General features: G+C 30.0%; 7 protein-coding genes and 1 long non-coding RNA gene across 34 annotated transcripts in view; 3 read left to right on the top strand and 5 right to left on the bottom strand.

Annotated features, from left to right (window-relative positions):
• LOC126682116 (alternative NAD(P)H-ubiquinone oxidoreductase C1, chloroplastic/mitochondrial) overlaps positions 1–3,184 on the bottom strand; it is a 6,758-nt gene extending 3,574 nt beyond the window's left edge. The window contains exons 1-5 of one of the 2 annotated variants that reach the window (XM_050377682.2): positions 2,998–3,184; positions 2,712–2,911; positions 2,098–2,193; positions 677–743; positions 384–567 (exon numbers count right to left, since the gene is read on the bottom strand). In XM_050377682.2, coding sequence (XP_050233639.1) covers positions 384–567; positions 677–743; positions 2,098–2,193; positions 2,712–2,911; positions 2,998–3,040 — 590 coding nt within the window. In that variant the 5' untranslated portion in view covers positions 3,041–3,184. The remainder of the gene's footprint in view (positions 1–383; positions 568–676; positions 744–2,097; positions 2,194–2,711; positions 2,912–2,997) is intronic. The other variant, XM_050377683.2, reaches the window with a different exon arrangement.
• Positions 3,185–8,427: 5,243 nt separating this feature from the next.
• On the top strand, positions 8,428–10,676 carry LOC126682675 (protein RGF1 INDUCIBLE TRANSCRIPTION FACTOR 1-like). The gene is made up of 4 exons (XM_050378423.1): positions 8,428–8,639; positions 8,760–8,957; positions 9,290–9,505; positions 9,970–10,676. Exons 1-4 carry the CDS (start codon positions 8,637–8,639, stop codon positions 10,240–10,242), a joined length of 690 nt encoding a protein of 229 aa, XP_050234380.1. The 5' UTR covers positions 8,428–8,636; the 3' UTR covers positions 10,243–10,676.
• Positions 10,677–17,587: 6,911 nt separating this feature from the next.
• LOC126683285 (uncharacterized) lies at positions 17,588–23,803 on the bottom strand. Of its 12 annotated transcripts, none has more exons than XR_007641677.2 (13): positions 23,612–23,803; positions 23,384–23,463; positions 23,199–23,311; positions 22,941–23,030; positions 22,760–22,840; positions 22,433–22,519; positions 22,307–22,334; positions 20,869–22,204; positions 20,501–20,662; positions 20,326–20,403; positions 19,876–20,173; positions 18,376–19,781; positions 18,215–18,296 (listed from the first exon to the last, which is right to left on the bottom strand). XR_007641677.2 is itself a non-coding variant. In XM_050379135.1 (8 exons), exons 1-7 carry the CDS (start codon positions 20,348–20,350, stop codon positions 18,054–18,056), a joined length of 429 nt encoding a protein of 142 aa, XP_050235092.1. In that variant the 5' UTR covers positions 20,351–20,416; the 3' UTR covers positions 17,588–17,896; positions 18,037–18,053. The 12 variants fall into 12 exon arrangements, 2 of the variants coding, with proteins under 2 accessions (XP_050235092.1, XP_055961974.1); XR_008790775.1 differs by having other exon boundaries at positions 19,876–19,919; XR_007641674.2 differs by having other exon boundaries at positions 19,876–20,403; positions 20,869–21,094; positions 21,185–22,204.
• Positions 23,804–23,897: 94 nt separating this feature from the next.
• On the bottom strand, positions 23,898–31,820 carry LOC126683286 (uncharacterized). Of its 13 annotated transcripts, none has more exons than XR_008790778.1 (25): positions 31,757–31,820; positions 30,616–30,710; positions 30,211–30,335; positions 29,984–30,046; positions 29,832–29,906; positions 29,691–29,762; positions 29,520–29,576; positions 29,154–29,336; positions 29,005–29,080; positions 28,691–28,866; positions 28,434–28,535; positions 28,240–28,359; positions 28,036–28,122; positions 27,469–27,932; positions 27,171–27,357; positions 26,576–26,776; positions 26,424–26,486; positions 26,276–26,350; positions 25,974–26,045; positions 25,699–25,853; positions 25,519–25,616; positions 25,323–25,442; positions 24,632–25,214; positions 24,379–24,525; positions 23,898–24,009 (listed from the first exon to the last, which is right to left on the bottom strand). It is a non-coding gene; the product is annotated as an uncharacterized LOC126683286 (long non-coding RNA). The 13 variants fall into 13 exon arrangements; XR_008790780.1 differs by lacking the exon at positions 31,757–31,820 and having other exon boundaries at positions 24,632–25,029; positions 25,132–25,214; positions 30,616–31,750; XR_008790781.1 differs by lacking the exon at positions 31,757–31,820 and having other exon boundaries at positions 24,632–25,029; positions 25,140–25,214; positions 30,616–31,750.
• Positions 31,821–37,062: 5,242 nt separating this feature from the next.
• Positions 37,063–40,200, top strand: LOC126683203 (28 kDa ribonucleoprotein, chloroplastic). Of its 2 annotated transcripts, XM_050379047.2 has the most exons (4): positions 37,066–37,481; positions 38,155–38,253; positions 38,885–39,175; positions 39,757–40,200. In XM_050379047.2, exons 1-4 carry the CDS (start codon positions 37,113–37,115, stop codon positions 39,859–39,861), a joined length of 864 nt encoding a protein of 287 aa, XP_050235004.1. In that variant the 5' UTR covers positions 37,066–37,112; the 3' UTR covers positions 39,862–40,200. The 2 variants fall into 2 exon arrangements, with proteins under 2 accessions (XP_050235005.1, XP_050235004.1); XM_050379048.2 differs by lacking the exon at positions 38,155–38,253 and having other exon boundaries at positions 37,063–37,481.
• A 4,455-nt stretch (positions 40,201–44,655) lies between these two features.
• On the top strand, positions 44,656–46,281 carry LOC126680236 (putative RING-H2 finger protein ATL53). Its single transcript, XM_050375317.2, has one exon. It carries the CDS (start codon positions 45,008–45,010, stop codon positions 46,082–46,084), a length of 1,077 nt encoding a protein of 358 aa, XP_050231274.1. The 5' UTR covers positions 44,656–45,007; the 3' UTR covers positions 46,085–46,281.
• Positions 46,282–50,323: 4,042 nt separating this feature from the next.
• On the bottom strand, positions 50,324–54,107 carry LOC126681098 (protein CLMP1). 2 transcript variants are annotated; one of them, XR_007641326.2, is made up of 3 exons: positions 53,827–54,107; positions 50,967–53,455; positions 50,324–50,596 (listed from the first exon to the last, which is right to left on the bottom strand). XR_007641326.2 is itself a non-coding variant. In XM_050376479.2 (2 exons), exons 1-2 carry the CDS (start codon positions 53,948–53,950, stop codon positions 51,162–51,164), a joined length of 2,418 nt encoding a protein of 805 aa, XP_050232436.1. In that variant the 5' UTR covers positions 53,951–54,107; the 3' UTR covers positions 50,784–51,161. The 2 variants fall into 2 exon arrangements, 1 of the variants encoding a protein (XP_050232436.1); XM_050376479.2 differs by lacking the exon at positions 50,324–50,596 and having other exon boundaries at positions 50,784–53,455.
• Positions 54,108–56,480: 2,373 nt separating this feature from the next.
• On the bottom strand, positions 56,481–57,476 carry LOC126683084 (RING-H2 finger protein ATL29-like). The gene has a single exon (XM_050378913.2). It carries the CDS (start codon positions 57,330–57,332, stop codon positions 56,547–56,549), a length of 786 nt encoding a protein of 261 aa, XP_050234870.1. The 5' UTR covers positions 57,333–57,476; the 3' UTR covers positions 56,481–56,546.
• Between the last annotated feature and the right edge of the window lie 14,381 nt (positions 57,477–71,857).

Genomic DNA, 71,857 nt, shown 5'->3' with positions numbered 1-71,857 from the left:
ACCTAAGGTTGCGAATTAAATCAATACAATTTAAAGTAGCATAACCCTAAAATTTTATTGTTCTCCAAATCTCTCTGAATAAAAAAGTAGAAATAGTATGTATTGAATCAAAAGAAAATCCAGTACTACTAGAAGCAGTAATTCTAAACTAGGAATATTAAACTAATAGTAACGAGGAAAATTCTAAACGAATAAAAACTCCTAAATAATGTTATTCTAGCAAAGATGAAAACTACAGAAATATCCTTTGGGTGTTAAAATACAAAATTAAAAAGAGGGGGTGAAGAGGAGGAACCACATCCAATCCAATAGGGTATCATCAGAATGTTAAATAACAATGTAAACCCATAGATATATATAGTAAAGCAGTGAAGCTTGAATACCAGTCATACTCAACAAGAAGGCCACTTGCCAGCAGAACAGTTCCCCCAGAACTAGATCCTGATGATCCATTTGTGCCTAAATGATCAGAAGGCTGCAGAAGTCTCACTTTGTCTTGCAAAAATAACACGCCAGTGTTTGCGAGCAAATCCGAGAACCTGGGAGCAATTTCCCATGCATCCACTTCTGCAACAGACATGCAACAGAAGTAATAAATTATGGTTCAGTAGCACCATTCAAGTCAGAATATCATCAGAAAAAAGATACACTTGCTAGCTTCCAAATAACACCATACCTCCAGATAGCAGCTCATATAGCATCGGTTTGAAAACAAAACGTTCAGACTGGTCAACAAGAAGAACCTGGTTGCAAAATCAAAGGTTTTAATAAACATAGAATCACTTTCAAGGACACAACTGAGAAGCACCTCTAGTATAAATTAGTACTTTTACTGGTTCACAAGCAAGGTGATATGATCCTAAGAAGGGGTCGCTTATTTTTCATAAGTTTTTGAGTGTTTATTTGAATTTCAAGTGTTTGCAATTGGTTTAAAGTGCTTTGTGAGTTTTACTGTAGGACTTACACATCATGGATGAGTTTACAAGATTAAATGTAATTAATGCATATATACCTATGTTTTGTTATAACTGTATGTATAGTTATGGAGCCAAGTATAGATGGCATTTCGAGAGCATATTTTAGGATGCTAAAAGAATCTTTAGCCGTTCTTTTACATTTCGTCTTTGGCCTACAAATATGGAAGATCTCTTATTGTATAGCATCTAAGTAGAATGAATGACTGTTGTTTACAATAGAATTGAGAGCATTCTCTTAACAGAAACCTTTCTTTGTCAATGATTGATCTTTGTGGCACGTTGATATGAATATGGATATCAGGACAGGCATTCAAATGACTGCATTTTTGAATTTAATCAGACACCAGTTAGAAGGAATCGCCTTTTGAATCATTTGAATGCTTGTCTTGATATCCATGTCCATATCACGTTCGTACTTCCATTATCTTATCACTCTCCTAATTATGTTTATAGTTGTCACCTTATCTCTTTGCCTTTCCTTTTTATGGAAGCCAAAGCCAGCGACATAAATGAACTTCTTAAATATGACAAATTACAAATTAAAATCAATGATACAGACAGAACATTAACAGGCACAACCTAGTTGCATGGAACGCATAGAAGATTCTACTAACAATATAGCAATAAATTAGCTTTTTGAGCTATAGTCATTTTCATCTTAGAGTGAAAGGGCATCTACACCTAGAAGCAGACATTGAAGAGAATTCTGGCGACTTTAGGATGGACAAATTCAATTAATTAAACTGAGAAACTAAAGAGCATTGTAAAAATCACCAAATATTAAGCAGCTATTTAATTCTCAGGCTCATAATTCGAAAAAGATGGACATGAACATCATAAGCTTTCCCGCAACATATTACTCATAATTTCAGGAAGCAAAAAGCTAGCTCCAAAACAAAAATCCCTAATGATTGCAGAAATTGGTTGGAACTTTGAAATATGACAAACAATATCACAATCTTGCACCATATATGCAACATCCAATACGAAACTTACTCCATAGAAAAAGAATTTAAATAATGATAATGCAATAACATACATGGAAGAAGCTAGAAATCAACAGGCTTAATATACATTTTTGTTAAGGCACACAGAAACAGCACATTTTACGACAATGTACCTGCGGTTTCTTGTCATCAGCCCATACAAGTGATTCAAGTCTTAATGCAGTATATAAGCCTCCAAATCCACCACCTAGGATACACACCCTCGGCTGCTGTACCAAAATACCAAAATACCAAAATTTCTTTTCTTAGTAAAATCACATTCTATTCAAAGTTCAAACATAGTGAGCGTCTTCTGTTAATTCCAACAGTAATGAAACCATGGACAAACGAACCATTAAAGGGCCACATACAATAGAATAAACTCCAAAATAAATTAAAAACGATAATTACAAGGCAGTTGATCATGAGGTTCCCAAACTATTGTTTTATTATTCAATGTGGAGGCCAATTTTTTTTTTTCCATTTTGGTTATCAAATTTTTAATATTTCTTTTCAATGGGAGGTTTTCCAACCAAAAATACTTAGATGCTAGTCGAAATTTATGTATCTTCACCTAAACTTTTTGTCATATATACATAACTTGGTCTAAAAACATTTTGAAGCTATGCATTTCAAGATAAAACTAGCAAAATTCGATTGCCACATATATTAAAAAGAGATAGTTCGAATATCTCAAGATTAACTAACCGGTAATTACATGTAAAAGTATAATAGATTAAGCAATAACCTTATTATTATCAGGCCATTTATAAATCCGCGGTGGTGTTTCAAGTTGAGATATCTGAGAAACACCTCCATTTCCACCAACTTCAGCAGCAGCCGAACTAAATATTCTAAATCCTCTCCTTGAAAACGACGGAGAACGGACGCCATACTTTGCGGAGACCGGAATTAACTTATAAGGCCGCTTTGCACCATTTGTAATCCCTAATTAAGATAAACACAGACAAGAAATACCAAAATTGTGAAGATAAAGAGTAAGAGTGACATGAATAGAGATAATAGAGACGTACTATTGAAAGGTACGAGCGTTGCTATAGATGATAAAGCCGCCATTAGAGATGCAAGATTTTACTGGTTTGGTTAGCTGATTACAGAGAGACTGTGAATGAAGGTAAGTTTTAGGAGATTTTCTTGTGTGGCAATGGCAGAGCGGCGTGGTCGAAAACTAGTCGTCACTTTTTTACTTAGCGACGTAAGGCTATTCTTCTTGGATTTTTTTGGGCTAAATAAAATCTTTTGGCTCGTTTAAACTCTTCATGTTTTTAAATAGTGCAAAAAAGCTTTTCAAATATTTTGAAGGTGTCATTTAAACCCCTTTAATTTATATATTGGACACTAACTCCTCACGGTTTTAGTTATTTATGTGGTGTTCTTTCTAAGCGTGGGATTTATTTGCACTATTTAAAGACATGGAACAACTCATCCAAAGGTTTTTATACTTTTCACTTATTGTTTACTTGATCCCTAATTTATTTTGCTTTTTTAGTTAGTGCCTGTAATTTTTATTTTTTTTGTTTATTTAGTTCTTGTACTTTTGTTTTCGTCTAAATTCTTTATAAGTTTGTTATTTATTTAATACTTTTGAAAGTTTCATTTTTGTTTATTTCGTCCCTAGTCTACTTTTAAGGACTATATCATTGCGCAATTCAATTATAAAAGGGTCAAATAAATAAAAAGTGAGGTTGGGTTAAGCCTAAAAACATTAAAGGCTTGAAAAGGCTAAAAAAATAATATAAAAAGCTTATGTTTTCTTTTTAAATAGCGTTAATGTTATAAAAATTCATTACTCTTACACCTTTTCTCAATTTATTAACCTTTTAAAACTTGTCATAAATATACACCAACTTTTTTTCTTCAAATTCATACACAGTGTTGATGTGGCATTCATTCATTGGTTAAAAAATGACCTTCATCTCAGCAAATTACAACAATGAATGAGTGCCACCTCAGTACCGTGTATGAATTTGAAAAAAAAAATGAAAGTTGGTGTATTTTTATGACACGTTTTAAAAGGTGTGACTAAATTGATAAAACATGTAACGTTGGTGAATTTTTATGACATTACCCTTTTTAAATAACTTGAAAGATTTTCTTTTACCTTCTGCTTTATTTCTTTGGCGACGCCGCCTCTTCATTTTGGCTTTGGGGCTGCCTAGTTCGGCGCCGGGTTCCTGCTCCCAGAACTCTCCAGTTATTCCAAGTTCGATCCACATTGTGTTTTTGTGTTTTCAGACTCGTTTGAACTCGGAATTGGGTTCGGTTTGAGGGCATGATTTTGTAATTAGTTGTAGAATCTTATTTTGTGCTGTAATGGGCTAGAATCAATGTATTTCAGACTTAAAGGCCATGTTTTGTAATCTGCCAAACCGAACACACCTGAAGCCCAAGCCTGCCAAAGACCAGCATCTTCTGGAAGCAATTTTGGGTTTGTTTGAACTCAAACTCAGATGACTTAATCAAAATCGATATCACATATACATATGGTTTAGCTTTCATGCATGCAAAATGATTATGACCCACCTTTGTATGCTACATGATAGAAATCCAAGGATCAAATGCTTATTTAAGAGTGCATGCTACATGCTCATATGTTAATACGGATCGAGTCATGTGTATATCTCACATGCTTTATCGTTTTCCATTTACTAATTTTACAGACTTGTTTATTTCCGCCACCATTATCTTATGAACTGCATGTATGATTAAAATGAGATATACTAGATATATCTCGTAAATGAAATACAATCGATAAGTCAAGTACAAGAGTTTTGTTATGTCAATCGAATCCGATCTTTTGGAATCGATGCATGATTATATCACCTTTTAGCGTGTAAAGTTGTCTAATCGATAGAAAAGACATTTCCTAATTTAGCAGGTGGAAAATCCATTTTTTATATAACTAAAATGAATATTAGCCAAACACAACATTGTGGATAGACAAATAAGGGAAAACAAATGATTTAATTTGAAAAGAGAATGAGAATAGAGTCAAGTTATGAATGTTTTGTTAAAGTCAAGTTATAATGACCAAAGCTCCATAATGAAGAGATGAACCAGTCGGCCGGCCATAAAGCAGTTCACAATCGGACCCACAATGAAGACTCAATAATTGCTAGTGGAAATGAAACAAACTCCGTAGCATTTCAGACTTGAGAGTCAACCACACGCTTAGCAATCCAAATTGTGAAAATGAAACATTCAAAATTCTACACGCACCCAACAAAAATCCAATGAGATAGCAAATTGTTGGTCATTTCTGGTGTGCCGTGACCCGGGCTTCATAGTTAAATTCGACTCTTAGCATAGTCAATTTCAACGATCCTTGGTAGTAATATCTAGTGATAATTATTATTTTTGGATAATTTCAAAATATATTTCAAAATTTAGAAAATAAAAATAAAAGTGTACTATCTAAATAAATGTACTAACTAAAATAGAGTCTTGTGAACTTGATGATACTTTAACCAGAAATAATAAACACTATTTTATCGCTTTTATTGATAATTGTTATGGTTTTATATTGATTCAGTGAAAAAAAGTGTTATGCTTGACATAAATTAAATTGAAAACTAATTTAATAAAAAACTAAAGAAATTTATAGTGATAGAGAGGAACTAAATATGATTCGAGCATGTTTACTTTGACCGTAAACCTGCATGTACACCATAAAATCCGAGTGTAAACTATTTAAAAACACCGGTAACAGTGTACGACGATCTGATTATGCGAATGTCATTTAATACTACACTATAATTTTCTTTAACAATGAAAAATATAAAAAAGATGATAATATAATTTAAACATAATAAAAATGTGAAATTTATTATATCATGTCATTATTTAAATATCTTTATATTAAAATGAACAAAGGATCAAATCGCCCCCTCAACTTGGCATAAAATGTCAGATCAGTCAATCTCGTGGCTTTTGATATAAAGAGATCCAAAATTTGTGTTTTCGTATCAAAAAATCCCTCCACACTCTCAACCAAGCAAGTGAGATTCATTTTCCGTAAAAAAAAATAAAAAATTTCAAAACACCTTTAACATTTTATTTATTTTTCAAATTAATTCTTAATAATTTTTAATTTTCAATTATATCTTTAATTTTTAAAAATTTAAAAATTAATTCATTTTATAATAAAAAAAGAGGATTTTTTTCTCTCTTTTTTTCCTTCTTCTTCTTCTTCTTCTTCTTCTTCTTCTTTCTTTTCCCATTTTGTTCTTTCCTCCCCTTTTCTTGGTTCCTTCCAACCACCTTCCACTTCCACCTCCTCAAGCGAGGAGCAGTAGCTCCTCATTGGAACAAGGAGTTGTTGCTCCTTGCTGCTCCTCCACAGCATCTCCTCCGACGAGGACGTTGCTGCTCCTCCATGTTGGACGAGCAATGCTGCTCCCAAGGAGCAACAACTCCTCGTCTGAGGAGCGATTTCCAACGGAAGTTCATTATGGCGGCGTAGTTTGGGCGGGAGTCCACGTAGCGACGGTTTCCGGTTGATTATTTTTAGGTGTTTAATTAGAATAATTTATTTTAATTAAATTTAATTAAGGTTTTAATTATGGTTAATTATGATTAATTAGTATAATTAGCAATCTCATTTTTTAGAGTGTTTTTGAGTAAGAGAGGCTGATTTGATATGAAAACGCAAGTTTTTGGTCTGTTTGTATCAAAAGCCGCGAGAATGACTCATTTAATATTTTGTGCCAAATTGAGGAGGTGAATTGATCCTTTGTTCATATTAAAATTAATCAAGTAAACATTCTTTTTCTTTTATTAGCCATCCATATTGTGAGTTACACATAAAATTATTTCCAGATTTTGAACATCACCATTTGATAAACCTTTCAATTAAAACGACCAATTCAATCCACCCAATGTATAGACAATATTTAAGATCAAATACAACATCGATTGAATAATTACAGATTTGTAAATCAAAGCAAAACAACAATTACAAGTCAAATCACCTAAGGTATTGATACAAACAACAACCTAGCAATCTCTACTCAATCATAATAAGGGATTACAACCACATACCTCTTGATTAGACTAAGAACAATAAAACCCAGAAATCAATCAAACCAAATCAGCCTACAATTGACTAAGAAATCAATAGGAGATGATAATCTGAGATTGATAGTCGGAATAGGGTTTTTAGAAATGTTAAAAATGATTAAGGTCGAGTTAAGGTGGTATTTATAGAAAAACGGCGAACTGAACAACGTTAGTTGGCGACCATAAAATATAGTTCACGACCGCGAAGTAGTTAGCGATCGCTAACTAAAGTTGGCGACCGCTAACTTTTTCTGCCAAGGAAGAAAAAACGCGAAATTTAACTTCAACTTCGGCACCGTTCCGAAAGCCCAAGCCACACCCAAAACACCTAAAAACAACTTATAAAAGATATAGAACTCTCAAATCATGATTTCGAGAAAGTCAAAACAACTCAAACAAATCCAAGGTATATTGGAAAGTTCATCGGATCTGCACTGGCCCAAAAAGAGCTTATATGGGCTAATTCAAATTTTTGAGTTCAAAAGCCATTAATTCTTCCTTTATTTTTATCTTATTTATTAAGCTTAATATTTATCTAAATAAAAGATTATATCTCATTAGAATAGGTTTTTTTTATATTTGTGTTTCACTATATTAGATTTTCTATTATAGAATTTGTACATATAGCTAGTTTTGGATTTGTATTCTCGACAACTCAAATCAATTAACAAAAACAACTTTAAAATTCTGTACTTTTCTATCCCCAACCCCAGCGGTTGGTTAATTTAAGAGAATAACAATCTCGTCTGAGTTTTTTAACCTGTAAAATGATGTTTTAATTTAATTTAATCAAATTTTGTTCATCTTTTCAAATCGAACCGGTTAAAGCACCAATCCATATATAATCCATTTATAAGTTTAAAAATTTGGGTATGGAAATATTTTCCTCAAACACTATCACAAGAATTTTGGCATTAACAAATATAAAACAAAATTAGTGATGATGACAAGATACAAATAGCAAGAACACACACCTCAATATTTAATAAATTAAAAAATAATAAAAGAATATGACATATAATGTCTAATGTCTATCCACAACAAAGAAATGCACCCATATCTATTACTCCATAAAACATGAATATAATATTATAATATTCCAAATTCACTATTCAAATTAAAAATCCCAATAATCAAATAAAAAATACTAAACCCCAAATAATGAGTGGCAATAAATAAATTTAAATAAATTACGATAAGACCAAAGAAGCAAAGTGAGGTATGGGAAATGCAATGAAAATGAAAGGAAAAATTAATAAAAAGGAAAGAAGGAGGTGGGTTCCTTGCACTTGACGTATCTTTTAATTATTATATTACAAATAATAAAATAAAATAATAAATAAAATGTTAGGTTATAGACTTTTTGAAGATAAGAACGAACCAACCCAACCCTCTTATTATTTCTCCATTTTCTTTTGTTTCCCTAGCCGCCTCTTCTTTCTCTCTCTACAAATTTTCATTCACCTTCTCTCACTAAAAAAAACACTCCACGCTTCAAAAACTAAAACATAGCACTCTGTTTTTTTTGCTCTACTCATTCAAGCTGGCGATCGATAATCAAGAATCCACTCTTAAACCAAGAAATAGAAGAATCATGGTATGTTCAAAATGTGATTTTTAGCTGATTTTTTAATCTGGGCCTCTGTTTTTTTGTTGTTTTCACCAATGGGTTATGTTTTTTCATTGTTTTTTGATTGTTTTTTACTTGGTTTTTTAGGGTGCTGGGGGCCCTGATGAAGAGGAGAACCGGTGGCCGCCGTGGTTGAAGCCTCTGTTAAAAGAGAGGTTTTTTGTTCAATGCAATTTACATGCTCATTCTCACAAGACTGAATGCAATATGTATTGTTTAGATTGCAAAAATGGTGCGTTTTGTTCTCTTTGTCTTCCCTATCATAAGGACCATCAAGCTATTCAGGTATTTTAATTGCTCATTAGTTCAATCATTGCCTTTATTTTAAACTCATTTGTTTTTTTTAAATGTTATTTACTATTTGTTTTTTTTTGTTTTAATTCAATTTCATTGTCATTTTGTAGTGTCCTATATATTTTCAACCTTTATATTCTATTCAGAATCAATGTACTGATTAGATTTTATTCCATTTTGAGTAAAACTGATTTTAATGAGTGGCAATAAATAAATGTACAAATTTCTTGTTTTTTGGTTTTAATTTATGTTTTGTGGTGGTTAAAGAGAATTCATGAAATGGACATGTTTTGTAAACTATTGTTTGTTATTGTGTTTGACAGATTAGGAGATCCTCATACCATGATGTGATAAGGGTTTCTGAGGTACAGAAGGTTTTGGATATCTCTGGTGTCCAAACTTATGTGATCAACAGTGCTAGGGTTGTTTTCTTGAATGAAAGGCCTCAGTCTAAGCTTGGTAAAGGTGTCACCAACACTTGCGAGGTCTGCGAGCGCAGCCTCCTCGATTCCTTCCGGTTTTGCTCCATTGGATGCAAGGTAATACTTATTATCAAAATGTTCCCATTACTATTAGTTGATATTGCTGTTGAAACAATGTTGGACATTCGGATTAGACCATTGTTGATTTCTGTGTTCGGATTAGACCGTTGTTGATTTTTGTGTTCGGGTTAGACCCTGTTGTGTGTGTTTTCTCGTTTTCTTGTTCTGCAAGTGTGGAAAGTTCAACTTTTGCGTGTGATTCATATGTGTGGTTAAAGCAAGTTTGACTTCTATTAGTAGGTACAATGTAATGACTATTGAAAATTCAATTTATAATGTGATGTGCCTCATTTCTTGTTGCCCAAGGTTGGATTAGTAGATGTTTTTCTGTTGTCTTTTTGGATCATAAATATAATGTAGTCTTAACTCTTAAGCATTCAAGGACATTTTTGTTGTTCATATGTACCGATAACATAATCTTAATAGTTTTTGTAGCTAATAGTCACTGTTATGCATATCAGGTTGTTGGGATATCAAAGAATTTCCAGAGGAAGAAGCACCGGATAGCAATGATGTCGGATTCGGAGGAATCCGACAGCAGTAGCAGCCATAAAAACCGATACGAGAACAAGAACCACAATCACATCCTGCAGAACAACGACGAAAACAATAAACTGCAAAGCTTTTCTCCATCAACTCCTCCTCCGACTTCACTTACGTTCCGAACTGCCAAGCGAAGAAAGGGAATACCTCATCGAGCTCCGATGGGAGGATTAATCATAGAATATTACTAGTAGATTATGTCCCAATGATGCAAAATCACCACCAATTGATGATAGTTAGTTATATATATATATATCCCCAATATACCCTTATGTTTTAGTGTTGACTAACCCAATGCTGGACCCTCAGTATGGGAGGTTTAGTTGTCTCTACTAGTATTGTGTACAAAGAAGCATCAAACAGAATAGATATGGCAAAGTTGGAGAAAAGAAGTGAGATTATGCATCCTTTGCATTAATAATGTAAAAGTACAGAAATAGGGTGTTTTTTTAATTTTATTTAGAGTGATTATACATAAGTTTTGGTTTAGTATGTTTGAGGGGCTTTACTAATAATAAAATAAAATGTAAATATGCTATGTTGGTGGGATTTTCTTTAGCAAGGTGAAGAAAATGTACTATGATGATATTTGTGTAAATGATATGGTAATATGTTTCCTAGTTAATTCTTTCTTTGGTACAATTATTTAGTAAAGATTGCATCTAAAACTAAAAGCAAAATAGTTTTTTAGAAAATTTTCAGGTCCTATGTAAAAAGTTAAATAAACTTCTGGCATTTTTATTAGTTCAAATTGAAAAAGATAAAGAAAATGATAATAATTAATTTAAGGTAAATAGTTCTATTTTAGTTGTAATATAATTTTAAAATTTGATTGAGTTGAGGAAAGTGTTTTGATTGATGTGCATGTTATTGTTTTATGGAAGTTTGATTTAATATAAGTGGAATATTTATTTATCTTATCATCTTATGTGATAAGATTTCTAAAGATCATCAAATAATTAATAAATCACATTGATTTATATTTTCTATATTAAAATATACGTTTAATATTTATTGACATGGCAGTTATATAAACAAAAACAAATTATAAAACAAAAAAATTGTTTTGCTTTAACTTTTACATCATACAATAACGGAAGTAAATTAAATTATTAATTTTAATTTTTTTAGGTTAGTTTTTATTATTTATTTCTAGTATCCTAATTTTTATTATTCTGGATTTGTAAAATAGCTGATTAATCATCTAAAAAAGAACTAATTATTTTTTCTATAAAAAAGAACTCTAATTATTTTCAACTTTTTACAAGATAATTCAACTTAAGGTTCATTTCAGTGGGTCAACTGAGTCAAATTTTTGGACGGTCTACTTTTCTAGGTGTCGATTTTTCATTGGATGTTGAGGAAACACTTGGTGTCCCTGTTCTTGAAATTATAAATTAGTTCAGCCGCCTCTACTTTTTTTTAGGTTAAGAAGAAGTTTGTTTTTGCTTTCTTTTCTCTCTCCTAAGTAAGCAATAATTTTATGAGAAATTCTTAGGTAGATTCAGTCTACCACGTTATCCGTAAATTAGCCAATTATATCATAACACTTCATTAAAATGAGGGTGTTCTTGTAATATTATTATTCAAAAGTGTATGCAAATAAAAAACAAAATTACCCTCATTTTAATGAGGTGTTATGATATCATTGGCTTAGTCTAAGGATGACGTGGTAGACCGAATATACATAAGAATTTCTCTAATTTTATGGGCTTTTTACAATTACCCTATATTGATTAAAGGGTAGCGATTTTTGCACTCCCTTATTTATAATTGCACTCCAATTTTAACTTCAAATTACTTTGTTATCCTTTGCTAAAATCATTTACTATCTTCTAATATTTCACATTACTTTCTACAATCAATATTCTAGCTAGGTTTAGTGCATTTGTTTTTGCCAAAAATTTCTTACTGTCATTATATTTACAACAAAAAAATTCATAAGCAAAAAATAACAGTTATACTTTAATATGGAAAAATCTAATTTGAAAATTTTTAAATCTAATTTGAAAAATTTAAAATTTAATTTATAGAATTATTTAAAACTTTCTTATCATTTAGGTATTTTATAAATATTAGTGGTTCATTTATAAATTACATTCTTGGAATTTTTTTTAAAATTTAATAGATACTTATATTTATTTATACATAAAGAAAATCATACAAATTCATTTAGGTATCTTTTTATAAAAATATTATAGCCCAATTATACTAGATTTGTGGGTTATAATAAATATAATACATAGGTTATATCAAATAATCTCATAAATATACCATAACATATATTAAAATACGTGTTTTTAAAATAACAATAAATATATTACATTTTATTTTACAAAGTAGTCAAATATATCATATAATGCTATATGTAAAGTATAAAAGTGAATATCTTTTTAGTTGTTTTTTACTAAATTGTTAATAGTTTTCTAAAACAACACTTTAAAATAGATAGATAAATTAAAATCAATAATAAATAGAGTTATTGGAAACTAAAAAATTAAAAAAATAATTATTTAAAATTAAAGAGTTTAAAAAATAAACAGCGCTAAAAAATTTAAAAGTGTATTAGAATTTTAAAAAATGAAAGCTAAGTAAGAATGAAGACAAGTGATTATTAAGGGCAACAGAGTCATTTTTAAATTTAAGGGTTAAATGCAAATTCATACACCAACTTTGACCTAATTTGCAATTACAACATAAACTTTAAAACTTGGCAATGTCAGTAACTAACTTTACAATTTTGGCAAAACGATACACCAAACTCAAAAAACACTAACGTGGACATTGTAATAAACCGCCATTTGTCGTTTTATGATTGGTCGGTGTACCAATTTGTCAAAAAATAAAAGTTGGTTACCGACATTGCCAAGTTTAAAAGTTTATGTTGTAATTGCAAATTAGGTCAAAGTTGGTGTATGAATTTGCATTTAACCCTAAATTTAAAAGGTGAAAGTGGAGTCCAATTATCAATTTGTGGAGTGCAAAAATCCCCACCCTTGATTAAATTATTACTTTTATACGAGTCATAATTTCAGTCTAAACTACTATATACAGGGAGATTTTTTACTTTTATACGGATTATATATATTTAATTTTAATAGCACAAAAATCATAATTTCATTTATTTTCTCTTTCTTCATCATTGTTTAATTCTCTCTTCTTCTCAATTCAATTTTCTCTCTCTGCATTCATGTTTCTGCTCCGCCGTCTTCCGCTATGCCGTCCTCTATTTCTCCGCTTCTCCATTATCGTTCTCATCATCGTCTCCTTCGTCATTTTCGCCAACCCCATCATCTACTCTGCTCATTGTCGTCATCTATTTGATTTCAGATCTGTTGACATGATTTTGATAATATGTTGTTTGTTTTTGACTTGAATCAATCAATGTTCTCATTTTACAAAAATCTTGACTAAATTAACATTAATTGTTGATATCATATTAACATTATGTTGATAACTTGTTAATATGATAATAGTAATTCTATTAAAAAAATAAAAGTACAAAAATTTCAAAATAAATGAACCAAAATTATCAGAGTAATTACTCAGAAAATATGAAAAAACAACAACAATAATTTAAATAAAAAATAAAATCATCCATACATATAAAAGTAAAAAAATATTATACATACACCCAACACAATAGTTCATAAATTAAAAAAATCTATTTTAAAATATTTGCCTTTCAATTCTATTCGCAGCTGCACAGTTCTTTCAACATCACTTGTGTAATTGTTTTCTGTCTTCTATCTTCCATCTCTCATACTTAACTAAGCTTTGACAAATTCGGGTACGATACAATTCCATTTCACAAAATAGAAAAGATGAATACCTTAATAAAGACATCATCCAAATCTTTTTCAGGTTCACTATAAAGTTTATTCTTCGAAGAACTAGAAGTTGACCTAGTCTTAAGTGACTGTTACAATCAACATCATATAACAACATGTCAACAAGTGAAAAGATAAAGATTAATAAGTCTTTCAAAAACAGAACAAAATAAGATACAAAATACATACAATAACATACCAAAAAACAATCACTACAAGTTAAATAAAATTAACTATACAAAGTAAAATCAAATGAATAATACCTTCATTGATTTCTTGATCGAGACTTTTTCATGTTCAAAAAATTCAACAGAAACTTTGCTCTTCGCACCAGCGCTTATCTTCTTTCGTTATTTCGAATGAAACAAGCTTGACAATTTATTTTAATGTACGGTGTCTTTATTTTAACCATTTCAGCAATTATTCAGCCCTTTTTAAATGCTTGAAAGGTCGCGCAGCCGCTTCACTACATGCGTTAGAATAGACTTTGTAAATCATAATTTCAATCAACAAAATAACAGTTAATAGAATTAAACAAGATGATTTCAAAAAAAAATTATACATGTTTATACATAAAATTTATTGAATTGAAATTAGTATTATATTTTTTAAATATAATCTTTATACTCCCTCCGTCCCGTTTAAGAAGGGACATATCCCATTTTTATTTGTCCCATCTAAGAAGGTCATATCGTGTTTTCTGTGCCAATTTATATTGAACTTCCACTTTTATCCCTTTAGTTATTTCAATATGCATTAAATACAACTCAATTTACAATACATTTATTCTATTATTAGGAGAAACAATACTAATTAATAGGGGTAGACATGACAAAATAAAATATTGTCTTATTTTATTAATATTTGTGTAAAACTCATTTGTCCCTTCTTAAACGGGACGGAGGGAGTATATGTTTAATGGTGAAAAAACAGTAAAAAAATTGTAGATATATGTTTAATGGTGAAAAAACAGTAAAAAAAATTGTAGATCTGAAAATAAAAAAAAAGAAGAAGAATAATAATGAATAAACTGTAGATCTGAAATCAACTAGATACGACGACGAACGGGGGAGATGATAGTGTTGGCGAAAATGACGACGGAGACGATGATAAGAACGATGAGCCGTTGATCATGAAATTAAGTGCTGGTGAATGAGGAGAAAGAACGGGAGCTGAGAGAAAGAGAAGAGAGAAAATAATGAAATTGTGATTTTTTTATCTTATTAGGGTAGCTTATATAGGAACCATATAAAAGTAATTATTTGTAGCGTGTACAATAGTTTTGATATGTCAAAATAGACGCTGTATAAAAGTACTCCCTCCTTTTGATGCGGCAACCTCCAGGAGTTCTTGATAATATGTCTCCGGGACAGCTACAGACATTTGCAAAAGCACAGTTGTTCTACTATCAAACTGAGCTTGTCCGGAACTATGGTCCTAGGTTCCTTTATGAGCTAGGGATCCATCCTACATATTCATTCTGCAAACCATTCACCTTGTTAGATCTGAGCCCACAAGATGAAGATTTTGAATGGCCTCCGGAGTTACTTTGTTTCCTTTGGTTTTTCCTCCATCTTTATTCGATAGCTTTCATTTTCCGACCCCCTCACCTTTGTCGTTCTATTCACCTGGTCCTCCAAGGAAAAAAACAAAACTCTCATCTTTTGACCTTTCTTAAGTGGTTTCAAACCATCCCTCAATGGTGTCTATATCTGGATAAGGCCTTTCCAGAAAAAGGAAAACATATTGGAAAAGATCCTTACTCGATCCTTATCCTTCATCGTCCTCATCTTAAGCTATCAGACAGTTTTACTGCGTGTCCAACATTCCATATCTACCAACATTGAGTTGTCCACTTTCCTTCATCACACAGTTTAAGAAAAATAATTATTGCTTATGGGTGTTATAAAATTTTCCTTACTTTTTTTATCATACCCCTATTTAATATATATAGAGTCCACTTGCAATTTACTTTCAATTTACTTATTAGTGGATTTTAAATAGGGGTAATAAAGAAAAATTGAGTGTAAAGGTTACTTACTTTTTGAAAGTGAACAATAGTTTTGGGATAATTTTTTTTTTTCAAAGTGGACAACTCTATTGGGACGGAGGGAGTAATATATTAGAGAAAGTAGGTTGTTTGTGTAAAAAGTCCTAAAAAAAATTAAAGGTATATTCAAGACAAATATGTCACAAGGAGTTTTTGATTATCGTTAAACATTAAAGGCCCTTTTCTATTTTTAAAATATACTCCCTCCATTCAGAAATAGTTGTCGTTTTAGGGGGATTTTTTTGTTACATAATACTTGTCACTTTAGAAAACCAAGAAAACATTTATTGCTATTTTTCCATATATATCCCTCATCAATTTATTGAAAGAATACAAAATACAAATAAAGAGTCATACTAATTAATGTTAACAAGTTTAAAGAAGGGCTAATTTAGTAAAGATACTTATGATTTCAGACATATTTATTGATTTCTTAATTTGTGTGAAAATGGTTAAAGCGAAAACTATTTCAGAATGGATTTCACTGAGTATTATATTCTAGAAATAGTATTAATGTCATATTATAAAAAGAATTATTGAATACTAATTTATAATCTAATCACACTATTACATAGTACAAAATATGATCCAATTTTGAAAATATAGGAGGTGTTTGATTCAGTTTTTTGGTGAAATTTTTAGCTTTTGCTTTTCAAAAAGCTCCACCAAAGTGTTTGGTGAGATTATTTTAGGAGTTTTTTTGGAGTTTTTTGAACCTCTAACAGCTGCTGTTTGAAAAACTCTATTTTGGAGTTTTTTTCCAACAGCTGATAGCTGTTTCAGTTTTTTTAATTATTTAAACAAAATTACCCCTACTAGAATATATCTTTTTTTAATATATAAAATTATTTAAATTATTTTTAAATACTCTAATTGTTTATAAATTATATAAAATTATTTTATTTATATTAAAACACTATAATTTAATAAGTTTTTTAATAAATAATTATATTTTAATAAATAAAAACAAAAAATATACCCTTTACGGTTATTTTATATATAAACAACAACAGTTAATCAAATCTAACCAAACACGTACGGTCAATCGGCGATCAGCTACCAGCCAACAGCTAACAACTATCAGCTATCAGCAACAGCTAACAGCTACAATTGAACCAAACAGGCCCATAATAACATATAAAATGAATCTAAACAAATTGAATGTTTTTTTTTCAATATTTCGATGATATATTATATTATGGAGTAAAAATTTAGAATAAAAGAAATACAAAAACATAGCATATAATTAGAAGAACACATAAATTAAACAGGAAAATTGAAAATTTATGAAATTTTTAAAAAAGATACTTATAGAAAGGTTCAAATAATTAAATAAGTATTTTATATAAATTAGAAAATCATGAGAATAAAAATTAAAAAAAATTGGGATTCATGAGAATATTACTGGAATGGTAATTTTTTCAAAAATCCTTTTGTAAATAATCAAATAAAAATTATAATTTATTAAAAAAATACTATTTAGAAAATATAAATTATTTTTAATTAAATATTTAAAAAAAATAAAAATAACATTGGTAATTTATTTAAATTACAAATTGCGATAACCACAAATAAAAAAATGACTTAATTACAATCTGGATCAGGAATAAAAAATAATTACATATATGATTAGCAAATTAGAAAAGGACACCAATATAACATAATGGGGAGTTTAAATTAAATACGAAAAAATGAATATTACAAAATTAGAACAATAAGCAGGAAGAGATCTTAGATAAATTATGAACTCATCTACAACGATAAATAAAGATAATACATTAGACTCTAAGTTACGAATTTGTTCAATCAATTGCTTGTACTCGGATCCTATTAACTTCAACCAATAGTGCCCATAAGTTTGATCGTATTATGTCCTGTGAATGCTGGATAGCCTGACTGAATTCATGCTCCGTATTAGTCTGGAGCTTTAGAGACGATTTACACTGCCCAAATTACAAGCCGTCCCTATAAAAGCCATATGTTACGGGACATAAGTATCAGGTCTCAAGTAAAAATCAACTATAAAAGCAATGTATATGAATAAAGAGTTATAAGAATGATAAATAATATCCAATGAGTTCATTTGGAGAAACGAGATCAAATGCCTTCAAAAGTTTATCCGTCAGCATTGGCTCTGGTCTACGACCATCAAAGCAGTTAAAGCCCTTGCAGTATTCCATAGCCACTGCAATCACATACCACAGTTGAGTCAACTCTTAATGAAAAAAAATAGCTGTTTATGGAAATCAAAACTGACATCTACCTCTTGGTTGCCTAATACAAAACATAAAACTTGAGATCTGAATTGCAGCTGGTTCATGTAGGTGTCAAGGATTTGTTTCAAACTCATATTTATTCTAGAAATCTGCATTTCAAACATAGGTAAGTACTGGAAAATAAATCGAACAGAACATAAGTATGAATCTAGCAAGACTATTACTAACCTTTGCAAGAACATTAAAGCAGCATAAAAGAATCTGATAATTCCGTTGTTTAAAGACTTGTAGTGCTGAACAAAAAACATACAAAATGAACATTTCATAATGTGGCAAGATTTGCTAAATTCAAAATATAAAATGAAATAAATAACTATCTAATAGAGCTCAGTACTAAAATTGTGAATATATAATGTAATATGCAAGGGTATGCATTCCATTTCCAACTAATCATCTGTCTTGCTACTTAAGATATCATTTCAATACAGACAAAAGAATACTTTCAAACCAAGCTACAGTCTAATTGCCACCTATTCAAATAGTGTCCATTCTACACCAACAAATGAGCACATGCGAGTTATCAATTGCCACTAATAATTAAAATGCAATAACTGCACAAAAAGAGGGATTGCGGTTGGGAAAAGTTAAATTTACCTGGAGCTAATCCTAATATACTAAACCCTAATCCTAATATACAAAACCCTAATAGCTAATACCTTAAATTCTAAACCCTTATCCTAACACTAACACTAACCCTAATCCTAAACCCTAAAACCCTAATCCTAACCTAAAATATAGTAAACCTTAAACCCTAATTCTAAATATACATAATAGCTAATACCTTAAATTCTAAACCCTTATCCTAACACTAATACTAACCCTAATCCTAAACCCTAATACTAACCCATAATATAGTAAACCTTAAACCCTAATTCTAAATATACAAAACCCTAATAGCTAATACCTTAAATTCTAAACCCTTATCCTAACACTAACACTAACCCTAATCCTAAACCCTGAAACCCTAATCCTAACCTAAAATATAGTAAACCTTAAAACCTAATCCTAAATATACTAAACCCTAAACCTTAATATTGAAAGCCTAACCCTAAACATACTAACCTTAAACCATAATCCTAACCCTAATACATAAACCCTAATCCTAAGTATACCAAAACCCTATTCCTAACCCTAGTTGTACAAATAATATAACCGCGGATGCAAATTTAAAAAAAACATTCATAATTTAATTAAAAGAAAAATATGCATAACTTGTAAAAACAATCGTATTATTTTTAAAATTCGTTAATTTTTTACTTGGTAAAAATAATAATCATACAATTCAATAACGATAAAACCAAACTTCACAATTATAAATCAAAGTATATAATTTAAATTTAAAAAGAAGAAAGAGCACTTATATTTGTGTTTGTTCCTGAAGTGAAGATTAAAACCATTAACCAAACTACTATAGTATGTAGTAGACAATGTAAGATAATGACATCCTACAAAATTAAGAAAAGATTTTTCAAACCGCCCGGAGTCAATACTCAGTTTCGGTTAAGGCATAGGAAAAAATCGGGAAGTCCACCTACTGTCTCTGAGCAAACGCGAGAAAGACATAAATGATCAATCTGAGAGTAAGTTCACAAAGTTAATAGCCTTGTTAGAATAAAAACAATGAGAACATAAAAGTATATTTGGAGATTTAACACACAATATATATACCTTCAATAGTTTAATCTTATGCTCTGAACAATATCTTAAAACCCCTGTTATCAAAGCAGTAAATACAGACATCAAAAAGATTTCAAAATTAATGTAATACTAATAGTGAGCAAATATAAAACTCTAAACTTCAAATCCTATAAGAGAAACTGTCGTTTCTTATTGTTGCTTTTAATTTTTAATTTTTATTTTTTATTTACTATTACGGTACCTCCCTTTTGGCTTCGGGAAAGCCTCCTCCCCTCCGGGGAGGGAGTCAGTCTCACTCTCTCCGCTGCATGTTCCTTCCCCTTCATCACTAAATGTATGAAGTACGTAGTACTATAATAGTAATCATGCAATTCCATAAAATCGTAACTAAAATTACAGTCAGAATTAACTAAAGGGGAGAAAAAACTTATCTTTCTGCTTCTTATATCTTAAAAATTGGAAATCAGAATTGACATTTACCTCTTGGTTGCCTGATACATAACATAAAACTTGGGATCTGAATAGGTGTCAAGGATTTGTTTCAAACTCGAATTTATTCTAGAAATATGCATTTCAAGAACAGATCATAAGTATGGAAAATAAATTGAATAGAACATGAGTACGAATCTAACAAGACTTCTACAGTAATACTAACCTTTGCAAGAACATATATATGAGCATCAACTAATAATTATGATAAGTGTTCTGTTTAAAGACTACTGCGTGGAAGCTGAAAAATAATAAAAAATGAACATTTCAGCCTCTTCATGCTTCTGGGATTCCTACCATGCAGCTTTCTCAGCCTCTCCTCTTCACACTTCACATAATAAAATATAAAATGTATTAAAAAACTATCATAAAGAGTGCGGGCATTCCATTTCCACCTTATAATCTCTGGCTGGCTACTTAAAATATCATTTTAATATAGACAACAAAATATTTTTAAACCAAGGTACAGTTTAAAATAAAAACTTTTGAAATCAAAGGGAACAACAAGATAGAAGAAGAATAAGCTTGTCTTACTTGGGGATCGTCATGATCATTAAGGGATGGTTTAATGACAGCCTTTAGCTGACCAAGACTCAAAGGGTAATTCTGCTTCAGAAGACACTTGTTGATCTGGAGGAAACAAGCTTCACATCTGCATATTCAATGAAATTAGCTGCAACAACTGAATGTAATACCTTTGCAACATCAAGAAATTGGCAGTCCATAGCTGCAATTGTCGCCTATTCATATAGTGCCCATTCTACACCAAGAAAAGAGCACATGCGAGTGAGAAATAGCCACTAATATACTAGTGCCTAATAAAAAAATTAAAGTATTGGTTTTAAAATACTTCTAGAAGAGGCGTCAGTTAATCTCCTCTTTTTTTGCCTCTGTTTCTCAGCAATTTCATCTAATTTTGTCGCGTGTTTAGCTTCTACTTTCCTTAGTCTCTCAGCCTCTTCATGCTTCTGGAATTCCTACCATGCAGCTTTCTCAGCCTCTCCTCTTCACACTTCACATAATAAAATTTCTATCTCGTGGCCTCCCTCTCTTGCTTCCGAGCATGAATGATCTAATCTATTCTTTCTGACCTCTCCTACCGCTCTTGGAAAATTATCTTGTTTTCAAGCATCTGAGACAACCTATTCTTCTCTTTGAGGTCCCTATCATGATGTTGTCTCCTCAGTTCAGTCTCTAGCTTCTGCTTACGTTGATGAAGGGCCGTCTCTTCCACTAATCGCTGTTGAAAGGCAGTTTATATTAGTGAAGCATTTCTCTCTTACCTTTTCTCTCCTCTAGCAATGCCTATAATAATTCTTGAAGGATCATTTGGTTCTTCTTCCTTCGCTCAAGTTCAAAAGCATGCTTCTTCTGCTCTGTCTCTTCTCTTTTCTTCTGTTATTGCAGCCTCCTTGACGACTCCCCTCGTTGTAGTTGACATTCTTGTTGTTCCTTTCTCTTCTCAATAATTGATTTACAAGCAAGAAGTCTCTTATGTTCCTTATCCACAATATCCCCTAATCCAGGTAAAATACCACCTACTTTTAAAGAATTCTTTACTGGAGGATATATCATGGTCCTTGCTTTATTTAAAAACTTGGAAAATTTTGCAAGTTAATCTTGCATTTCATCCGATTCAAGATCCAAATTACCAAATATATGGCATTCTTCACATGATCAACTGAGATATGATATGGAAAGTCATATAACAATTCAACGAAAGCAAGTAGAGACACAACAGCCAAGAACCAAAGATAAAAAAAAAACTCTAAATCTCAAGCAAACCCATTTTTCAACCTCCCACATATCTCCAAACAACCGGTAGATTCTTAGAAAACAAATCAGCAAAACTTAATAATCCCACCAAGTTCTGAAAATAAAAACATAAATATGTTTAAGTAAATAATAAATTAGAATCCTTTATGATAAAAATTAATTACTCACCTTTTCAAAAAAACAATTAATAACTCACCCTTTTCCAAAATTAGAATTTGTATCCCCTGCAAACAGCAACCACTTCCTCAAGTTCAGCAAATGGATTTCACCAACAGCATAAAAGAAAGAAAAAAAAGTAATATTGAAATCGTGCAAAACTTACATACTTGAGTTGATCGCAATCCTTGAATCCATCTAACACTATATTGCTTGGCTGACCAACTGAAGAAAAAAGACCACTAGGCCAAACCTACACAAAAGTAATTAGGACAAGAGAAAACAATCTTATCATACTTGGACAGAATGTGAAGTCTGATGCATCCTATCAGTATCATAGGTATTCAATATCCTGTCAGTATCATAGGTATTCAATATCAGAGTACATCCCCTTCAAGCAACTGGTACGTCATTGCCGGTGGAATTAAGTCACCACCTTCTTCTGCCAAAAGTGGTAGAAATTTATAGACCATGAACTATACGACCAACTAACCTTTGTTCATCGTTGTGATGCTGAGAAAAGGTCCTCAACAGCTGGAATAACATTTTCATCAAGTGGATCGCGAAACAAAACCTAAATCATCAATATAGGTTAATTATTACGTACGAAACAAATTCACAAAACTGACTTTTTTGTTAACTAAAGTCGGTAAAATTTAATTAAATTCAATTACCTCTTTAGGAGTAATAACCGCCTTGATATGCCGCCACATAACGTAATAGAGATTGGTAAAATGGAGATTGAAACCATTGCAACTTGTTACCTTAAAACATGTGAGATGCATGGTACCATCATCAACAGTAACACAAAAGCAAGACCATGATAATTGATATTAATGCACAAAGAAGCAGAGAATCAAGGAAAACGATTTTGATATGAATAGGTAAAATAAGACAATGGTAAAAAAAAAAATTAGCAGAAGAGAACTTACTTCATCCCAATTATGATAATTTTAACACTCCCCTCCTTAGGTACAGAAAGCCCGTATGTGTGAAGTGTTCGATTGGTTTTGTCTTTATGTAGTTGTTCATCAGCAGCAGTGGGCTACATAAATTTCAAATGCAAATAAAAAAACAATTAATTATACTGCTATTAACTAGAGAAATAATTTCATACCTTGTTAGAGATTAGGCAGCTTCTCTTTAAACAATCGCAGAAACAATTCATGTGCACCAATATCTAGCGTCTCCGGATACCTGGAGATGGACAAAATAAATTGAGAATAACAGAAATATCTAGTTCTTCTGGATGCGCACCAATAGCTAGTTTATTCTTGATGAGTGCAGAGTAATTCAAGAGAAAAGTTAATGAAAAGGAGAGAGATGGAGAGAAATTGAAGCTCACCAAACAGATTCCGAACAGTTATCTAGTGCCTGGAACCTTAGCATTTACATAATAGCTTTCACTAATGTTTGAACTTTAATCTTACAAGTTATTGTGCCTTGATGGTTAAAAGTTGTGTTGAAGGAGTTTTGTAAGGGTAAATATGCTTTCCAACATTTGCATGCTAGCTTTTACCCATATTTGAGCTAAAATCATCCTGTTGAAAAAAAAAAACACAAATTCTATAAAGACATGAATTAGCAAATTGTAAAACTCTACAGTATGAACTGGGTAGAGAAGTTGCTTGCCTTCGACAATCGTATCGGCAAGAGGAAAACATTGTGTCGGAGATATTTCCCTTGGAGACATGCCAAGAAGGTTTGAAAATAGAGACATTTTATTTGAAGTTGGAGTTCCATCTGAGCAGCAAAGGGGAAAATAAATGGTTAGTTCACGAAAAAGTTTTTATTCAAAGGGCAATAATATAATGTTGCACGGAAACAAAAATACTTTAAATATAATTTATTCTTAAAAAAAAATTGTCATTTTTTGTTTCAGTCTTTTCGTTTCTGATTAATAGAGAGCATAGCAGAAGGAAAAGTAACCAGTCTGAAATCTCAGTTAGAAAATAAGTCGACCAATTGCAGCTGGGGTGAGAGCTGGCCAAGGACCAGCTATGTTACATGGCAGATATATAAGATTCTTCAATTTAACTTAATGGAATCTAAGATAACAACTTATGAAATCAAAGAGAACGACAAGATGGAAGCAGAATAAGCTTGTCTTACCTCGGAAATGTCATAATCATTAAGGGATGGTTCAACGACATCTGCATCTTCAACGATATTAGCTGTGACTTGAATGCAATACCTTTGCACCATCAAGAGATTGGCAGTCCATAGCTAAAATTGCCACATATTCATATAGTCTCCATTCTACACCAAGAAAAGAGCACATGCGAGTTAGAAATAGCGACTAATATACTAATGCCTAATTAAAAAAATAACTTAAACTATTGTATTAAAAATGAAAATTACAAACCGTCTTTCTTCTATGTAAAATGAGAGAGCATGAAGATCTGAAGGCCTAGAAGGGGCGTCAGTAAATATCCTCCTCTTCTCTTCTCTCTCTCCACCCTCTCTGCCTCTGTTTCTCAGCAGTTTCATCTAATTTTGCCATGTGTTTTGCTTCTACTTTCCTTAGTCTCTCAACCTCTTAATGCTTCTGGGATTCCTCCTCTCCATGCAGCTTTCTCACCCTCTCTTTTTCATACTTCACTTAATAAATTTTCCTCCCTCTCTTTCTTCCAAGCATGAATGATCATTTATTCTTTCATTGGATTCAAGATCCAAATAACCAAATAATATGGCGTTCTTCACATGATCAACTGAGATATGATTTGGAAAATACTGTTTCTAAAACCTACTTTAAGAAGAATCCTGGGAAGTCATATGAACATTAAACAAAATTACCAAAACAAATAGAGACAACACCCACTAACGAAAGATAAAAAAATAACTAAATCTCAAAGTAGTAGATACAAGCAAACCCATTTTTCAATCTCCCATATATCTCCAAACAGCCGGTAGATTACTTGAGCAAAAACTTAATAACCACGCAAATTCTGAAAATAAAAACACAAAGTAAACGGTAAATTTTCTATCATATTCCAAACAACAATTGAACATAAATTTGATAACTGGAAAAGAGTTATTAGAATAACAAATAATACCCAATGAGTTCATCTGGAGAAGCAAGAATAAGTGCCTTATATGTTAGCGTTGTCTTTGGTACAAGACCATTATGAGCCCTTGTTATAGCAGTTAAAGCCCTAACAGCAATTCAATAGCCACTGCAATCACAAGCCACGGTTGGTCAACTCTTAATGAAGAAAATGGTTGTTTATGAAAATAAAAATTGACATCTACCTCTTGGTTGCCTGATACAGAACATAAAATTTGGGATCTGAATTGCAGCTGCTTCATATAGGTGTCAAGGATTTGTTTCAAACTCAGATTTATTCTATCTGCATTTCAAAAACAAAAGTATTGAAAAATAATTTGAATAGAACATAAGTATGAATCTAGCTAGCAAGACTAATTACTAACCTTTGTAAGAACATAAAAGCAGCATATAAGAATCTGAAAAGTCTGTTTTTTAAAGAATGATAGTGCCTGGAAGATAAAAAATAAATATGAATATTTCATAATTCCTGGAAGCTGAACACTTCATAATGTGGCAAGAGGCACTCTTTGTTGGGATCCTGTTTAGCAAATTCTGCAATTAGAGATCAGAAAACCAATTGCACATGCACTGCTGAACACCTATTCATGTGGTACGTAAAACCACATCTAGTAGAAATAATAATGACATTGACAATTACCTCTGGATGTTGAAGGATTGTTACTAAACTTGATATAGGAGTCATAACAATTGGAGAAATTTCTTGACAAATCTATAATTATAAAAAATTGATTTCAATAAATAAAATGAATCTAAAAGAAAATTCTTACAATTAAATCAATATGTATATATATATATATATATATATATATATATATATATATAAAAGAGAGAGAGAGAGAGAGTGAGAGAGAGTGAGAGAGTTAAAGGAAAAAAAAATCTGGAGAAAATAGGAAGCTTTTTTTTTTTGAGGAAGGAGAAAATAGGAAGCTTAGCACATACCTTGACTGCTAATTCTCCAATAGCCCAACAAACATTGTTTGCAACAGACACAGTTCCCTTGAGCTTAGGTGTGCTCTGTGATATACATATATTAGGTAAATCTGCAGCCAACCATAAAAGAGGAAACCATGAAAACAGGTTTACTAACCAGTTATTTGGCTGCAACATTAAGAAATCCGGCCAATCGAGGGCGCAAATGTACACCACACACCTGAGAAAGTATAAAGATATTCAAATTGCATCATAAGTGGAAAAAAAGGAAAAAAAGAGCCTAAAGAACATAACTAGGGCAATACTTACTATTTTGTTTTGCTAACAGATACACTTCTCGGCCTTAATTCAACTGTACCCAATTGGCAGAGAAGAACTTACTAGAGTTCAGCCAGTGACATACACCCTCGCAAGGTCGCCAAGCAGTGCAAAAGCACCCTGTCGAACATCTGAAGCATTGTCTGCGGCCGGAACATTGCAGCAGCAGGTCCCTCAAACTGCTTTGTGAACCTGTTTGGGAAAAGTAGAAATGGTTTATTCAAAGGGCAATGATATAATGTTGCACATAAATAAAAGTACTTTAAAACTTTATTTCTATAATGTATTATTCAAAAGAGATAAAAATAATGTATTCTTCAAAAAAGATAAAAAATTTGTCATTTCTTATTTCAGTGTTTTGGTTTCTGATTAAAAGAGAGCATAGCAGAAGGAAAAGTAAACTGATCTAAAATATCAGTTAGAAAATAAGTCTGACAATTGCAGCTGGGGTGAGAAGCTGGCCAATGACCAGCTGTGTTACATGACAGATATATAAGATGCTTCAATTTTACTAAATGCAATCTAAGATAACAACTCTAGAAATCAAAGAGAACAACAAGATGGAAGCAGAATAAGCTTGTCTTACCTCGGAATTGTCATGATCATTAAGGGATGGTTCAACGACAACTTTATTTGACCAAAACTCAAAGTGTAATTCTGCTTCAGAAGTCACTTGTTGATTTGGAGCAAACAAGCTTCACATTTGCATCTTCAATTTGAATGCAAGACTTTGCAACATCAAGAGATTGGCAGTCCATAGCTGCAATTGCCACCTATTCATATAGTGTCCATTATACACAAAGAAAAGAGCACATGTGAATTAGAAATAGCGAATATACTAATGCCTAATTAAAAAATGTTGTTTTAAAAATGAAAATGAGAACCTGTCTTTCTTCAATGTAAAATGACAGAGCATGAAGATTTGAAGGCCTAGAAGGGACGTCAATTAATCTCCTCTTCTCTTTTCTTCCCTCTCTCTCTCTCTCTCTCTCCACCCTCTCTGCCTCTGTTTCTCAGCAATTTCATCTAATTTTGCCATGTGCTCTGCTTCTACTTCCCTTAGTCTCTCAACCTCTTAATGCTTCCGAGATTCCTCCTCTTCATGCAGCTTCCTCAGCCTCTCTTCTTCACACTTCACATAATAAATTTTCTTTCTTGGGACCTCCCTCTTCTGCTTCCAAGCATGAATGATCTAATTTATTCTTCCATCCGATTCAAGATCCAAATAACCAAATAATATGGCATTCTTCACATAACCAACTGAGATATGATTTGGAAAATACTGTTTCTAAAACCTACTTTAAGAAGAAACCTACTTTTTCATATTGCTCCACCGCACAATGAAATCCTGGAAATTCATATGAACATTAAACAAATTACCAAAGCAACTAGGGACACAACACCCAGTAATGAAAGATCAAAAAATAACTGAATCTCAAAGTAGTAGATACAAGCAAACTCATTTTTCAATCTCCCATATATCATCTCCAAACAGCTGGTAGATTCCTAAAGCAAAAACTTAATAACCACGCCAAATTCTGAAAATAAAAACACAAATATGTATAAGTAAATGGTAAATTTTCTATCATATTCCAAGCAACAATTGAACATAAATTTGATAACTGTAAAAGAGTAATAAGAATAACAAATAATACCCAATGAGCTCATCTGGAGAAGCAAGATCAAGTGCCTTATCAGTTAGCGTTGTCTTTGGTACATGACCGTGATGAGCCCATATTGTAGCAGTTAAAGCCCTAACAGCAATTCCATAGTTACTGCAATCACATACCGGTTGGTCAACTTTTAATGAAGAAGATGGTTGTTTATCAAAATAAAAATTGACATCTACCGCTTGGTTGCCTGATACATAAGATAAAATTTGGGATCTGAATTGCAACTGCTTCATATAGATGTCAAGGATTTGTTTCAAACTCGGATTTATTTTAAAAATCTGCATTTAAAAAACAAATAAGTATTGAAAAATAATTTGAACAGAACATAAGTATGAATAATCTAGCTAGCAAGACTAATACTAACCTATAAAACAAACTAGCAAAAACTTAATAATCCAACCAAACTCTGAAAATATACTTAAATTCCAGCAACCTGATTTATCAATCTCTGTGAACACATAATGCTCCAAGCAGCTTGCGGCAGGATTAAACAATGCACCCTAATTGTGGTGCCTCTTGCATCCGATTCTTTTTCAAGTCTTTCTTTAAAAAAGAAATTCAATTGGAACTGGATGCAGTAATCTGACCATTTGCATTACAGGAAGTAGACTGAAAAATCAAAAAATCAAAAATTAAAGACTATTCAGCTATTTAGATATAAAAATCTAAACAATTTAAGTTGCATAACAGAAATAAGACTAGAAGGCATGTGGGTAATTACTTTTGAAAAAATGTGAAATTAATAACCTGTTTATAACCATGCAACATCTGACAAAGATCATTGCGTAGCTCGTTGCTCCTTATTTCCTATTTTTACGTTACGCTAGAAGACATTTAAATTATAAATTCTAAAGATCATTTAAAACAAGAAAAGCCATTCTTAAATGCCAACTTACAATATCTTTGCACATGAATACAAGTGAACTTAAAGCTCTCGAAGGATTTGCTCGGACCTGAAAGGGATCCAAAATATTCGACTTTATTGATTCACCGTTAATGATGAAAACTTCTGAAATCAAATTCATACTACTGCGCATAGGCCTTGGAAAGCATTCTCCTTTCCAATATCATCACGAATCCTGTCATTCAAACATTTTCTGATGTGATGACACCATAGAAGTCGGCACAAGAAAGCATTATGCATTACATAAATGGAATATCTTTGTTTGAGCGCATAGATGGACAGATACTTAAATAGACAAAGCAATACACCATGATTGCATGAAACGCTCTATAGAAGGTGATGTAATCTCAGGACAAACCCATGCAAGCCTCCCAAAAGTGATTGTACTATTTTCTATTAGTGATTTGTTGAGGTCCTGTTTTAGAAAATTATGCAATTATAAATCAAAAAACTAAATGCACATGCATTGCTGCATGAGGTATATAATAAAACCACATCTAGTAGACAGAATAATGGAAGAGACAATTACCTCTGGATGTTGAAGGATTGATACTAAACTTGATATAAGAGTCATAACAATTGGAGAAAATTCTTGACAGACCTAAAAATAACTGGTTTCAATAAATAAAAGAAAAGAAAATCTAGAGAAAATAGGAAGCTGAGCACATACCTTGACTGCTAATTCTCCAATAGCCCAACAAACATTGTTTGCAACAAACATAGTTCCCTTAAGCTTAGGTGTGCTCTGTTATATATATATATCAGGTAAATCTACAGCCAACCAAATAAAAAAAAGGAAACCATGAAAACAGGTGTACTAACCAGTTATTTGGCTGCAACATTAAGAAATTCGGCCAATCGAGGGCGCAAATGTACACCACTCACCTGAGGAAGTATAAAGATATTCACACTGCATCAGAAGTGGAAAAAAAAGGGAAAAAAGAAGCCTAAAGAACATAACTAGGGCAATAGCAACTATTTTGTTTTGCTAACAGATAACACTTCTCGGTCTTAATTCAACTGTACTCACTTGGCAGAGAAGAACTTACTTGAGTTCAGCCAGTGACATACACCCTTGCAAGGTCTCCAAGCATTGAAAAGCACCTTGTCGAACATCTGAAGCATCGTCTGCGGAACATTGCAGCAGCAGGTCCCTCAAACTGCTTTGTGAAACCTTTTAGGAAAAGTAAAGGTGGTCATTAAACTAGTGTATCATACAGGAAGCCGTCTACACAGCAGACATCCCACGTGACCAGCATCAAGAATTAGTAAATTAAAACAAGATTTCCTTTGTAAGATAACTAAGTCAGCTCCTGATAATGCAATATCATCACAAACAGATAAACTCCTTTGCCAAACATATAAGCAAAAGTCAAATGCACTTCATACCCATAAAAATAAATGAAAATTTGTTATAGAATTGAAGTATGGACTATGGAGGAAAAAAGGAGTACCAAACTCTCAATCCTGCTATCAAGACCCTCAGCAAGCCCAGAGAGGAGACAATAAATTCTTTATCGTATGGAGCTGCTGCTGAAACAGGGTCAACCTGAAATAAAACAACACGACCATGGAAGCAAACGGGTTTCTTTCATTCTCCTTGCTATGCATTGCAAGTCTTACATCGATATGATTACTATGCATAAGGTACTGAACACAGCAGATACATAAACCTTAAAACACTGATTCCGGCTATAAATTGAACAAAAAATAGGCTAGTACTAGTAGTCACCCAAATACAATCTCCCATTAGCATTACAGGAGGTAAACTGAAAAATCAAAAATCAAAGACTAATCACATAAAAAATGTTCAGAAGTTTCATGAAATCTGTACCAACTATCAAGAGCAATACCTACCTAGAACTCAATCAAATCAAACTATAAATCCAAAAAACTCGAAACTCATAAGAAAAAATTCTATAATAACTGAAGATTCACAAACACGTAGAGAAAAAAAAATAAAAACACAACCAGGCAAAAGAGAAAAATTAATAAAACAAAAATTACTCACACAAAGAACATTCACACACGTAAATTCGGAAAGAAGACACCCACAAACTAAAAGACACACAATCACAAACACTAGGGCAAAAAAAATACAGATATTCACAAACACTAAGACACAAAACACCCAAAATTCCACAAATTCACAAACTAAAAGACACAAAAACACTAACAGAAGAACCCAAATCAAATCAAGCTACAAATCCAAAACATTCAAGGCTCAAAACAAAAATCCAGAAAATCTGAAAATTCACAAACACGTGTAGGAAAATAAAATCACGAACACAAACAAACCCACTCAAAAGAGAAACATCAAAATGCAAAATTACTAGCACAAATAACATTCGCACTCATCATAGAGACAAAATCACAAAAATTACTGACCTAGAAAGAAACACAACCACAAATTCGAAGTCACAAAATCACAAACACTGAGACATAAAAATACACTCACAAATACAAAAAAAAAACACAAACACAGAGAAACACAAAATCAGAGCCACAAAAACAGTCGGAGAGAAAAACAAAATCAAAATACAAAAACAAATACAGAGACAGAGAGATGAAATGAAGTGGAAGTGGCGGGTTTACTTATATAGCTGCATGAAATACAATCCTGATGACAATTGGTTTTGGTTTGAATGTAACGGCTCACTATTATATTCCAACTCCATTTAGGAATATAATTGCCACGTCACGCTTCTTTTTTAAAACAGAATAATAAGTGCTGACAGCTGTTGATTTTTTTTAGGATATTAAACAACCTAGGTCTCTGAGTTATTCCAATGTTACAGAAAGGGTACTAAATTTCAAATCGTTAAAAAATGATCACTAAGTTATCAAATTATTTCACGGGATGTCACTCAAGGCAAAACGCACCAAACGTTTTGCGTTTTATCCTACGTGGCATGCCATAATTAACAAAAGGTGTATAATTGAGTATCAATTTTGAACAAAATGGTATAACTCACTATCCATTTTGTAATTTGCGATAAACTTAATGGCCTTCTTTTAAAACGGTGACCTCTTTGAGAAATAATTCGATAACTTAGTGACTATTTTTTAACGATTTGAAATTTAGTACCCTTTTTGTAATACTGGAATAACTCAATGACTCAGGGAGTTTAATATCCATTTTTTTTACTGAACAAAAAATAAGTAAATAATACAACTCCGATTTTAAATTTTTTACTGAATGTAACGGCTCACTAGATTCCAACTCCGATTTTAAATTTTTTATAACGTTAAATAGTTCCATCGAACAAAAAAGTTCATTAGGATTTAAATTCAAAACCGAACCAAATGTAAGGATCTAATATGTACATTTAGCCATATATATCTTTTTATTGTGTATACATAGATTTTACAAATGACATAGAAGTTTTTTTTAAAAAAGATCTTTTAAAATAAGATGGACGGTACATGTTAGGTTAAATATATATATTGGATCCTCACGTTTGATTCGATTTTGAATTTGAACTTTAATGATATATTTTTTTCTTCGATTGAGATACTTAAACGTTATAAAAAGAAATTTCACATCGGATCATCCGAACCTAAAATACCACATGTCCGTTAGTGGCTGGCCAATTTAGCATTGACGTATTAGGTTCGATAGTTATTGACCAGTCACTAGCGAACACATGGCATTTTAGGTTTGTAGGGTCCGATGTGAAATGTTTTTATAACGTTAAGTACCTCTTTTGAAAAAAAGTTTATTAGGGTGCAAATTTAAAATCGAACTAAATGTGAGGATCCAATATATATTTGGCCTACATCTTAACTCGTGTTATAATTATTCCTCATCTCCATTTGCACATCACACTTTTATGATGGTCTAAATATTGAAGTTGAAGTGAACTTACCGGAAACGAAAGGTAAAACGACGTTCATCTTAAATGTATTTTTGTTTTAAAATATAAAATTAACCTTACTGATTGAGCGAAAACTGGCTAAGTTTAGTACCCAACATTTTATTTCCTCAAAATTTTAACATCAGATTTACGGGTGTTTAACCATCTTTAGTTTTCTCAATTTGATCTATTTTTTTTATCTTCGCCGAATATATCAACAGCCCGTTTAAAACGGACATGAAGCAATATTATATGTCAATATACATAAAATTTATCCCATTTGACATATACAACATCATATCACGTCAACTACAAATTAAATATAAATATATTAAAATACTCTTGAAAACTGATCGATCAAACCGGAAAAATTTCAAAATCATGATATATTTAATAAACGGTATCGACAAACACATTTTACCTTTACTTATTAATGACATAAAATATGTGTTAACAAGTTTACTAGAGCACGTAGCACTTCCGTCTATATATATATATAAGACCCAAAGTTAATAAAATTATAATTCTATCACATTTTTTTTGAATTAACAATTTAATTTTTGGCACTCTTTATTCATAAAAACAAATTATGGTACTCTGTAAGTAGTACAGTACTTTTCCACTGTTCACTAACATTTTTCCCATGTTTTTTTATTTCTTTTAGTAAACAAAAAGATTCATGTTTTATCTAGGCGGATCTTTCTTAGGGCATGGGAGGATCATGGCCCTCCCATTTTTTTTAAAAATTATCAAGTAGTAGTTTTTTTTCTTTTTAAAAAGATAAAAAAAATATGTTGAATTAGTTTGATTTTCTTGTATTTGTATTATATTTTTAAATTTGTATTGTGTTTAAACTAATTTTTTCTTTTAAGAATAATTAATTATATATATTTTTATTTTGACTCCCCAAAATTTTCATTTAACATCTGTCGCTGGATCCGTCATATTTAACGAAAATACAAAACATAAACTAAAGTTCACCAACTTCTGACGGTGAATCTACCAAAGATCCAGTTTCATTACATGAAATCATTATCATGTTGGAAATTATATATTTAGCACCAACCCTAACACGAAGGTGAATTGGTAAAACACTCTCCAGTTTAGTGGGATTGCGGATTCGAGCCATACTCATATATACAGTCGTTTAAAATTTAGAAACAAAGTCTTCCGTAAGGGACTTACACTACTCGAATGAGACTAGTCTGAATGTGAAAAACTTGAAGATGTCGTCTCATATAGTAAATCTGTTCAAAATAACATCATAGAGCATGTATAAAAAAAATCAGTACGATTAATTTTCACATTTTCTGTCTCCTAATCATATGTGTAATTGTGTATATGAATGAAATTCACATTAAAAGAAAAAACAATTGAGAGTTGTTTGTTCATAATGTTTTCACTAAATAAATTTATAAAAAGGAGACTAAAACTGTACAAAAATGAGATGAATTTTTAATAAATCAATGATACCATAAAGGTGTGGGTACTTTACAAGTATTATTCGTATATATAACCCTTCTACCTTTACCTTTACCATCTTCTAAATCAACGGTTGAACCTTCACAATATGGCTTTAATATCACATCCCAACCCCAACAATCATGCTTATAATTTGCAGCCATACTCATTTCTAATCCTATTTCTACCTTTCTTTGCACGGTAAGATCTTTCGATAAATCCGTCGCAAAGGGACCTAACATGAACAATCTTCCCCATTCGCACCCCATCGCCACATCTATGCTCCTGATTTCGAATGTTATATGTTGTTTCATACCAATAAAAAGTGTCTCTTTCATGTATCCACACGAGATCGGGATTCCATTGTACGTAAGAAACGCGTCGAATGATGGAATCGTAATGTTTAAATAGGGATTATGATTTATGAACACCATTGTCGCATTCCATGCAGCTATAATTCTCTTCGATTGTGTCACGTATAGATTATCAACGGTTATCGCAGAAACTTTTAGGGTTAGGGTTCCAGCTTCTGGACCAAATCTTGCTGTTTCATAAGTTGCTATGCTAAGAATAATTGAAGAGATTAGAATTGATGATACATAAATTACAAGTTTAAAAATATTGCACCATCTTGAGTTTCTAGGCATGGTGCAATAAAAAAAATGTAAAAAAATGAATTGAAAGAAACTTGAATTCTTACGAGAAGACGAGGACTTTCTAATTATTTGATGATTCAGAATATTTTGTATTATTAGTTTGTACTTTTCTAAATAATTAGGGTTTGCCATAACAATATTTTTTAATAGGAAATTTCTTTGTATGACTGTTTAAACTTACAAAGGCTTTCCATAGTATAACTATATTGTGATGTTCCAACCAAATAAAAATCGAAGGCATTGCTTTAATTTAGGATCTTTATTCTTTAACAATACACTATATTTTTTGCATGTTTATATATTTTCATTAATTGTCAACATTTATTTTCCCATAATCAACTACTGCGATCATTTAAGGAAATTGATGGCAACAACTAATTTGTAGACAAAAAATTACCTTTTGAATTAATCTAGTTAGCTTGAATTGTTGTTACTATAAAAAGAAGATAAAACCAATGGTAGATATTTTTAGTCTACCTACAATTTGAAAATATATTCTAAAAATGCTAGGTATTGTAACAACTCAATTTCTTTGTTTGTTATGCTAGGTACCCTTTGAATAAAAAAAAAACAAACAAAAAGAGGTACCCTTTATAAAGTTAGTTATATCAATGGTGAGTGAGAAAAAGATTTGAGTATATATACAATATTAGTGTCTTTTGTTTCTATTGTAATAAAAAATTCTCCTTATTGTGCAGAAAAGACTCGTTTTATCTTTCAAATCAATATTTCAACTAAAAATATATGAAAAAAGTACATCATTTACATTTATTTTCAATATTTATTTACCAAAATACTATGAATTTTTGAAAATTCAACTTTTTATTTGACAACTTAAACATTTTTAGCTTTACTTTTAGTTTCTATTTACAAAAGTATTACATTTTGAAAAAAACTAAAAATACACTACTTTATCCGGTGACCAGCTGCTTGAATTTTGGCCAAATATTGCCAAACCTGTGCCGATCAGCGGCGATCAACATGTGGTCGACAATGTACATTGTGGACTAATATGTGATTTTTGTACATTTACACGAAATTTTATTTTAATCACAACCTTAAAAAGTTGGCATTTAAAAACATGATCTTTCATTTTGTTTCAAATCTATCACCAAAATAGAACTTGGTATATTTTTTCTGATAAAAAATTACTAATCCTACATATTCTAGCCGAAAGATAATAATATTTGATGTCGATTTATAATTTGGATCTTTAATTAATGGTTTAATGAAGAACTTTGTAAAAACACACTAAAATGATAGGTTTAAAAAAAATGAAAGGTTATGGTTTTATATGACAACTTTTAAAGGTCGTAATTAAAACGAAATTTCGTGGAAATGTCGTGAATTTTTTATAGAATTAACCTTTTTTTAGGTGTATCTTAAGAGTATTTTTGCCTATTTTCAATTTTAGAATATAGTATATTTTGGTCAACAACTAGTCAACACGTGTCATGCCTTATTCAGAATCTACTTACAGAAATTAAAAAAATATCAAATTATTTCACTGATAAATGCAGTTTTCGGTCAAAACCTTTTCATCACCCCCAAATTAATTTTTAATATTAAACTACAATCATGATTCAACCACTATCAATTTTTTTAAAAATATATTTCATAAAAAAATGTAATCAAACCGTCATAAATAAAGACAGACAATAAAATAAAATATGTAAAAAATTATTATAGCTCTTAAATAATTTTATTTTTGTTGTTGAAATTTTTTAAATCATCTTTGGTTCTTAATTCACGACAAATGAATTTGATATGTTCGTCGTTGATAATTTTTAACCAATCTAACACAAAGAGATGACTACCGTCGACGGCAAAAATAAGCCATTGACGATAGCCGAGAAAAAATAAAAAATGAAAAGCGATAAACCTCAATATGATAACGGAATGACCATATTATCCCTCAAATATCCAAAACACCTCACTTGAGTTCATTCTGAAGAAAACTTGTGTGAAGCAACAGCAATGGCAGCAACAAAGATTGCCCTTTCTCTCTTGGCTCCTCATCCTTCTTCCTTCTCATCATCTCCCAAAACACCACTGCCACTGTCCCATCTTAGCCTCTGTAACAAACTTAATTCCACTTCTGTCCCTTCCCTTTTCCAAAATTTACCTCCCATCAACTTTAACCCAACAATAAAAACCAGTAGAGTGATTTTTGTTCAACGATGCTCTAGTACTGTGCAAGAACTAATACCGGCGACCGGGTCCGAAAAAACCCAAGAAGAAACTCCCCATAAGAAGAAGCTTTATGTGGTTAATTTGCCATGGTCTCTCTCTGTTGCTGATATCAAGAACTTATTTGGAGAATGTGGGACTGTAACAGATGTTGAGGTTTGTTCCCCTTCAATTATTTTGAGCTATTTGCATACTAAATTTTAATGTTTCACTTTTATAGCGATTATGATAAATTATAATAAATGTGTACAAATTTTAATGTATAATATTGGCATTATTTTAATGATGTGTTATAATATTGATCGGCTTAGTCCATTGATAACATGGTGGAGTGATTCTACCTCGTAATTTCTCCGCATAGAACATTCCAATGTTTCGCGCAATTGCAGATAAATTTTCCGATAGACCGAGTCTACCACGTCATCCTAGACGAAGCCAATTACATTGTGACACTTTTTCATTAAAATGATGGTACTTTTATGATAAATGTGTTCTAGTTATAATGGTGATATTGTAATATGTGAAGTGTTATAATGTAATTGACTTAATTTACAGATGATGTGGTGGACGAGATTTTCTCGCATTTGCATTGTGTAGCCTATAGTCGTCACCATTTTGTATAAAATGATGTCATATGATAAAAATATGTTACACAATGTCAAAAATTGAAAGATTGGATGTGCGATGCGACGTTTTAAGGAATGAGTTGAATTGCTGCAAAAGTGAAATGTTGGGAATTAATTATGCAAATAACTCTATTTTAAATTGTAGTTTTGAATGTAAATGTTGGTTTTGATGTGTGTTTTTATTATTGTGAGTTGAAATGTAGATTATAAAGCAAAGTAATGGAAGGAGTAGAGGCTTTGCATTTGTGACAATGGAATCTGCTGAGGAAGCTCAGGCTTGTGTTGAGAAATTTGATTCTCATGTGAGCTCATTATTTTCTTTTCAGTTGGTCTTTTTGTGTTGTTAAATTTGTATGTGTTTCCTGTTTTGAGTAGCAGCCAATATTTGTTTATCTGCATATGCCATATCTAATTTTTATGAAAAAACAAGCTTTTGTTTCCAAAATTTCAGGTTTTGTGTATGCTTTACTTTATCAAATTAGTAAGACAAAATTCTGTTATTTGCGATATGTATGGAGCTGATTTGCATCATTCATTCGAGACTGTCTTTTGCTTAAGCAGACTTGTCTGTTGTTCAAGAGTTTCCGCAAAATCATTTTGAGCATATAAATATACAGTTTTGATATATTCACGGTAAATAACGCAAAACTGCTAAGACCAGGCACTTTCACAAAGTGGGTGTCGCTCAAAATTGAGCCTCAAACTGACAAATAACCATGTCGTGTTTTCGCTATTCAACATTTTCCAATAGTTTATACTATATTATTGAACACCAATTGTTCATACCATATTTTACGTTTAGTTTCTTCAATTCCATAAATGCTTTGAGTTCACATTCAAATTTCTTGTTTGCTAATTTTTGCAGTTATCCAACATATTGTTTCTAGTGTTTCTACGATGCTCTTCCATTAAATTTTTAACTTTTCGTTGCAGGAAGTATCAGGTAGAATTATTAGAGTGGAATACGCAAAGAGATTGAAGAGACCTTCACCTCCACCCCCTCCGGGCACTCCTGATACCGAGACAAGGCATAAGCTTTATGTGTCTAATCTTGCTTGGAAAGTTAGATCGACTCATCTGAGAGAATTCTTTTCCACTAATTTTAGCCCGGTTTCTAGTAGGGTTGTCTTTGATGGCCCTTCAGGGCGATCCTCGGGCTATGGTTTTGTTTCATTTGCAACAAGAGAGGAAGCAGAGGCTGCGATTTCGGCTTTGGATGGGAAGGTAAGAAAAAATTAATCAAGTTGAATCTATGCATTGTTTTAGAAACTGTTGATTGCTTTCACTGGTTCATTGTGTTATGATGTTATGAAAAATTTACGTACTCATATGACTGTAATCATAGCTGAAAATGTAGCTTTACATTCTAAACTCTGATTAATACTGTCTGTTACGTTAAAACTTAAACAAGTTCGTGATGGCATTTTGTAGTTTGGATTTAATTTTTATCATGAAGAAAAAAATAACTAGCTGTGAACTTTTCCATTCTAATCTTTTGTAAATTCTATCTCTTATGTGTTTGTCTTCTAGTGTATACTAATTAGTTGGTGATAAGATTAGATATTCTTTCACCATTTTAGTTGTGTGCTCCTTGCGGAAATTGACCGATAATGCTATATATGAATCATAGATTAATAATTTTAATTATTGTATCAGTACTAGTTAATAGTTTATGCATCTTCCTGATCATTATCCACCATTGTGTGCATCTCTGCATGTATACAGTCTTTCTTGGCCAATCTTATAAATATTTTAGATTAGCAAGACATGAAATTGACCCTTCCATTATTGGTCTTGTGCTGTAGGAATTAATGGGACGACCACTTCGTCTAAAATTTAGCGATCAAAAGACCAAGGAAACTGGAAATGAAAAGCAAGAGGAAAATGTTGAAGGCCAACCCGAAGAGTAATATATAAGGCCATTTTTTGGATTTTGTAATTGATTTGCAGGTTGACGATAGCAGTATAGCATCAGCAGATATATTTATCATGGATTCATGGGCATTGTTGCGGCCGAAAGCGTTTCCCGTGTTCATCTTAATCTGTATATGTTTCTAACCTTTGCGAGTGCATTGTAGTAAAATTCAATTCTATATTTGCACTTGTTTTATATAATTGGCATATAACATTTCACAAATTCGCTTACCTGTATGTGCAAATCTTGATGCTCATTAGAATCTTTGTTGTAATTTGTATCAAACAAATCTTGTACCATAATGTATTTTAATCATAGAAATTTCATTAGTCTAGACGGAGTTAGGACTGCCCGCTCCTCCCAATTCCGCTTAATTTCATCCAGCTACATTGCTTCGGTAAGGCCGCCTCTTCTAGTTTTTGGAAGTTGTTCTCCATGCAATTTATTTTATTTTGCAGCATGATTGTAGTTCATTTCAGTAGATTTAGGTGTTAGTTACTATACCTTTTCATGAATTATATTTTGTTTGGTAATAAGAATGTCAGGTTTCCATTAAAGCCTGCTCATTCTCTTGTTATTATACATTACACTTGTGAATTGAATAAAGGGTTAATCCGGCCTTGAACTTGCTTTGATTATTGGAGAAAGAAAACGTTTGTGGGAGAAATTGAACCGCAACCTAGCAGATTTTTTTCAAACGCTTACCTCATTTGAGTTATATTTCATTGGTACGAAAATTCTAAAATAAGACAAAAAGACTATATGCTATTTATTAAGCATATTAGTGAATAATTACAAAATTTGAATCAGCCAGTTAATGAAGTAATTTAATAGACAGATAAATTTGAAAAATAATTTTAAGTCATTGAGAAATTCCAAAGAGTCGTCTATTTATAGACAAATTTATTTGTTTTAATGGAAAATTAAATAAACACTCTATGTATATAAGTAAATTAGTTATTTTTTTATTATTTTTTTATCTAAATATATAACTATTAGTAACAATATATTGTCAAAGCACCAATGATCTTTTGAGATTAAAAATAAATTTAAAAAATTAACTAATTGTTTTTTAAGATTAAAAATTATATTTTATATTGGATAATTAAAAGAAAGCAGTAAAATTGTTATATAAAGGATAATATAAATATTTTAAATTAATCATTAAAATAACAATTTTATTTATATTTTGAAACACTCAAAGTATTCTATGTATTTATTTTTATTGTATGGAAAGAGTATTAAATAAAGATAAATGTAAACTTTTTATATCTAAATTAATTTATTTCATTTTTTTTTAACAGAGATAGAGATAACAATACAAATTTATTTGTTTTAATGGAAAATTAAATAAACACTCTATGTATATAAGTAAATTAGTTATTTTTTTATTATTTTTTTATTATTTTTTTATCTAAATATATAACTATTAGTAACAATATATTGTCAAAGCACCAATGATCTTTTGAGATTAAAAATAAATTTAAAAAATTAACTAATTGTTTTTTAAGATTAAAAATTATATTTTATATTGGATAATTAAAAGAAAGCAGTAAAATTGTTATATAAAGGATAATATAAATATTTTAAATTAATCATTAAAATAACAATTTTATTTATATTTTGAAACACTCAAAGTATTATATGTATTTATTTTTATTGTATGGAAAGAGTATTAAATAAAGATAAATGTAAACTTTTTATATCTAAATTAATTTATTTCATCTTTTTTTAACAGAGATAGAGATAACAATACAAATTTATTTGTTTTAATGGAAAATTAAATAAACACTCTATGTATATAAGTAAATTAGTTATTTTTTTATTATTTTTTTTTATTTTTTTATCTAAATATATAACTATTAGTAACAATATATTGTCAAAGCACCAATGATCTTTTGAGATTAAAAATAAATTTAAAAAATTAACTAATTGTTTTTTAAGATTAAAAATTATCTTTTATATTGGATAATTAAAAGAAAGCAGTAAAATTGTTATATAAAGGATAATATAAATATTTTAAATTAATCATTAAAATAACAATTTTATTTATATTTTGAAACACTCAAATTATTATATGTATTTATTTTTATTGTATGGAAAGACTATTAAATAAAGATAAATGTAAACTTTTTATATCTAAATTAATTTATTTCATCTTTTTTTTAACAGAGATAGAGATAACAATACTACTACTACAAAGCTACAAACAAACTATATATATACTACTACTTATAAATATATACAAATTTAAACGCCAGACACACCATCAACACTGTTTACGTTGAACGTATCGCCATTACGAGTCCGCCATCATGTGGAAAACGATGCCACAGCCGCTGCTTTTGACACTTCTGATGTTGTGAGCTTTCTTCAAATGCCTTTAATAAACCTTCAAATTTTTCCTCCCTTTTGTCCACGTGAGGGATCAAACCCAAAATCCTTAAGTCTTATGCCTCACTCCTTAGCCAATTAAACTAGGAGGTCATTGGCAATTTATTTCATCTTTGTCTTGTCTACATGCCACAATTATTGGCGAGGTTTTAACTTTTAAAGAAGGTAAGATGAAAAGAAGAGAAAAGGTGGCAACACTGGCTGTCTAGGGGAGACTAAATGCTGAATCTTGGTTTTCTCACACCACTTATCAAAGTTTTTGATAAAAGGGCTCAAGCTAATGCTATACAAACTTTCATGACTGTCTTTTGGAAATTTAATACTAATTTAATCAAATTTTGAAATATAGACAATACACAAATCTACTTACTCTAGTAATTTCAGGTTACAATGACCGGCAGTCTAACGAATATAAATATGAGCTAATAAATTATAAAAAAAAACAATACCTAATAATGGATTTTTCCAAACACATATTAAAGTACAACCGGCAAGTCCAATAAAAAATTATCCAAACATAAATAATAAAAATATAAACAATATAAAATTCTAAAAACAAACAAAACAACTAATTGTCCAAAATATTAGATTATAAGTTTCTTATATCAAAATTACATTATATCAAAACTATGTAGTTTTGTTGAACCATGTAATTTCAAAATTATAAAAGATATTTATATAAGTTAATTTAAATATGAGTTAGTTAGCCAACACTAATTGAATTTCTAAACAATTTTGTTCATGGACTCTTATTCAAGGTTGTTCACGATCCTGTTCACGAGCAACTAATCGAGCTGTTTGTGACGAAAGCGAGCTTGGCTCGTTTAAATTAACGAACATAGAATCAAGCTCGAGTTTAGTTTGTTTGGAATACGAACAAACACGTGCCGAGCTCTTATCGAGTCGAACACGAGCTGCTCGCGAGCATCTCGTTTCGTATACATCCCTGGCCACGACTCAAAAATTGGCGGTTTCAATTTAAAACTGGCAATTTGTAGCATAGAATGCCTCTTGAATATTTTTAGATCAATTTAAAATCGACCAGGTCTGATTTACGGTCATAATTTCGGTTGATTTCAAAAATTAAATTATAAATAAAATAAAATAAAATTATTATTTTGATTTTTATGCAAATTGAGCAATGAAACTAATAAAAATAGGCGAAATGACTAAAAAATGTTAGAACTTTGAAGAAAATTTCACAAATGTTCAAACCTTTCAAGTTTATCAAATGTGTCCTGAAACGCATGATTTCATTTCAATAATGTCCAACTACGTGATTTTACTCATGTGACGTCTATATGGCGCTGATGTGGCAATGCCACACATAAGCGCCACATAAGTAAAACTGTATAATTGGATATAATTAAAACGAAATTATATGTTTTAGAACACATTGAATAAAATTGAAAAGTTTGGATTTTTATGAAACTTTCATTAAAAATTTGATATTTTTTAATCATTTGGCTGTAAAATATTATATATTTCAAATACCTTTATTTATTTTAAAGAAACCATAATCGATTATATATAATTTATAAACACAACTTGAATTAGAAAGAGACCAAGATAGTTACGGATCTCATTTACAAAGACATTAAGAAATCGTATTTTTTACTCTTTTATTTAAAAAATTATAATTTTATTCTAACTACAAAATATAGCTCTTTATTAAGTTACTTGATTTTTTTGTTCTTTGTCCCTCCTCTCTCACTTCCTCTTTCTTGTTAAAAAATATTTCTCTCACTAAAAGATGTTATCTTATACCTCACTATTTGATTATAATAGCACTCATTCAGTTCTGATTTAATTTTAGCAAGTTTTTTTTTAACTCATAATGATTATATTTATTTATTTTATCTCTTAATTTAGAAAATTATTCCAGTACTACTTTATGTAGTTTTTATTTTTTTCTTTCTCTATTGAAAAAAAGGTATCATTCAACTCGTAATTTGAAAGAAGAGCAACAAAGTATATTTTCATACAAAATTATGATGTCTCTTTCTACTTTCAGGATCAATTACTGAAATTTTATAACTAAAAATAAAATAAATAAAAATTTCATAACTAAAAATTTAATCACCAAATTATAAAAATACGATAATTTAAATATTTTCAGGATCAATTACCGTACGACTTGCTTCCGGAAACTTGATTTTAATCTTATCCTGAACCAATAATACAAGTATGCATTAATTTAATTGCTCTATTAGGAAGATCAGTTTTGGCATATAAATCTGAAAATTAGATTTTGCCTGTTTAAGAGATTCTTTCTTTTTTTTATCAATATCTCAACTGTATTTTAGTTGGCTATTAATAAAGGTATTGGCTGCTTTAATGAAACCAACCAACATCACACTTCCCATTACATTAGTCAACAAATACACCATCACATCTCAAAGAGAGTGATAAAGAAAAAGAAAAAAAAAAGAGAAAAAATATTGAAGAAAAAAAAAGAAATTAAAGGCTATCCTAGGCGCTTTAGTTTTAACTTCTCTACAAATTTTATCTTTTTCTCTCAAAAATTTCAATATATTCCGACGGCAGTCGAGGCTAGAGCCTATCCGAGGCTCTTTGTGGTAGCGCTCCCGGATAGGATAGATGAGTACAATATGCTTATGTGACATCTAAACATAAATGCCGAATGAGATTGTAGAACTAGATTATCTACGTCGATTTTTGAGTTTTTGAAGCGTTTACGAAAATAAAAAACGTGGTACTCGACGAGTTTCTGTGCAACATTAGTTATGGTATCAGTGGGCACTCTAAAAACATGGATTCCTTATGAGAATGGTAGAGATTGTTCTAAAGGATTTTGCAGCATTTACTGCCGACAATGGTGCTACATCTTCTACCCTCCTCCTCCTCCGGCTTTTGATGAATTCCCTGACGATAATTCAAGCGCAGTTTCGTCCCCTCTGGTGATCGCCGTTATCGGAATTTTGGTAACCGCTTTTCTTTTGGTAAGCTATTATACTGTAATTTCCAAATATTGTGGAAACAATAGTATTAATTCATCTAGATCAAGAAGAGAAAACCAAGAGCCAGTTGAAGAATTAATGGAGGAAAATCACAATCCAAATCTCCATGAGCCTTGGATAGTTACTTCAATTGGATTAGATGAAGCTTTGATCAAATCAATCACAATGTGTAAGTTTAAGAAAGAAGAGGGTTTGATCAATGGAAGTTCGGATTGTTCGGTTTGTTTAAGCGAATTTCAAGAAGATGAAAGCATTAGGCTTCTGCCTAAGTGTAGCCATGCTTTTCATGTTTATTGTATTGATACTTGGCTTACATCTCACTCTAATTGCCCTTTATGCCGCGCTAACATTGTTTTTCCTCTTCTGGCGCCATCGACGGAAAGCTTAGCTCTTAATGTAGCCGTTACGACGCAAAGTGCGCAAAATGATGAAGCAACTCGAGCAACTACAATGCCTTTTCGTGTTGTTAGCGATTTGAGAAGATTGGACGAGAGAGATACAATGGCGGAACCAGGAATTTTTCCTAGCCCGGGGTTCATTTCTATTTCACCCGTAATTCCAGCAGCGCGAGATGAAAGGTGCGATCGTCATCAATTCATAAGGCGATCATTTTCAATGGATCATACTCATACATATTCAGTTGCTGATATTTTGAGAGCTAATGAAAATGATGAAGATTGCTTATCTGGTTATCCTGCATCGGCCAATCATTCGTTAGAAGTGATTAGCAAGTCTAGATTTGGCCATAGAGGAAAAAAAGTTAGAATGAAGAGATCATTTTCAAGTGGGAGATTTTTCCTTGCTAGGCATGGAAGGGTACGTAATATCATTAGCCCTGTTTAATTAAACATAATTTTAGTTATATTTTTATTTTTTTGAAAATTTTGTTCACTTAGCATTATGCTGATTAAGAAGAAGTTGAGAGAATTTTGTTTTGATTAATGGAAGTTGATCAAATGCATCAACAATATGTTATATACAATTATAACATCAAGATGACTGATGTATGACAATCGAATGAAAAACTCGTATTTACATTAGACTTATATATCTCTTAAAAGTTGATTGTTTACACCAGATGTTCATGGAATATCGTCTCTCTTTAATCGTCCTTAAATTTCAATTTATATCCCAACCATTCCTATAGTTTTATTTAATAACTTGGTTGTCCCTGTCGTCACTCCTACACTGTTTTCGTCAATTTTAATAATGCCAACTGGAGATGGACATCTAAAATTGCAGCATCGCGTGACAAAAATTAGAACTTTAAGCGCCCATATAGGACTTCAGTTGGTAAGTCACGTCATTAAAATTGATAGAAACGGCACAACAATAACGATAGGAACTACCAAATTGTGAAATAAATGTTCAGGAACAATGGGAGCTAAGCTACTGAATAAAATTTAGAGACAGTCGGATAAAAGAGACCATAGGTCCATAGTCCAAGGACAATAAGTGTAAATATATCCCTTAAAAGCAAATAATTTTATTTAAATGCAGCAAGTTATACTTAAAGCTTCAATACGTACTAATAAAAAGCTCTAATTTATACAGTGAGAATGAGGAAATCCTTAATATTAATGCTTTTAATTTTGCAGATAATAAATGAGATTGTATAAATTATGGGAAAAATTACACAAATATTCTAAAACCGGTGATTCTTTTCAAAAATGCTAAGTGTGCTAATTATTTTCATTGAGTGCTAAGTTGACATTTACAATTAAGAGCTGAAAATGGGGATTTATTACACAAAATACATACTTAATTATAACCTTACATGTGACACACACTATTAAAAAAAAATCACACATTTCTATTACTTTCTTTCTACACTGTGTTTTACTTTCTTAATTTCTACAACTCAATTCATCAATGATTCGATTTGCAGGTTTTGTATGTAGTTTGGAATTCGAACTACTAGTTAAGCATTTGCAATTTCATAAATTTTATTTTAAAGTTTTAGGGTTTTCTGGATATCTTTAAATTGTGATTGAAATAGAACAAAATTTTGATTCCCATTTTAAAGGTTTGATTTTTATGGAATTGGGGTTTTAGGATTTTGGTGAAAATTTGTTACTGGGTTTCGTGTTATTTTAATGGGTTTTCTACAAGATTTGGTTTTAATAGATTTTAGGTTGTTATGAAGGGTAATTTTTTAGGTAGTTGTGTGAGTGATTAAAACGGTAGAGCTATGTTTGTTAATAACTTAATAACAATGATAGTAATAATAATAATGACAATTTGTTGACCATGAGCCTTGAAGCAAATAATTGCAGACGAAGAACAAAGAGAAGTAGTAGAGTGTAAATGGAAAGTGATACTAATTATTAATACAATCAGTTTATGGTTGAGGTGGAGGTGATTATCCTCTTAGTTTAACTTTAGATGGCTCTAGTGAGAATAATACTTTCAAGAAATTTGAAGAAACCGATGAGAACTAGTTTATTCAAAAGAAAAGCAGATGAGTCAGATTCATCCGGAAAAAATGATGACATAAAAGAAACTTTGCTCATAAAATGAGAAAAAATTGGAAGACTCTCTAGTGATGTGACTATTTATGTGAGATGTATCTACTAAATGTATTTTCTTAAAAAATATATTTAAATTATCTCTGAGATGTATAAAAAATGTATCTAAATTATCTTAGATATATTATCGATACATCTCTGATACATCGTGGAATAAAGATGTAGAGGAAGAGATTAGAACTTTCAAGAGTAGTAGTGATCAGGTGTTGCCAGCCAGAAGAATTGTGAAAGTTCGTTGCAACCAAACCTCATCAACCTCGTCATTCAATCCATTTGAAGGAAGTGCATAATTGGATAGAGTTTAATTCAATTTTTTTTTTAAGAATGATAGTATATTTATTTAGAAAATATGATAGCACTATGAATGAAAAAGTAATGTATTATTTATGTATTTAAAATTTATCATCTATTTATATAATTGAAGAGATGTATAATCTTTTATTTTTTATGCATTACGTGATATAGATTAGTATATATATTATTATTTGGTAACTTCTCTTATGTGTTTTTTTTATTTGTAATTTATAATTTTAACAATGTCATTAGTGAGAAGTTTCGCATACTGTTTTATTTTTTTTAAAAATGTATTTAAATTGTCTCTAAGATGTAAATAAAATGTATTTAAATTGTTTATAAAATTTAATTTTTATATGTATGTAAATTACAAATATTTTTATTATATATATATATATATATATATATATATATATATAAGAGTTATTATCTAAGAATTTATTATCTTTGCATGTTAATTTTATATTTTTTGATTAATGATATGCCATATGTACCTATCTAATAAAGGAGGTTGGCAATGTAATATTTTTGGTACCAAATCAACTTGTTATTACGCTCGAGAGGGTGTTAGAAAATATTTATAATACGACATAATGCTTCCAAAAAATATTTATAATTTACATACATATAAAAATATTTATAATTTGTATATGTATGTAAAATAAATATTTTATGTGAATATATCGTCATTATATTGTTACTTTAAATAATTATAAGATTAAGTATCAAATGTGTTTCATTAATAGTATCAGAGTGTCTTTGAGATACATATTTGATACATATCGAATACATATGTTAGACATCTCTGATACATGTCAGAAACAGCTCAAGTATATTCATTTTTAAATACTTCCTCCGTCCCAATAGAGTTGTCCACTTTGAAAAAAAAAATTGTCCCAAAACTATTGTCCACTTTCAAAAGTAACAAATTTTTACATTCAATTTTCCTATATTACCCTTATTTAAAATCCACAAATGAAAGTAAATTGCTAGTGAACCCTATATTAAATAAGGGTATGACAAGAAAAATAAAGAACATTTTACAAAAGCCATAAACAATAATTACTTTTCTTAAACTATGTGATAAAGTCAAAGTGGACAACTCTATTAGGAAAGAGGGAGTATATATCAATTCGTTAAACGTGTTTGGCATGTTTTTCAGTTGTATTTTTTAGATAAATTTTTGATACATGATTTATACATGACAAATATATCCTTAATGGTATACGCGTCATCTTGTCAATGGTGATACCTTAATGCATTCGGGATACACTTTACATACATTTCGGATACCCCAACAATACATATCAGAAACAGCTCACAAAATATTTTTATATATATATATATATATATATATATATATATATATGTGTGTGTGTGTGTGTGTGTCTTTTGTATGTATTTGTTAGATACATCTTTCATATACAATTAAAACATGATAAATATATCCTTATTAAGTATCATTAATAAATATTTTATACAATTTACAGAGTATGTGGCATATTTTTATTTTAATATATGTTATTGATACATTTCAACTACCCATAGAGAAAATATATTATACATACACCTTATAGGCATATAAATAATGAATATAAATAATATATATGTGTGTGTTTATATATTTATAATTGTTTTAAAAATAAAGAAAAATGATAATCAAATATGTTTCTGATACATTTCGGATACATAACTGATACATAACAGATACATAAATGATACATGTTTAAATATTTAACGTGTGACTGATGTATTTTTTGACACGCGCGTTAGGCGCATGTCTGAGCGCGCGTCAGGCGCATATCTGACGCGTTTCTGACGCGTTTTGACCAATTTTGACACGTTTTTGACTTTTTTCCATTCATTTTGAGTGTGCCATGTGTTGCATCCTTATTGGAAAGGTATTAGATGTAAAGTTTTAATTTTTTTAAGTGCTGATGTAATGTTTCAGCAAAGTTAGCATTTTTGTTATTTTCTTCCTCTTTTTGAATAGTTTTTCATTTACTCTAAATTATGTCATGTCAAACTTCCTCATGAGCAAATCAAGCAAAATCCTGAATAGCGACTCCAATTCGGAATCAGCAGTTCAGGATTCATATAGAAATGGAACTAGCCCCGACACAAAAATAATTATCTCCTCTCTCGTAACCAAGAGTTAAATGCAAGATTACCAATCAATAACAAGGGCTACAACACGAGAATAAAAAGATTTTCCAACTACATTTCTTAAGAAACAAACAGAAACCATCAAACTCAAAGATTGGTCAAGTTACCCTCATTTTCAAATCAATCAAATATCATTACAAGAATCCGTTCAAGAACCAACCAATGACAGAAAAGCATATAAAATATTTTAAGAAACATGTAATAAAACCATTAATTCAGATTACATATCTTGTTCTTGAGAAACCATATAGTTCAAGAATCACTCACTTTAATCAACATTTGTGAAGCAGTTTCTCTAAGGCGCCTAGTCTCTTCATTGTTAAAAGCATCAACAGTCGGTCCTGATTCTTTAGCACTCGTCCATTTTCTGTTTGATTAGAGAGAAAAAGGAAGAACGGAAAGGAAAAGAAAAAGGAAAATTCTTGTATTAAGTCTCAATAATTTCCCAGTTTCTCAGCACCAAAGAGAACAAATGCAGAGAAGGGAAAGACAATCTTTTAATCATTTTCTTATAATTTTTTACTAAAAAATTACTGCATGATACACTCAGAAGCTCAGCAACAAATTCTTAAAATTAACACATATCCATTGGGTTCAATAAGCTAAACTAGCCACATTCACACAAAAATCAGGACATGCTTATCAGACCACATGAATATCAACCACTAATGTCAAAAATCCTAAGCACATGAATTTGTTTATGAGAAAATCTTAGTATATGAACAAAGAAACATCACCTCGAATCAATTATGGAGACCTTAAAAGCAATCTCTCAAGTACATCATTGTTGAATGCACACTGTTGGGACAAAAATTCTCAATTCCAAAGAAAAGACCCACCCTTCAACCCTTCTGCTGCATATTTGAGTCTGCATTCGCTATTCAGGTAACTACCTGGAGGTAAACAGTTGATGCCAGTCCATTATAATTGTCTCACGCTTTTTCCATCTTCTTGCTCTTTTTTGCTTCACCAGCATCTCCAGTGTTAGCATTCTCAGCTTTCTTTTCACCTCCTTCAACTACCTCTCCATTAGAGCAATGGTTTTTCAAGACCATTGAGATGTCGGCCTCGGAAGCTCCAGCAAGACCAAAGCGTTCGACAGCAACATCGAGGTTTTTCTTCCAACCATCCATCCCCAATTTGCATTCAACTTGGGATCGTTCAAAAAGCATGTTACCCCAGAAGAGATGTATCTGTGATCTCATCACTGCTGCTTGTTCAGCTGCTTCTTCCGGTGATATTTCACCATTGCCTGACTCGCCTTCGCTGCTTCCCTGTTTCTTCCTTCTCCTCAACAATTCTTCCTTCTTGGCTGCAGTAGGATCTTTTAGCTCTTTAGCTCTCTGCTCTTCCAGCTTCTCCCACATCTCAGTTGCTGCTTTCATTTTCTCCTCTGCACTGTCAAAAAGTTTAAGAGTTTCTGTAGAGTCCCAGTTTGAGAGATCAATTTTCTTAGCAAGTGCAAATGACCAATGAAGTTTGGCCATTTCAAATTGCTGCTGCCCTAGTGCAAGCAGCCCCTCATAGAAGTCCGGCTTAATCAATAGTGCCTCCTCATACTTCTCCCTGGCCAAAGAATATTTCTCCTTGACCCAATCATAAGCTACTTGAAGTTGCGCCGACATAACCTCCTTTCCAGCAGACTCATCTAAGGGAATTCGTTTCCTTGCTGCACACATGTGGACATTTCCCCAATTGAAGAAAGCAAGAGCAGATACCTCCTGGAACTTTAAGGCAGCTTTGTCAAAGAGACTCTGAGCTTCTTCACTAGTCACAGTCTCCTCAAGAGCCTCGGAGCACAGCTCCATCCCAAGCTCATGCAAATCAAGATGAGCATCTGGGTCAATACCGACATGAGTTCTGAAAAGCTGAGCAAACTCAAACAACCAATCATCCATCTCTACTTCCCTGCTCTCTGGGTCTTCTGAAGCCCCTGTTTTCTCCTTTGGAGCTTCCTTCTCTGCATTGTCAATTTCATTATCAACTGATTCCAATACGGAATCCCCAAGTGAAGAATGAGAAACACTTTCATCCTCCTTGGTCCCTTCAGTGTCGAGAGGTTTCTCCTCCTCTTCCTCCAGCAAAGGAGGCTCCTGCTCTGGACTCACCTCAACAATATGCAATCTTAACATCCCAATCGCATCAGATTTATCTGTATCGGGGTCCCTAGGCAAGAGGCTGTCTGCAGAGGACTCTGCTAATCTGAGTTCAGCAGTACATGTTAAAGTCACCAAGTCTCCATCACTATCTTTATACTTGATCAAAACCGACTTAGAAGATGGAAATCGTTTGCTCACTATGTCTCTTAGCTCTTTAAATGTGCATTTCACTGGCATCTGCGATAATCTAATGTCATGATCATAAACAAGTTTCAGCGGTCTCCATTGGACTGCCACCTTGACTGGCAATGATGCAGATGAAGAAAAAGGCTGCTCTCCTTGTGTATCCTTGTTGGTAACAGTTGTGGATTTTGAAGAACCAGTTGAAGGCTTCGACACAAGTTTTGGCAGGTGAGTTTTGGTCTCAGGACCATTCTCACTAACCGAATTCGTCGGTGACTTATCAAGTTTATTACCAGCCAAAACAGCTGATGCCTCAAGTGGAGTTGACACCTTCTTCGACACAGGTCTGGCAGGTAAACAAGGCCCAAGACCAGAAATTGGTGCTCCATGAACTGCAGATGCCCCAAGCGCAGCAGGAGAAGGGCGGCTATGGAGATCCTGCTGAGCCTCCTGGCGAGAACCCAGCACAGTCCTCAATCTACCAGCAATATCCAAAGCATCCTTATGGTTGGGTTCAACACCTAACAAAAGCTGAATATCCTGCATCGCCATTTCAAGCTTACCCGTGGCCTCAAAAGCACGAGCCCTTCTAAGGAGAGCTCTGACAAAGCGAGGCTGAACCTGAAGGGCCATATTACACTCGGAAATGACAGCATCATAGTCAATAGGTTTCATTTGCATCAAACAGGCAGCTCGATTGCTATGGAAGACAGCACGATCGGGGTGGGTTTTGGGAATTAATCTAAGAGCATTATCATACTGTTCAAGAGCACCGACATAATCCTTATTTTGAAACTTTTTATTCCCATGTTCTTTGAGCTCATGAGCTTTTTTCAAAATTTTCGAAGACTTGAAATCAGCAGTACCATTAGCATTGGGGATTCTAGTCGAGTTCCGATTACTACCATTATCACCAGAATTGGGGAATACTTTTGCCATCCCATCTGTACCCAAAATTCAAGTAACCAAAAATCAAATCTTCAGTATTACAATAATTTTTTTTGGCGAAGCGCAGGATCACCGTCAAATCCCGGAATGTGGACTGCCCGCAAGTCCACATACCTGGCAATTCCGGGCTATAATAGCCAACAACAACTCCCAACCACTCCAATCATTAAAAAGGGCGTAGCCGGAGTTTAAACCCGCGACTATGACGCCCAGATGGTTGAGGCTTAGACCGCTAAACCAAATCCGTGCGGGCAATATTGCAATTATTATTATTATTAATGACTCACATAAAATTTCAAAATCTACCACTACTGTTCTAAACGATTTTCTTAGCAAGAAATTAAAAAAAATGAGGAAAAGAAAAGACCTGAATTGGTGGCAGCGGAACTAGGAGGATGTTTGACAGAGGGAAGAGGACGCCCATGCTCAATACGGCTGGCCGGAACTTCACCGGATACTGATGCTCCGCGTCCGCTAGCCGGAGAAGCCATTGAGGTGGTGGTGGTGGTGGTGGTGATGTTTAGTAAGACGGACCTAGCTATCTCAATTTATTAATAGTATTTTTTTTCTAAGGAAAAAGAAGAAGAAAGAACAAAAAAAGTCGCCTTGAAGGGTTTCAGTGACTAGCATATATAATCAAGGGATTTATTTCAAATTTAGTAGTAAGGTGTGTGAGGAAGGGTTGGTTTATTTTTGGTCTAATATTTTTTAGTTCCCACTTTATAATTCTTTTGCGTTTATACTCTAATTTTATAAAAATTCAATTGTACTCTATTTTAAATTTTTATATTTCATCTCTATTTGAAATACTAAATTAATCTCTTTTTATATGAAAAAAAACTAGAATAATCGTTCATTTTTATCTTATATTCTAATCAAGCTTTAATATTAGTAATTGTATAAAACACCTTCTTCTCTAAAAAAACTCAACTGCCAATAATTATTTAATTTATATAATTATTCAATAATTCTTTTTAAATTAAAAACATTAAAAATTAAAATTTACATAAAATAAAATTTATTCGCATTTAAAAAAAAATTCTCCCATGAAAAGAAAAAGCAGTTCGCTCTATGCTCCTTTCTTCGATCGCTCCCTTTATAGAAGGAAGAGCAAAGAAACAAAAAAATATCTTTTATAAAAATTTCAACAGTGGGTTCGAAAAATCATAGGAATACAGTGATAGATCAAATTTTTTTTTTTAAATAATTTAAACTTTTAATAAAATATCTAAAAACAATCAATTATTAAAATTTATTGGAACATTTTTAAAGTTGAAGGACTTATTTGTATTTTTTTCAAATAAGAAAAAATATGGCATAACCTTTCTATTTAGTTGTTGCTAACGTTTTTATCCTTAAACTATTTAAATCGTCAACTGTACCCTTTTTCGGGGTATAGATGAAACATGAAAACCCAAAATATATTGAATTTTTTTCTAGATCCTGGTAAAAATACAAAAAAATTATAAGGTGAGATTTTTTTTAAATAATTAGCTTTATTTTTTTGTTTTTATTTTTGTCTTTAGAAAAATTACACTATTTATTTATTTTGTAAAACATTTATCCAATATTTATTTATTTTTGTGAGCGGAACGGATCATGGGCTCGTGCAATTTTATAAATGACCTCGAATCTGGTTAGTTTTGAAATAAAAAAAAGTCGTCATCTGTCTCGGTTAGGAAATACATTCTATACCGACTATATTGACCTCACACGCTTAACGATGAAGAATCGTGCATCAGACCAAAAATCGGGTTTATTGACACCAACACCTTACTCTGGCTTGCGTTTTTATTGATTAAATCGATTTAAAAGACAATATCCAAATATCTCATTTTAACAAGTATGGCGGTGCAAATGATATAGTGCTGAAAAGTAAAAAATATAAAAGCTGAAAAATGAAAGACTACAAATGAGTATGCGAAACGCGCATATGATTCGGTATGAACTGGCGTGTGAGCATGTAGCAAATACTCCTAAACAAACATCTAATTCCGGAGATGTTGTGAATGGGTGTTAACTATGAGACGATACCTTTAAACATTCCACATTCAAACTAATTTTTTCGAGCCAAATAAATTTTTTGTGAGAGGTAAAACTCTATCTATAAATTTTTTGTGGAAGGTAAAACTCTATCTCTAGATTTAAACAAATGTATCAATGAGTACGTTTGAATTCGCAAACCTCCTAAATCAAATGAGCATCTGCGTTTTGGAATTTCAAATGCCTTTTGAGATATTAAATTTTTGAAATACTAAATTAATGAGTACGTTTGAATTCGCAAACCTCCTAAATCATTTTATAGAACCTTTTGAGATATTAAATTTTTGATAAGATTATTTATATCAAAAGTCAGAAAGCACATAATAGTTAAATGTGTTAAGTTCTTGGGTGAAATTAGTTCGTCACATAGGATTATGAACTATTCATTTAACACGTGACACGTGGCAACAATAAATATATTAACCAATCAATAAATATCATATTAATTGTTTATATTTTAATGTGATTTAATGTGAAATTTATTGATTTGTTAATACATTTATTGTTGTCACGTGTCACACGTTAAATGGATGGTTCATAATCCTATGTGACGAATTAGTTCATGCAAGTATTTCTCGTAAAATGGAGGTTTAATCATCAAAAAATACCTTGTATTTTTGGCTTTTTTTATTTGTGACTTCACCTTTTAAAATCTTCAACTTTAACGCATTTTTCAATTTTTAGTGTCAATTATAGCCATTTGTTCAAATTGGGCTGGAAAAATAATAATTAAAATATATCGTTGATATTACTTCATATTGTTGTACATTGCATTTTTGATACAAAATTCAAACATAAAGCAACAATGAAGGGTATATTTGAATTTTTTTCACTCCAATTTACAAAAAGATGAGGTATTTTTAAATGATTAAATCTTAAATGGACTCATCCCAAAAATAAATCATAATAAAATGATCATCATTCTATATATGTTTGTGATATTTTCATATTTTCACATTATCACATTATCACATATATGAATATTGTTTTATCATTATGAAGGAAAATTTCATTTAAAAAATACATAAGAAAGAAAAAGAAAACTTATACTCTATTGATGTTTGCATTTGAGCACCCTACTTCAACTCTAGGGCTTGAGAATTCCCCAAATGCCATGCAACTTTTTGATGTATTATGTCTTCTTGAATGTTTTACCTTCACATTTTCCACTAATATTATATTATATCTATCCTTCACAATTTGAGATTCATGTCCTGTCGAGTGAGATCTTGGAAATCTTTCAACTTTTTGATTTGCATCCGACTCATGAATAATGCTTTTTATCTCTTTATCCTCTTCTCTAACATCGATACGTAGCTCGTTACTTCGATGAGAATCATTCATGTCAAGAATTGGATTCTTTTCCAATGTTTCTCGAGGCAAGTCGAGATCACTGCGACAAACCGGACAAGTTTTATTAGATTTGAGCCATAGATCAATGCAATCTTCATGAAATAAATGATAACAAACTGTTAAAAGGCGAAGAAGATCGTCGTCTTTAAATTCTGCCAAGCAAATCGCGCATTCAAAGCTATATTTCGCTCGTTGAAAATCTTTGACAGTGGAATAACTAAACGTAGGGAAAATTCGTATCAATGAAGGATCTAGGCCGCGATTTTCGGTTTGTTGACCATCGGAGTTTATTATATTTCCTGATGCGCTTCGTGGGAGATTCCAATTACTAAAGACACTGTCCATGAAACATTTACAAAGGTATATTGAGAAAAATGCTACAAAGAAGAAGATTAGAAGTACGACGGTTAAAACGACGGTGAACGGAGGAGCTGAATGGTATGTTTTCCATGGAGGTGGAGGACCATTTGATGACATTTAATAAAACAATGGTTGCTCAATTTAGGTTTTAGTATGCATGAATTTGAGAAAATAATATATGATGGAAAAGAAATGAAGATTTGAAGTAGAAATATTTGATGATATAAAATGTATCGTTCTGGTATTAATTACGAAGAGAAATGAGAAATTTGTGAAGCAATTAGAATACATATTTGAGCACATAATATAGTTTTTGTTTAATTAAGGAAGATGATGTGGAAATATTGTTTATTCTATATGGTATTGAATGTGGTCATTGAGCGGGTCCTCATGAGAATGTTGAGGATGTTTGTTTTGAGTTTGATAGCTTTAGCACCATAAATTACTCTTTTTTATTTTGTAATGTCTTTTGACTCCATAATATTGTTTTTTTTTTTTTGACAAAGACTCTATAATATTGGTAGAAACTTAAAACAAAGCAATTTACATTATTAAAGGAAAAAAAAACATATATACCCTTAATATTTAGAGTAAATATCTCTTAAAGCTTTTCTAGAATTTTTCATCTCAAAACCACACCTAACCTTTTAGACCAGTTTACTTAAACTAGGAGATCAATGTTTTTCTATAAAATTCAAATCTCTATTTTAATGTGGCAATAAAATTGAAAATATTCTCATATAATCTTCCACTTCATATGCTATAATTCATTTTTCTAACATGACTTAAACTAGGGGTGTCAAAATGGGTTATTACACGATAACACAATTCGCCTAACACGTAAATTTAGCGAATCCGGATTGAGAATTAACGGTTTCGTGTCATAAACATGTCAACTCGTTTATAACACGAAATAAATGGGTCGTGTCACATGTTGACTCGCGAACCCATCTAACTCGTTTACAAATTATATTATTTATAATAATATAGAAATAAAATAGTTATACTTTTATAACATAAAAAATATAATTATTAAATTAATTAAATATAATTATTAAATTAATTAAATATAATTATATTAATTTATAAATAATTTTTTTGTATTAAATTTTTACAACTAGAGTATTAATTGATAAATTTGAGGTTAAAATTATATTTTTATAATTTAAATATTTTTATATGTTAAATGGGTCGTGTTAGTCGTGTAATTGTTTTAATCGTATGTTAATCCTGTCCTATCGTGTCATTCGTTTAAAATTCGTGTTGTGTTAGGATTGAAGACGACACGATTAGTTAAACGAGTCGTATTCCTTTTTATCCTAATTGTGTCAACAAAGTGAATCGACACGACACGTTTACGACCCGTTAACCCATTTTGACACCCCTAACTTAAACCTCACGGATAATGGCAATAGGGCATTCACAATTGGTGTAATAAAAGGTGTACTAGCACTGTATTACACCGCCATTACACATTCTCTCACAGTGAAAGAAAGTGTATGGTTGAGTGATATAAAATCGTCCCGTACTCATAAAACGCTTCTATGACACAAACAGAATGGTTCTACGACACAAATAGAACCTTTTAAATAATTATTACCGTTGCCTATAGTAATTAATAACTGAATTTGGTTTGCACCACTAGCGCAAACTAAATTCAATACATAAATTTGTTTGTGCCTACATGGCAAAACAAATGCTTAGTTGACTCAAATCTTGTCTATTCTCTTTCCTTGATCATCCTTCAATCTCAGAACATCTCTAACAATCCATCTATGGAATAGTTTTTACAGGGGAGGATCGAGAAGGGTCGGCCGACACTTATTGTCAAATTAAAAAACAAATTAAAAACATATAGAATTTTTTTATAGGGGCGACTATAACCGCCTCTACAAGTTTTAGACGGTTTTTTATATAGGGGCGGACCGCCCTTAAAAGTGCTTACTACTACACTTTTACCGATCGTTTAATTTTTTTAAATTGTCAAACGCAAAAATTTCTGACTCTCTTAAAATGGAGTTCTAATTTTGTCCCTGATTATTTGTCTGTTAATCTTTCTCTCTCCTCCTACCAATTTTTTTTCTGTAATTCAACAAATGATGATGACTATGAAACATCTCATTGTCTCTTTATCCTTTAATTTTTTTTGCTTTCTGCTATAATTAAATTCGTGTAGCAATAAGTTTATTTTTTTATAAATAGAAGTATTATAAAGGTCATAAGAAGTGGTTAAAAAGAATTTGATACAAGTAATTTAAGCAAAAACTTATCTAAACCAGATTAAAAGAATAAAGTGTCTAAAACATCGAAGAACATCAGTCTCTGAATAAGAAAACATTTGAATTTCAAAATCTTCTATACCATGTCGAGCCCGTCAATAAAGTCCTCCGATTTGAGTCCTTCATAAAATTGCGGAATTTCAATCCGCATCCCGCTCTCCCAACGCGTTGTGGAGCCTCCTCATAATACTAATCATCTTCCTCGTCTCCAAACGCAGGAAGTCCTTCATGTGGCAGATTCTGGCATCCGCTAGGTGGTTGGTTAGCTGTTTTGGTTAGTTATCAATGCACCCGTCTGCTTTGTCATCTTCTCCATCATTTGATCCAATCAGTTCGTCCATTCGCTGGTTAATTTCATCGAGTCATTGTTCGACGTAACGAATATGGTTACGTTCGTAAACGTCTTCCACACGTTGCTGATTTCTCCTCGCCGGCATGATTCACTCCTGAAACAAGGACAAGATAATTTAAGAGCTATTGATTATCAAATAACGCCATCAATTAACTTTTGAAACCTATTTATTCAATAATAAAAATGCGGTATTAAATTCGTCGATTCAAAAAATACACTGAAATTTGGAAATAACAAATACGTCTCCAAAATATCATATAAACCGATGTTCAACAACTCATAAAGTTGTTTAAATATTAAAACAAAAAAAAACCCCTAAACTGGGCGTAAACCAAACTAAACCAAAAAGTCTCAAAAACTGCTGTAATCACAAAAACGCCGATTTAAAGGCCCAAATGATGAAATTCGGCCCGAAATCGACGTAGGCCATGAGAAACGCTCATGTATATTGATCGCTGGCATGTTTCCAATAAATTTAGGCTCAGGAACCGTCCAAATTTCACACCTCCAACTTCGGCAGAATTACAAAACTGCCACTACGCCACTTTACGCTCTCTTTTCTCCATGAACTCATAAACCGTTTCTGCAACCGCATCAAGCATCCATGTTTCACTGAGGGTGGTTTTTAGGTAATTAATTCCAAGGATATCAAAGCTATCGTTTTTTATTTTGATTGCTGATTTTTTATTTTGATTACCAAATTTTCATTTTATTTTCAACAGAAGGTTTTTCGTCCAAAAATTCTTAGATGGCTGTCGAATTTATTTATTTTTAATACCAAAACTCTAGCCATATATGCATTATTTGACCTAAAGATTCCTCTCCAAAATCAAAATTATGCGATGGTAAAACTAGTAAAAATCAGTTGACACGTATCAAAATTCGGCTGCCACGTATGTGTTTTAGCTTAAAAGAATTCATTTGAAAAAAAATTAAAGTATAATAACTAAAAAAGAAAAGAAAAATTTAGTCTAACAAAATAAAAAAATGATAGTTTTAGTATCCTTAAACCCGTGGTTTTTCAATAGTCCTTCGCGGAGCTTCCCTGGGATATTATTTTCCCTCACGAGGTGACTTTTATTAAATTATTAATCCAGGGGCTCTTTTTATATGAATAATGATTAATATATAGTGGAGTTCGCTCGTACTAAATACGGATGTTAAATTAGTACGAGGTTCAATCAGATGATAATAAGTTAATCAGGAGAACTTTTATTAGAATATCCTTAAAAAAAAGATTAATTTATGAACACTTGATTAGAGACAAGTGTTATTTTATTGTATGGAAAAAGAAACCAAAACAAACAAAATTGACATTTACAAATACTTTCGGAGCTTCCAAATGGAACATGTTAGTGAACATGGTATATAAAAATGAACAAGCCAAACCCATTCTACTTTCCTCGTAATTTACTTGATGTCAATTCTTGAACAAATCGTTACGTTTGCCAAATCGGAAATTTCTTGTATGGCAAGTAACTAGTTAAAAATACATGAATAGCAATAAACTTTTTATCTTATATTTCATTTTCATAACTAAAATGTTACTTTTGTGTCGAAGTAAGTAACACCACAAACTTAATTTATATTTTTGAAGATGTTACCTCATCAACTTCCATATTAATATGATGAGTCAATGAGCTATATTCATAAACTAGCGTTAGGCCCATGCGTTGCATGATATTTATTTAAATATTTTATTTTAATATTTCTTTGTGAAAAGTTTTCTTATTAGGCTCAAATCTGCCTTATCATCTACATCATCCTCAACCACAATATTTTAAATAAAATTATAATTGTAAGATAAAAAAAATAATTAGAGCTCTTTTTTTGCATTTTTTTTTTCAATTTCTCAAACTTAACTATTAAATTTTTCCTTTTAAGATATAGCCTTTGTGAATTTTTTTTTCATGATCAACAACACAAATCTCTTTAAAATAAAAATAATGGTCATCAAAATACCTGATTTGCTTGATCAAGAATTGAACCATCAAACCAGTTAAATTTAATTATAATAACAAAACTTTATAGCAAACTCAAAATTAACATTGAAATGTTTGTAAAACACAGAAGATATTCTATACTAAATAAAAGAAAACTTAACTCAAAAGGATTTAGTATCGAAAAAGGACAAATACATGAGTTTATACAATGGTAATTTTTGGATAAATCAAACGATTGTTTGTTCATTTATGGTTTATTAAACACTTTTCAGGTTTTGAAAATTATTATTTAATTTAAATTATAATGGCAGTTACGATTTTAGATAAATCTACTTTAATTACTTCTAATATTAAAATTTTAATCAATAATTTTTAGTTATCCTGGGGCTTTTTCTGTTTGTATTTCCTCCCTTTTAAAATAATAATTTTTAAATATGAAAAGAAATGATTAAAATATTTTTCTTGGGTGGAGATTTTCGCACTCCACCAATTTATAATTGCACTCCATTTATGTATTATATAGTCATATATGACTGAATTGTCCTTACTTAAAAATCATTAAATTTTTGTTTTTTTTTATTCTAAGATTATATACTCCTTCCGTTCCGTAAAGATAGAAAAAGTAGCTACTTTTTTTGTCACACAAAAATAGAAAAAGTAGTGTTAGTAACTATAAAATTATTAAAATATCCTTATGTTAACATTAATTGATTTAAAGTTTCAATGTTTGTTTTTTATGCATCTAAAATTCTATTAGCTAATATTTATATAGTGGCTTTGGGTTGTGTGAATCACTAATTTATTATGATTTACTTCAAGAAATTAAAATGACAATTTAGGAAAATTATCACAAATTACTTATAATTATATATTTTATATTTTATATTTTTCAATTTTTAATTTTATTTAATTGTATTTTAATTGACTAAACTAAATGGTGGAAATATGAATTTTAATAAAATTATTAATAGCTTTATTGTAGATTACTAAAGTTCCTTAATAATGACTATGTGATTAAGAAGAGAATTTAAAGAGTTTCTATTTTAACAAAAAATAAAAGTAAAATTACCAAATAAATAATAAATCAATTGCTTTCTATATTAGTTTAGCAAGTTACAAATAAAATTTATAAACTAATTAATATAATATCATTAAAATTAAAAAGAAAAAAATAGGAGTGATTATACGAACGCCAAGTGTCAATCATAGGGAAAAACGTCATGTTTGTTTTTTATAAAATAAAAATATCTCATTTGGATATGTGATTATTTCTTTATCTATCCTGTAGAGGTATTCAATTTGGATCAGTGATCGATTTTTAGGTTTCGTCGTAAACCTAATTGATTACTTCCAATTATGTAAATTAATAGTTCAAACCGCACTCAAAGATAGGGCATTTCCCATTTTTATAGTAATTTCTGTATCAGAAAGAATGGTATCTCTAATTATAGCCCCTCTTCTTTCTTTTTTTTGTTGGTACTTGGTACACATTAAAATTTGATTCTTTATTTATTTATGTTAAGGAATTAATTATCAATTTTTTTGGGTCAAATCATTTGTCAATTAATTATCAATTGTTGCCAAAATGTGTGAAACAATTAATATAACATTACCAAAAAAAATCATAAAAAATTATTTCCAGAACTTTAAAAGTACACATATATTAAAAACACACACATAAAATTTGCAAATCAACTAATATTAATATTTAGTAAATGGTAATATACTTAAAAACCAAATTAAGTATGCAACCTACTAAGGAAATGTCATTTATTTCTAAATTGTTTTAGCAAATCTAAATAAATATTAATAAACTGAAATTTTATATTCTAATTATACTATTTTACTTATTAATAATTTTATTTGATTCTATAATTATAAATATTATAATTTTTACATTATTAATATATACTTTAATCTCAAAATATAATGTAGTCTAATTGAAATTAAATTATTAAAATTATAAAATTTATTTAACTATTAATAATTCAAAGAAATTGTGCCACATAAATTCTTACACATTTTGTTTTCTCATAATTAAATCTAATCTAATATTCTATTGCCATATATATTATACTGTAGATTAAGGACAAAGAAAAGAAAAACAAAACTGAAATGTGAAGAAATATAAATATTCTTTTTAAAATATTGTTTGACTAAATTAACAATTTATGATTTCAGTTGCATATAAAAATAAAATATAATCTAAAGTTTAACATAAATTTGCTCTACAATTTAAAGAAAAGGATCTATAAGGCCTTTTATCAAGCACAAGAACTATACTTCATTACAATAAAATAACAATTATCTATCCAAATATAAAATACAAAAATCTACATCAATGGATGAAAAAACGCTCTTGAAGAATTGATAGAGTTCTAAAAAGAAAATTAAAGAGAATTGATCAGCAAGAAAGAAGCACTTGAGGTATCTAAAAAGAAAAAAAAATATGAACTGAGCTGAGGTGGTGAAAATTAAGTTCTATTGTCTCTTTATATATATATTGCTGAATGGGATGGGGCAATAGTTGATCATTTGAAGAAACGGTAAAATAAAAAGGCAGCCGTTTATCTTTAAAATAAATGCTAAATTACTGGCATTCTAATTTATTGCATTTTTATGAAAAATGGTTTTTAATAGGGAGGAGTTGTATTATTGACTTTGATTAAAAAAATGGTTAAAATATAAAATATCATATTAAAAAGGTAATGAATCTATTATCATAAATATAAATGATATTGAATTGAGACAAAAAAAATGAATATAAATTATTTTTAAAAGAAAATATTTAAAATTAATATATAATTATTTAGTATGTGGTTATGTTTATGAAACTATTTTTACTAAAAAATAAAAAATTTATATGTTGAATGTCCAAAATTAATTTATTTTTAAAAAGGTAGATGTGGATAATTATTATGTCCATAACAGAAATGAAAGAATTTAATATAAAAGAAGGAAATTTGAAATCTATTAGGTAAGTTTTAAGGAAACTGAAATATTAAATGCAAAGGAAGGAAATTTGTAATTTATTAGGTAAGTTTTTTAAATATATACTTATTGCTCTAAATTGGAGTTTATTATTTATAAGTTACTATTTTTGTAACCATTAATATAACGTTATTAAGGAAAATAATAGAAAAGTTGTTATGATTTATGAGTGTGAGATTTTAATTAACGAATGAGAGAGTGCCAAATGTCAATTATAGGGAAAAAATGTCCTACTTTATATATATACTAGCTTTAACCCGTGCGTTGCACGTTTTTTGTTTAATATTATTTAAATGTTATTAGCTTACAATTTTTATATAATTGTTTATGTTCTAACAATAAAAATAAAAATAAATATATATTAAAAAAGTAGATAATAATTTTATAAATATTAAAATACATTTATTTTTATATTATCTTATGTCATAGTATATTACCTTCTCGTAATTATTTATTCCTTACTACTAATTATTAATCTTATAATATATTGTTAAGTAGTTTCCCGTAAAAAAACTAAAGTAATAATTGATTCTTTTAAAATAATTTATCCTTAAATTTTACAATTTCTAACACACATGTAAGATATATTAGTTATCTATAAGATATAAAAAATAGTAGTATAAGTAGTATATAAAAGTTATAGAAAATATAAGGGTATTATTAAAACGATGATCGTTAAAAATTTTAATTGTGCAATTAAAATCATAATTTTAAAATAGTTTTGTGTTTTTGATACGTTATATAAATTTTTATACTTTCATCTAGAAGCACCATTTTCATACGTGCAATGTTTGTTCATATTTATGTTTGATATTTTATAATTTTGTAATTTCATCTTAAATTTTTATTTGGTTTAATTTTACATTATTTATTTTATATGTACATAACTTTTTTAAAGAATAGATTGTTGGCACCATTTAAATTATATTTTTAATAGAATATTTTTATTTATTTATCAGTTACTATTATATACTACATATTTATTTTTTCAATTTAAACATAAATTGGTTTCATTAATATGCTATATAAATAATTAAAAATAAGTTAATCAATTAAGCAAAGTATAGCTATACAAATAAAAAAAATATGGTATACCTGTAAATATTTACTCCATAATAGAAAAACATATATAAATATTAATTATTAATTTTGATGTTATGATGTGAAGAATAATAATTGCAGGACATAGATATTACAAAATTAATAAAATGTGAAGAAAATTATTATCACAAAAAAAATTTAAAAAAATTAGATATTACAATATTATTGTAACTAATATCCATTTTTAAAGTTTGATTTATTTCTTTTCGGAGAAATTTTTAGGTAGACCATCTTAATAATTATATTACGATATTGCCATCATTTTAATGAGGTGTTGTATTATGAGTGATTTAGTCTATAGATGATGTGGTAGACTCGGTCTACTTAAGAATTTCTCTTCTTTCCGAACAAAATTTTCATTGCTCAAAACGACATGAGTCTATCATTTGTAGGGGCGATAGTTTTTTCCAATATACCAAGATATTAAAATATGATTTAATTGTTGAAACTTTACAATTAATAAATAACTGCAAAACAGAGCTCTAGCATAATTTAGATGATAATTTTTTAGATTTTTAAAAATAAAATAGTTTTCAAACTCCAACTAAATATTAAAAACAATATTCTTAAATTTTTATTGTGTTTATTATTCAAGTATTTAAATTTTTATGTTACATAGTTAATATATGAGAAATGCATAATATGTAAATAAATACCCTCACCTTAGACAAACACATATATGAAATTTCTTCATTAAGATTTCACAAGATTTTTTTCTTCACATAGATTCTTGCCTTTTCTATTCTCATAAACAATTTCAATAAAAAAAAATTCCGTCTAAACTTTAAATGGATCTTTTCTCTTGATCATCACGGTAATTTTATAGTCTCTATCTCTTTCACCTGTAATCAAATACAATATAGATTAAACTAAAATAAAATGTTAGATCAAAACACAATAATAAAATCTGTATATAATTAAAAATATAATATTTACAAAATCATTACCATGTTTTTTAAAAAAAAACAACATATATAAGAAGTTAGCAGTTTGAAAAGGAACAAATATATGAATATATATATATAGTGAAAAAGATTTTTAGAATTGATGATATTAAACTCTTAAGTTTTTAATATTACTATTTACAAAATACCAAAATAGCAGAGAACAATTAATTAATTGTTGATCAATCAAAGTGAAACAAATATGAAAATGGTACCTTTTGAGGTACACTATCATCTAAAATTGATGAAATATTGCCTGCAAGCCAAAACAAAAATTTATTAAGATAAATATCATTTTGATAAATAAATTTGATTTCAAAAGTTATCGACTCTTGATCAGGAAATTACATTGTTCAATATCAAAAAAAATTGATATAAGAAAAACGTCATTCATGAATAAACCAAAAAAAATAACCCGCTTAATTTATCATCATCATCTAAAAAAAACGAATGGGATTGAAAACAATACTATAAAAAATATAGATATTACATTGAGATGACTATGGATTCTAATGTAAAAAAAAATATAATAAATTTTTGTTGAAATCGAAATTTGAGTTGGTTGGTTTGGTGATTTTGATTACAGAGTGTTGATGAATATATAGGAAAGTGAAGTGATGTGTGTATGTGTTATAAATTTTGATAATTATATTAGTATCAAATTTGTTTTGTTATTTTATTGGTTGATGAAGATGAAAGAACATACTGATATTAAAGAATTATTAGGTGGTAGTATTATAAAAATTAAATTCAAATAAGGTATATTTTTTGGTTTTGTCAAATAATTTTATTAGCTATTCAAAATTTCAAATATTAACAATTAACAGTTTCAGTTAAGGTAGCTATATAAAAAAACGTATTAATTAATTAGCTATTTTTAGTAACGTAAAGGTAAATGGTGTTAATTGATAAAATTAAAAAGACTTAGAAAGAAATAAATTAGTACCAAGTGTCTATTTATTTGTCCTATCTGGTTTAATTTTTACTTACAAAGGAAAGAAATGATAAATGTATGTATTAGCGGTTTCATAGAAATATTAAAAGTGGTAAGTGGTTGGATTCTATAATGGGATGTAGAAAAATTAGGAAATAAAAAACAGAAACAAATATGAAAATGGTACCTTTTTGAGGTACACTTTAATTTTTTTACTTGTCTTTGGATGTGTTTATTCCAACATTTTACTTAAAAAAATTATAACCAATAGGACCTTATTTTTATTTTTATTTGGACATCTTCTTATTAAAAATTATAATGTGTTTTATACTTGTTTTAGTTTTAATAAGTATTAGCTTCTAGTAAAACATAAGTTGGTATTAAGTTGAAATATAACAAATGTTACAATAAATTTAAAAAGTATGTTTTAGAAAAATCTACTTGAAATGACATAAAATTAATATATAAGAGATCAAGTAAATTAATGAATAAATGATTAGTATACATAGTTAGTGGTTAGTTTTCAATTTCGATATTTTTATTTGATTATGAATATTCTATAGAAAACAAAAAATAGAAAATTTAATTTCAATAGATAATTAAATGAATTAACAAATAATTTGATACAACACATAATAATATAATATTATAAAATTAATATTTATGTACGTACAATCTGAAGTTTTTAAAATTATGTCATCATAGTGTAAATCCTTCTTTAAATTGAAAGATTAGCAAAGAATCGAAACGAATTACGCAAAGCCTTCTTGTTAGCCCCTTCCACCTATCTTTCATTAGTAAACGTTTGAATGATATCAATAGCGTTAAAAATAACAAATATTTAAATTTTAAAGGAGAAAATAATTTTCGTAAAGGAAAGAGTGTCAAATGTGAAACATGTAAAAAAAGCATCTTGATGAATAATACTAACTAAACCCTTACATTTAGTAAATTAAGACAACATATTTTTTTAAATGTAAATTGAATATATATTATTTTTTTAATTTTAGAATAGTATAAACGGGGAGCAATTAATTATATTAACATTCAAGAGAGAAGAGTCCTTGTAACTTTAAGATATCTATTCGAAAATTAAGCTGACACATGCTGCAAATGACAAAAAATTAAATAATAAATTATAAATACAATTAGCTAGCTAACTTATCAAAGGGTAAAAACCCTACAAAATTTTCAGATTCGTATATTCTAGTAGTATGAATTGCGCTCTTACTTTCTCAAAATAAATTTACAGTGCCACCAATATCAAAATAACTCTAAATTTCATCAATAAAAAAAATAATATATTCATTTTTTTTCTAAAATAGCACTGTACAATTAAATCGCTAAATTCAGAATAGCTAAAAATAAAAAAGTATGAACAAAACTGCACTATATAATTTATACAACTCAGAAACAACCGACATTAATCACAATATGAAAAAGAAAAAACAACATATAACTAATCTTGATAGAAACAAAATGAAGTGTTTGGTCATTATATATAAGGTCAAAGAATAACAATTTGAATTAGCAACCTAGTTAATATTAAATTCACTAATTATTAGATGTAATTAAGTGACGTTATTTTTCAATAAAAGAATTGAAGAAAACGTTATAGAAGCTTTAGGAAAAATATTACCAGCAAATCAATCAACATAGTAGTAATTACCTCATCAATTTCACCATAATGGAGTAAAAAGAAATGTTACCAAATTAACAACCAATTAATGCATTTATTTGTTAATTTTATAAAAAAAAAACGTTAAGCTAATTTGTTAACCTACCAAACGTTTCCTTTTTACTAATAATAATTGACTAATTATATGTTTGGTAACCTTTATTTCTATTTATTTACTTCAAAATAATTAATCTTTCTTTGTATTTTCTAAATTAATCCAATCAAGTGTAAATGAAATTTTAAATATATTTTTTTAGGAATACTATTTAAGTATTTATTAACCTTATTTGTATACTATAATATAAAAATGATTAATCACTAACATTTATATTATTATGAAAACAATTGATTGCCAACGTTATTCTTTTTGTTGTTAAACTAATATTTAATGGGTCAATAATAATTAATTAATCATATGTTTGGTGACATTTATTTGCATTTTATTTTATAATAATTATTTTTTTCATATTTCGAAAATTAATCCACTAAAAAGTAAATGAATTTTTAATATTTTATGTTGATACAATTTTTTATTAACATATTTAAATATAATTTTTTTAATGAAAAATAATAAATTATGATAAATAACAATATAAAAAAACTCCACTCAGCATTTAAAAGGAAAAATATTGTAGCAAGAGTTTTAAGTTTGAGGATATTATTTGTATAATAGTAAGAAAATATAAACATTTATTGTTCTAAATTATTCATAAATGAATATATTGCCATCTTTGTAACCATTATTGTAATGTTAATAAGGAAAAGAATAAAGGAATAGTTATGAGTGTGAGATTTTAATTAACGAATGAGAGAGTGCCAAGTGTCAATCATTTGGAAAAAATGTCCTGCTTTATATATATACTAGCTTTAACCCGTGCGTTGCACGATTTTTATTTTATTTTATTGTTTGTCTTTAATTTTTAGTTTTTACATTGTAATTAGCATTTATTTATTTATGTTTATTTATTTTATTTTATTTTATTTGGATACAACAATAAATAAAGAATAAAGTGAAACCAAATAGAAAAATATTACCTTGAATTTTAAAATCTGCCATCATAACATATTTTTAGCTTCTTTTTTGTCCATCTAGTTCTCACCAATAACTTTTTCAATGATAAAAAAACAGATATTTTAATTCTAAAAGTAATATAATATTATATGAACATCTTTTATTTTTTAAATGACAAATTTTAATTTTTGTTTATAAAAATAGTTGCACGATTTATATTTAGTTTTTTTTGATGTTATTCGTTATTAATATTTTTGTTATCTATAAATAATTATAAATATCTTCATATATTAACATAATATTTCTATATTTAATATTTTAGTTTTTTTTCATGGTATATGTATTAAATAACCTATTTTTTTAATTAATCTTTGAATATCAATACTTAATTTTAGAAATATATTTTTATTCCATAAAAGATTTATCATATCTAAATAATTAGAGTAATAAATATTGTACATGTTTTAAGATCAATTTTTTATATATAATTAGAGAGGGAGATCGCTTGTGAGAAGAATTTGAACCCACAAATAGAAAAGAAAAAACAGTTCCTTAAAAAAACAATATAACATACGAGATACTATAATTGTAGTCAATACAATTTTGCATGTTTTTTCTCACTTTCGCTTTCTAAATTCCATAACAAAAAAATTTATTTTTTCCTCTTCAACAAGACAACAACTGTGATATATACTATAACTTTAAAATACAATATTTATTATTAAAACTTAATATATTTATGTTGGTTAGCTATCTAATTAATATATGTATATAATAGAAACAAACAATAAAAAAATGGTATAGATTAAAAACATCAAAATCAAAGCCATTGGTAAATTTTATAGCCGTGAATTTAAAAGTAACGTCACTAATAAATTAAAATATAAAAAACTTACAAATGGAAAGTAGTTTTTTCAATTACGAATTATTGCCACATGATCATAGCTTAAGATACTAAATTAATAATGAAAAGTCTAAAAATAATACTATAGGTAAGAAAACTAAAACTCCAGTTTGGTGATGTAATGGCCAAATCCAATTTAAAAAATATAAATAAATAATTATTATTTTGACATAAGAATTATTAGAACCACCAAACACTAAAAATAAAATTAACAACTTATTATACAACAAAAATTAGAAATCTTCAGTAAGAATATCCTGCAATTATGTAGGAAAAAAATAAAATGTTAGTATATCTCATTCCATAAAAATATTTCAAAAAATTATATTCACTATCGCAAAAAAAACAAATTATAAAAATATTATTATCTTAACCTTTGGTTACATGCGTCAAATATACGATAAAAATAAAATGCTCATTTACCTCGTAAAATGGAGATGTTCATAGAAAAAACTCGTAGCAATGTCCGTTCACATAGTTGGATCCGTTAAACATTAATGATAG

The sequence above is a fragment of the Mercurialis annua genome, linkage group LG5 (genome assembly GCF_937616625.2).
Source record: "Mercurialis annua linkage group LG5, ddMerAnnu1.2, whole genome shotgun sequence".
Classification (NCBI taxonomy): domain Eukaryota; kingdom Viridiplantae; phylum Streptophyta; class Magnoliopsida; order Malpighiales; family Euphorbiaceae; genus Mercurialis; species Mercurialis annua.
Note: the sequence above shows the minus strand (reverse complement) of the source record. Positions and strands in the feature narration are given on the sequence as shown.

Bases quoted from the DNA above. Each gene is read 5' to 3' on its own strand.
- LOC126682675 (XM_050378423.1), top strand. The intron at 8,958-9,289 runs GTATTTTAATTG...TGTGTTTGACAG, and splicing joins AGGACCATCAAGCTATTCAG to ATTAGGAGATCCTCATACCA. The intron at 9,506-9,969 runs GTAATACTTATT...TATGCATATCAG, and splicing joins TTTGCTCCATTGGATGCAAG to GTTGTTGGGATATCAAAGAA.
- LOC126683285 (XM_056105999.1), bottom strand. From the start codon at position 20,222: ATGGAATTGCATGATTACTATTATAGTACTACGTACTTCATACATTTA. The intron at 19,920-20,086 runs GTACCGTAATAG...CTTTGATAACAG, and splicing joins TTCCCGAAGCCAAAAGGGAG to GGGTTTTAAGATATTGTTCA. The intron at 18,441-19,738 runs GTGGACTTCCCG...TTTTTTGTTCAG, and splicing joins CGTTTGCTCAGAGACAGTAG to CACTACAAGTCTTTAAACAA.
- LOC126683203 (XM_050379047.2), top strand. From the start codon at position 37,113: ATGGCAGCAACAAAGATTGCCCTTTCTCTCTTGGCTCCTCATCCTTCT. The intron at 37,482-38,154 runs GTTTGTTCCCCT...GTTGAAATGTAG, and splicing joins GGACTGTAACAGATGTTGAG to ATTATAAAGCAAAGTAATGG. The intron at 38,254-38,884 runs GTGAGCTCATTA...TTTTCGTTGCAG, and splicing joins TTGAGAAATTTGATTCTCAT to GAAGTATCAGGTAGAATTAT.
- LOC126680236 (XM_050375317.2), top strand. From the start codon at position 45,008: ATGGTATCAGTGGGCACTCTAAAAACATGGATTCCTTATGAGAATGGT.
- LOC126681098 (XM_050376479.2), bottom strand. From the start codon at position 53,950: ATGGCTTCTCCGGCTAGCGGACGCGGAGCATCAGTATCCGGTGAAGTT. The intron at 53,456-53,826 runs GTCTTTTCTTTT...TTTTGGGTACAG, and splicing joins TTCCGCTGCCACCAATTCAG to ATGGGATGGCAAAAGTATTC.
- LOC126683084 (XM_050378913.2), bottom strand. From the start codon at position 57,332: ATGTCATCAAATGGTCCTCCACCTCCATGGAAAACATACCATTCAGCT.